Source organism: Olea europaea, unplaced genomic scaffold (genome assembly GCF_002742605.1).
Source record: "Olea europaea var. sylvestris unplaced genomic scaffold, O_europaea_v1 scaffold405, whole genome shotgun sequence".
NCBI lineage: Eukaryota > Viridiplantae > Streptophyta > Magnoliopsida > Lamiales > Oleaceae > Olea > Olea europaea.
The window spans coordinates 189,426-261,514 of record NW_019260152.1 but is presented as its reverse complement, the minus strand read 5'-3'; the positions used below and the strand labels follow the sequence as shown (position 1 = coordinate 261,514).

General features: G+C 33.6%; 1 protein-coding gene and 2 long non-coding RNA genes across 3 annotated transcripts; 1 reads left to right on the top strand and 2 right to left on the bottom strand.

The window, feature by feature from the left end:
• Nucleotides 1-12,231: 12,231 nt before the first annotated feature.
• Nucleotides 12,232-13,337, top strand: LOC111387482. Its single transcript, XR_002701406.1, has 2 exons — nt 12,232-12,976; nt 13,067-13,337. It is a non-coding gene; the product is annotated as an uncharacterized LOC111387482 (long non-coding RNA).
• Nucleotides 13,185-18,232, bottom strand: LOC111387481 (beta-galactosidase-like). The gene is made up of 18 exons (XM_023012035.1): nt 17,829-18,232; nt 17,553-17,648; nt 17,349-17,461; nt 16,662-16,728; nt 16,479-16,571; nt 16,250-16,393; nt 16,031-16,119; nt 15,837-15,942; nt 15,655-15,742; nt 15,439-15,557; nt 15,176-15,340; nt 14,785-14,960; nt 14,575-14,684; nt 14,385-14,494; nt 14,186-14,296; nt 13,986-14,096; nt 13,698-13,903; nt 13,185-13,621 (listed from the first exon to the last, which is right to left on the bottom strand). The coding sequence occupies exons 1-18, from the start codon at nt 17,988-17,990 to the stop codon at nt 13,465-13,467; spliced, it is 2,223 nt and encodes a 740-aa protein (XP_022867803.1). The 5' UTR covers nt 17,991-18,232; the 3' UTR covers nt 13,185-13,464.
• Nucleotides 18,233-28,058: 9,826 nt separating this feature from the next.
• Nucleotides 28,059-40,017, bottom strand: LOC111387480. Its single transcript, XR_002701405.1, has 2 exons — nt 39,900-40,017; nt 28,059-28,301 (listed from the first exon to the last, which is right to left on the bottom strand). It is a non-coding gene; the product is annotated as an uncharacterized LOC111387480 (long non-coding RNA).
• Nucleotides 40,018-72,089: the final 32,072 nt, after the last annotated feature.

Sequence of the window (72,089 nt, the reverse complement as noted above, 5' to 3'; positions counted from 1 at the left end):
ATCACCCAGAAAAGTGTTATAGAGTTCATCCGTGACCACATTATTTATAGATTTGGAATTCCACAAACAATAATGGTAGACCACGGAACATCTTTGAATGAGGATCAAGTAAACAAATTTTTGAGCGAGTTTGGGGTTAAATTAGTAAACTCCACACTATACTACGCGCAATCCAACGGACAAGCGGAATCTTCTAATAAGATTCTAAAAAGTATCATCAGAAAGATGATAGATGAAAATGCCAGAAATTGGCACGAATGTCTGAATAAAGCCTTACGGGCTTATAGGACATCACTTCGGTCAAGTACCAAGGCACTCCTTTCCAACTTGTTTATGGACAGGAGACCGTTTTCTTATGTAAATCAACGTGCAATCGATCAGAGTGTGCTTACAGCATAAGTTGAATGATGATGAGTATGCCGAATCACTAGTTCAAAATTTATTGGGGTTAGACGAATTAAAATTGGACGTCTTAGATAGATTACAAGTGCAAAAACAAAGAATGGCTAAGTTTTATAATAAAAAAGTCATAGCCAAGTCGTTCAGTCTGGGTGAACTAGTTTGGAAGACGATACTCCCTTTGGATAGCAAAAATCCAAAGTACGGGAAGTGGTCGCCCAATTGGGAAGGACCATACAAAATAAACAGTGTGTTGCCCAATGGAGCGTATCACCTGGAAGATTTAGACGGCACCAAGCACGTGAGATTCATTAACGGCAAATATTTGAAAAAATACGTTCCTTCTTTATGGGAACGTGAACAGATAAAAATATAACCAAACATTTTGAACGATTAAAAGATAACAAGATCAGAGTGAAATACGTTCAAATGAAGTCCTTTATTATCAAACGTCCATTACAAGAATACAAAAAATACAAATAATGGATGTTCTACAAAATACAACTAAAGGAAGATAATCTCCCGGTTGATCGCTGAGAAAGCTTCACACCGCCTTCCTAAATGCATCGCTGCAATGGTGGAATCGCTGAGTAAGAGGGTGTACTGGCCTCACCACCTTCCTAAATGCATCGCTGCAATGGCGAGCAAAGAGGCTGAGAAGCACTCTCAGCAGGCAAGCTGAGAAGCACTCTCAGCAAGCAGAGTGGCCCACAAGCAGCCCAAAATTGCCTTCCATCATCAACTCCTTGTGAAGAACAAAGAGACGATGGAAAGAATTTTGAGGGTAAAAGTTTTGTTGCTGGCCAGAAAATATTTCCTATACCTCCCATACCAAAGGTGACATCAAGGCAAATAGTAAAATGGGCGGACTAGATGGTCTATTTTGGATCGGATTGATCGTTAGAATGCCAAGTAATGACAGCAAATTAGTTTCGAAGAAGAAAATGAAGAGATGAAGATAGAAGATGAAAAATGCGAAGCATTTATAGGGGGTGAAGATAAAGAGACAGAATATGAACAGCCACATTTCTGCCTAATAAACGGAATTAAATAGCCCAAAGTCTTGGGAAAGGTGATGGAAATATTAAAAGAAAAAGGCAAGATTTTTCAGCACAAAGCAGTTAAATGCTTGAAGAATTGACGACTAAAAAACAAATATCAAATAAATGCACAAGAAGTTAATGTTCATTAATGATGAGCAAAGTTACAAAGGGAAAAAATCTAATTACAAAAGAAAAAAGACATCATATGTCTTAATTACAGTCTACTCCATATTGAACGAATTCGTTCCTTAAATTTTTCCCAATCCTCGTTCTGCCGAGAGGAATGATGTTCAATTCAGTCGTGACATCATCATCAACTTCCAACTTCTTGTACTGCTCGACCAAGGACTTAGTTCGCTCAATTCCCTGGGAGGCGTTGCGCTTTTTAGCAGCCATTCTCGCCCTACAGTCGTCCATTTTGGCTTGAAGTTCCCTCATCTGAGCAGCCAAGTTAACCATCAAAGAGTCTTCAACCATAACTTCGGAAGAGATTTCTTTCAACTCGTCCTCAGCCTTGTTAATCTCCATGTGCAAAGACTCTTTCTCAGCTACGGCTCGAAGATATTGAGTACGCTTGGCCTTTAGTTCAGCATTCTTGGCCAGCATAGAAAGGACCTCGGAGTGGATAACCTTCAACGTCGCTTTAAAATCGGCAGAAAGATTGAGCGACGGAAGCGTCAGTGCTTGCTCCAACTTCACACTCAAGTGCTCAAGTTCATCCTTGTGTTTGGCAGCACTAGCCCTTCCAATATCCATATCCATGAAGGATACGTACTCAAATACCGACTCCTTGAGGAACTTCAAATCTTCCTCTAAAGAAACAGCAGGACGATCAGATGGAGCAGGGCGAGACGTCTGGACTTGCCCCCAGGAAGCGAACAAATCTTGGATAGAACGCACAAGCCTGTCAGCATCCTGCGAAGAAGGTTGCCAATGTTAAAGGTCCTCACTACAACGAACAAGATAGAAATAGAAGTAAAGCAAAGACTACCTCATCAACAATCGTAGAAGATGGCATGCCCTCAGCCAAGCTTGCCACCAACGACTCCTCCATTCGCGAGGACTTCCCCTTGTCTGAGCGAGAAGATGTTGCCACAACGGGCGGACTCATAGGAGTATATGCAGAACTCAAGAGCAACAAATTAGAAACCAACAGCACAAGCAAAAGTAAGACATCAAAAGACTGAATTACCTTCTGCTTCAATGTCTGGGGGGTTGACGCCCTGGTTAGAAGGTGGTTCATCCATGAGTTGTGATGAGGACTCTGGGACTGAAGATGTCTCTTTAAGAGTAGCCGCTTCATCAACCGGTTTGGATGAAGTAGCTTCAGCAGAGGATGATGGAGCAGGAGCTGTTGATGCCAAGGCCTTTGAAGGAGAGGCTGAACTTTTCTGAGGAGTCCAAAAGATCATCAGCACACAGAAAAATATCAAGTAAGGAAAAGTATGCGTGTAAGTAAATCAATTTAATTACCTTCCTCCTGACAATAAGAGGGGCATTATCATCATAATCAACATCATCCTCCAGAATGGGAGATGCTGAGGCTGGCAGTTTGCGGCTTGGGGCACTCTTGGCCGTAGTAGGCTTGGCAGGGAGAGAAGAAGATGGACGAGCAGACTGTTTAGTGCGACGAGAAGGAGAAGGACTCCGAATGGACAAGGGAGTGACTAAAACAGAAGGAGGGGAAGAAATGCTCGGTTGGTCTAATAAATGAAAGGCACGATTGGCGTCAGTCGCAAATAATCTGCGCTTCACTGACGGCCAGAGCTGCTCAAAAAGAGGGTGAGTGGCATGACAAAAATTAAAAGGGGCTAATGAAAAGTGGCTTGATAAATGGAGGTTGCGAGCATTTATAGCCTCTGCTTCCGCCTTATTAATGGTATGAAAACGGTCAATTAAGTTTTTCGAATAGCAAAGAGGAACAGGCCAAGTTTGGTCGAAACCAAGCTGACGAGCAAAAAATTGGGGAGCATAAATTTCTACCCCCGCTTTGGCATTGGTCCCAGTTAAGATATTATGAAAAAGTTCCCTCCCGGTTAAAAACTGGATCCAAATGAGCAGGGAGGTGCTCGCGCTATCTATAATGGAAGGATGATGTACATAGTTCGGAGTCAAAAAAGAAGGAAAAGGAAAAAAGGAAGAGATTGAATCCAAAGAATAAAAGAACGAAAAAATGTCCCTTCTGGACATACTTACAGGAGTTAAAGGCTCCATAGCTAGCCCGTAACAGCTAGCAGAAGGACGAGAAAGGGATGGAGCACCAAGCAATGGAAAATAGAATCTCAACCACAGTTGAGTGAACCAAAGAGGTCCACTGCCAGTGGGAGATGCACCATTCTTCAATTGAGCTTAAAGAGAGGCCATGCCTCTATAAAGGGCAGCCAAAAACAAAGAACATAAATTCAAAGGCCTGCCACGCGCCAATTCATGCGCTATAGGTAAATAACTCAGAGAGGGCTTTATGCTTGGCACGCACAAAATATATTTATCAAGCCAAACTAGAAGGAAGGCCACTCGCTCAGTATGGAAAGGCTCAGCACTCGAATGATTGTGGAGGGTCTGTAGGCTTGAATAAGAATCAGTGTAGTTTTTACCAAACTTTGGGGCGCCACCAGAAACTAAGATACCTGGAAAAATGGTATCGCCCAAAGGTGGTAGATTCACCAGGGCCCCAACATCCCTTAGAGTAATAGACATGAGGCCAAGAGGGAAAATAAAGGTATTATACTTGGAAGACCAAAAGCTCAAAGCAATCGAAAAAAAGTGCAGAATCAAAAGTAGAAGGGCGAATAGAGATTTTTAACAAATCAGAAATCCTAGCGCTATCAAAAAGTGCCTTAGTAGGACCACGACCCACAAGGCGAGCATGACACCTACGAAAAGCTACATCAGATTTAGGCCAAGTGCGAATACCTCTTTCGCTAAGTGGCCCCAGCAGCAGAAAGTTTAGAAAATGAGGGCCATGAGTGCAAGGAAACAGCTGACCCACCGCCGCCTGCTCAACTGCCTCTGCATTGTTGAAGAAAGGACCCAAGTAGAACTCATTACGTCCAACGTCGACAGGTGTGAGAAAACTCGGAGTTATATATGGACGACTCAGGAGTTTCTGAAAGTCGTCGAAACTAAAGGAGTCGCCAGCTTGAGATTGTGAAGTAGCCATTTGAGATGGAACGAAGTTTTGCAGGGTTACGTAGCAGGGAAGCAAAAGATGAACAGTAAATCTTGAGAGAGACACGAAAAAATTTGAGGCGTGATTTAGTGGTGCAGTGAAATGGCGTGTTTGAGGGTTATAAGGGTTTGCAAAACGACGCACCTTTTCAAGTTATAGAAGGAAACAATGATTGAAATTCTTGAGAATTTCGAATGTTGCTGGAAACACAAAGTGATTATGGCAAAATTTAATAATTATTATTAATTCTGCCATATTGGGGGGTAATTGTTAACACATAAAAATGCAGCCCAAATCGAACAGTTCAAGAAGTGAAGCCCAATTGGAGGATCCTCAAATCAGATAGCCTAAATAACGAAGTCCGATCAAACAAATCAAGATGAAGGCCCAAATAAGGAGGCCCAAGAATGCGGTAACGCCATCGCCCAAGTTTGCAAGTCGCCCAGAATCTGAGCGAATGGAATGTCATACAGTCGCCCAGAGCTGTCACTATATTCTCGTCCAAACCTTCAAGTCGCCCAATGTCTTAACAAACATAAAGCGTCGTGGTTATCAAGAAGTGCAGTTATCAAAGCAGTTATTAAAGCAGCCCTATCACGTTCCACGATTCAAGGAATTCAATCGAAAGCGGTTGAACGATGAAGGGTAATGGCAGCAGTTAAAAAGGCAGTTTTCATGACAAGATGGCCATTACGAGGAAAGTGGGTAGTTATAGGACGATCAAACAGTTTTCAGAGCGGTTGATCACAAAAAGATCGTCCATGCAGTATAAAAAGGAGAAAGGACATAGAAGCAAAGGACCAAATCCAAAACTCTCGAACAGAGAACATGTAATTTTCATTTACTTAGTTTTTAGACTTAAACACTTTTCTTTCAGTAATTCGTGTGCTTGCGCCCCTTGGAGGCACGTTGTTTTTCATTTCCAATTGTAAAATTCATCGCCAATAAAAGAACACCTCTTTTTGGGACTTTGTCTCAAGAGGTTTTGTCCCTTACACAATCGTCTGATCCTTTTTAATTGTTAGCGACTAACCCGCGCGAAACAGATATAAATAAATAAAATAAAAGGGGAGGGGACCTATCCTGTCTCGCTTTAATCTGGTATGTGGATGAGATAAGATGACAAATACCCAATGGACGGGTGGCTATATATTAAAGTGCATAATAAAAAATTGCAGTTTGGTTCGGGGGACAATGGCTTGGTTTATGTTATAAGCAATTTGGTCTGAAACTTCGTCCAAAACTGCGGACCATTACCGATAGTTAATACACAAAATAAATGCAATGCTTACCCTGTCATGTCACAAATAATCTGAGGAATCTGTGGTTACATTAATTTGCTTGCACAATTTTTTTTTTACGAGGTGTCCCAGTTTACACCAGACTATATCCTCGTCCCTGAACTTCCGGCCCCTCAGCAGCTCAGGGAGGTAAATCGCGGGATGTGCCCAAGTTGACTAGGGTTCGAACAGCCTTTATACTCTTGGCCCCAAGGGAGCCTCCTCCATGGTTATTACATCACCAAGCTGTTCTAACCCTTCCTCTGGTTATTATAACACTCAGCTACTCCAACCAGGAATCGAACTCCCCACGCTGGGGTTGCGAGCCCCGCACTGTCCTTCCTTTGCCAACTTGGATATGCCCCGGGGGGCAATTTGCTCGCACAATTCATTAGCTGCAATGTGTCACTTGTAGAAACGGAAGGAATCTCTTCGTTAAATGACTGCCATGAAAATTCATTAAGGATCCGTTTGATTGCAAAAATGGAATTAAATTAAATTGAAAATGAGTTCCAGGGAATTAAATTGTCTAGAAATTATTTTTCTAAAAATTGTAAATTATTGTGTTTGATTGGTATAATTTTTCAAGTGGAAAATGTTGAAATAAAAGTATTTTTTGTATTCGTTTGACTTTGTTTTACATGAAAATTATCAAAGGAATAGATTTAACTGGTATTGGGAATGAAATTTGATTCTATTGCCAACCCCAAAAAAAAAAAATTCAAGAAAATTATCTATCTTTTGGTGTTCGTTTATCTTTGTTTTACATAGAAATTGTCAATTAAAGAAAAATATTTTTTTACAATTATTCTTAGAATTAGTTTTCATTGCCACAAAAAATAAAAAAATAATAATAAAAAAAATTTGAAAAAAAAATTCCACTACAGTAAATTGGAATTGGAAGTCTCCAATTCAAGAAAAAGTGAGAAAATTGCTTAGATGGCAAGAATCATGGAAAATAAATTTCCTAGAATTTTTTTACCTAACACTCATTTTTGGCAAAAGGTGAAAATGAATTTCCATTTTCCATGGAGGTTATCAGACACTACCTAACAGCAGGTATCATTTTTACTCTGAGGCTTTTGTCATAATCTGCAGAAACATAGAATTATCGGTAAAATCTATCTCAGAAAGAAGCAAATAATTCGAAAACCATAAAAACATTTCACTGCAGTTAAGAAGTTGCAGTGTTGTAAACTACAATCTTGCAGATGAGCAGAATGCTAACAGACCATGGAGGCAAATTTTATGGAAGATTTTAGTAGCTTATTCTTCCTGAATATTTGTGATCATAGTTGGGACTAATGACGTGGCATTCAAATTAAAGTTAGAAACAAGAGTCAGAAACTGTATAAACAAGAAATTTATAGATTCATCTGAGGACTGGGTGCGAGAATGTCTTCGAGCAAGATTTCAGAATTCAGACCACCAAGAAACCTAGAATTTGTAACGTGGCGAGCTTGTCCAAGTCTATAGCCATTTTGCTTAGTGGTTAGAATTGTTTAGAAAGTGACTATTGTGGTAGCTTTTCTTTTGCCTAGTTCATTGGAGTCAGTTTTTTATAATTGCCTATATAAAGGTTGCGGGTCAATGAATAAAATTATCAATTTCAGTACCAACTCCTCTCATTCTTCTCTCCTGTTCTTCACTTTATTTGGTCTAGTAGCACATTATCATTTCTAGTGCAGCAAAACATTGTTTTTTTCTTATCTGTAGACAATTGTATCAGAGCTAAAAGAGAGAGAGGGAGAAGAGAGAGACTGAACGAAGGGTGCACAAATGGCTTCTTAAAATTTTGTACATCCAGTCATTCCGCGTTTTGACTGTCATAATAACCATTGGAGCATGCTTATGAAAAACTTCTTAAGATCTAAGGAGTATTGGCATGTTGTTGAATCTGATGTAGCAGCACCTACAGCACTTGGTAATGGCGTGGCACTCACAGATGCACAAAAAACAGAGTTGGAGGGGCTGAAGTTGAAAGATTTGAAAGCAAAAAATTATTTGTTCCAAGCCATTGATCGATCTATCCTTGAAACTATTCTCAGCAAAGAAACTTCTAAGGATATTTGGGATTCAATGAAGAAAAATATCAAAGCTCCTCCAGAGTAAAGCAAGCACAACTTCAAGCCTTGAGAAGGGAGTTTGTGACTTTACAAATGAAGGATGATGAATCTATGACCAGCTATTGTGCAAGGACTATGGAAATAGCCAACAAAATGCGATTCAATGGTGAGAAGATGGACAATGTTGCCATCGTTGAGAAGATACTACGTTCTTTAGCTCCGAAGTTTGATTACGTTATTTGCTCAATTGAAGAATCCAAAGACATAGTTGCCCTTTAACTCCAGAGCTCATTGCTGGTCCATGAACAAAAGACGAATCGAAATTCATCTACAGAGGAGCAAGCTTTAAAGGCTTTTACCCTTAACCATTCCTCATATTCTCGAGAAAGAGGTAAAGGAAGAAAGGGAGATCAAGGTAATAAGGATGGCAACTATAGCAGGCAGCAGCCAAATGATCAAAATAATGATAAATTTCATGGAAAAGGCAGATGACGGGAGGATCTATATTAGAACTAAGAACGATTTTGTAGAAACAATTTCCAATGTCTTTTATGTTTCTGATTTGAAAAGTAACCAGTAAAGTGCTAGTTAATTGCAAGAAAAGGTTATGTAATAACTATCCAACTTGGTGTTTGTGAGATATATATTCCTTTTAGAGGAGCTATTGTTGCTATTCAAATAAGTTCAAACAGGTTGTTTCCCTTGAAGATTGAAACTGCTCAACCTTGTTTGATGGCTGGAATAAAAAATCCTTCATGGCTTTGGTATTTTCGTTAGAATAATACTATTTACAATCACTCACTATTGTAATCATCTTATGTGGCACACATGTGATGGTGAGTGATTTGATATATGTGGCAAGAAGAAATTATCAAATTAATACATCAAATCACAAACCGCAATGTAGAATACCATGTAAGGTGACTACCGCAGTGATCGACTATGAATAACATTACTTTTTTCGTTATGGTAATTTGAACATTGGTGGATTAAGGACATTTCAATAGAAATATATGGTGACATGTCTTCCTCAAATTGTCACTCCTTGTAAAGTTTGTGAAGAATGTGTTGTTGGAAAATAATACCGTTCTCAATTTCCTCAAGGAAAGTCATGGAGAGCAAAAATGTTTTGGAGCTAGTTCATTCAGATATTTGTGAGCCAATAAATCCACCTTCATATGGGGGTAAAAGATATTTTCTTAACTTCATTGATAATTATTCTTGAAAAACATGGGTTTATTTTTTTTTTTCAGGAAAAGTCAAAAGCTTTTTAGTACAGTTAAAAGCTTCAATTCTCCAGAAAATGTCATTAAATCTCTTCGCACTGATCATGATGGAGAATATTGTTCAAAGGAATTTGATGTTTTTTGTGATAAGTATGGTATTCGAAGGGAACTCATAGTTGCCTGCACACCACAACAAAATGGTGTGTCAGAGAGGAAAAATAGAACCATCCTTAACATGGTGAGAAGCTTGTTGGCAAGAGGGAAAATTCCTAAATATTTCTAGCCCGAAATAGTAAATTGGAGCATTCATGTGTTGAGCAGAATTTCTGTTTTTTTTTTTTTTTTTTTTTTTTTTTTTTTTTTTTTTTTTTCGGAACATGACACTTGAGGAAGCTTAGAGTGGACACAAATCAGATGTATATCACTTCAGAATTTTTGGTTGCATCGTCTATGCACATGTCCTAGATGAGAAGAGGAAGAAGCTTGATGATAAGGGTGAAAGGTGTGTCTTTCTTGGTGTAAGCGAAGTAACGAACGTATACAAATTGTTCAACCCACTGACAAGGAAAATTATTACCACCAAAGATGTCATTTTTTATGAAGAAAGAATTTGGGATTGGAATATGCAGCAGCCTGGTTCAATTATTTTTAATGAAGAAAATGATGAAGAAATGTAGCATCCATACAACAACAAATTCCAAGAGCTTTAGTGCCCGAAAATCCATCAAACGAAGCTCCTACAACTGTTGAAATTTCTTTCACAAACAGCAACAGAAGCTACTAATACAGTAGCTGAATTACATCATCGTCGTTTCGAAAGAGGCCCTTATGGATGACTTATTATGAAGTAGTTGAAATTGACCAAACCGAAGATCCAATTACTCACATTGCTTTATTTACCGATTGTGATCTTGTTACATTCCAATAAGCAGTCAACTATTCAAAATGGTAAAAAGTCATGAATGAGGAAATCAAGTCTATAGAGAAAAACAACACTTTGGAATTGGTAGAACTTCCGAAAGGGCAGAAATCGATTGACGTTACATGGATGTATAAAACAAAGCTGAATAAAGATGGAGGAGTTGACAAGTACAAAGCCCGACTTGTTGTAAAATGGTACAAACAAGAATTTGGCGTTGATTACAAAGAGGTGTTTACTCCAGTCGTAAGGCTTGACATAATTCGATTGGTGTTATACATTGTTGCTCTCAATTCGTAGCCTATCTATCAATTGGATGTGAAGTCAGCATTTTTACATGGTGAGCTGCTGGAAGGTATATGTTGAACAACTCCTTGGCTATGTGAAACAAGGCAGTGAGAGTAAGGTATACAGACTAAAAAAAGTCATTATATAGACTAAAGCAATTACCAAGAGTTTGATATAGTCGTATAGATGCTTATTTCTCAAGATAAGGGTTTCTTAAATGTCCTCACGAATATAAGCATTTTACAAAGCTAGGAAATGATGGAAAAATGCTTGTTGTGTGCCTTTATGTTGTCGATCTGATATATACTGGTAATGATAGTGCTATGATTAATGCTTTTAAGAAAAATATGATGAGTGAATATGATATGTCAGATTTGGGATTAATGCATTTTTCTTTTCTTGGTATTAAAGTTGTGCAATAATCTATTGGTATCTTTATTTGATGGAAAAGTTATGCTCTTGGGATACTAGACAGGTTCAAAATGAAGGAGTGCACTCCAGTTAGCACACCAACTGAATGTGGGATAAATTTGACGCAAAATGACAGAGGGAAAAAAAAAATAAAAATAAAAAAGATAAATGCCACATTTTACAAGCAAATAGTTGAAAGTTTGATGTATCTAACTTCAACAAGGCCTAACATCATGCATGGTATTAGTTTAATTAGCCGATATATGGAGAATCCAACTGAGAATCATCTCTTAGCTGCAAAAATGATCTTTCGCTATTTGAAAGGTACATTTTGACTATGAAATTCTGTGTACAGCAGGAACAAAGGAAATTTTGTTTGGTTTTTTTTACAGTGATTATGCTGGAGATCTTGATGATAGAAAAATTACACTAGGTTTGTTTTTCTGATGAGTTCTGGAGCTGTGTCATGGTCATCAAAGAAACAATAAATTGTAACTTTATCAAAAACAGAAGCTGAATTTTTTGCAGTAGCCTCAAGCTCTTGTCAAGTTGTCTGGCTGAGGAGGCTACTGGAAACACTTCAAAACCAGTAGAAAGGTCCAACAATCATACACTGTGATATTGTTTTAGCTATCAAAATTTCAAAAAATTCAGTTCTGAACGGAAGCAGCAAAAATATGGATGTGATATATCATTTTTTTTTTTTTTTTGTGATTCCTGCAATGATGGTACAATTGATGTAATGTTCAACCAGAGTGAAGAGCAGGTGGCTAATATTATGACTAAACCGCTTATGCAAGCAGTGTTTGTAAAGCTAAGAAGAATGCTAGGAGTATGTTCTTCGCAGGATGTCATTTTTCATATTTTTGAATTTCTTCTTAAACTGATTTCTGTGGATATTAGTTTAAGAGAGGGTGTTAAGAATTATTTATTTAAATTGATTACTATTAGTTTGTATTTTGTCCGAGTCTATAGTCATTTTGCTTAGTGGTTAGAGTTGTTTAGAAAGTGACTGTTATGGTAACTTTTCTTTTGCTTAGTTTATTAGAATCAGTTTTTTGTAATTGCCCATATAAAGGCTGTGGGTCAATGAATAAAATCATCAATTTCAGTACCAACTCCTCATTTTTTCTCTCATGTTCTTCACTTTATTTGGTGCAGTAGCACATTATCATTTCTAGTGCAGCAAAACATTTTTTTCCTTATCTGTAGACAGAGTTTTATAAATATAACAAATTATACGGTAGCACCTATATATTCACTAACAATAGACGTACTTTGCCTCTATTGCAACAAGTATTGATTTAAAAATTGAATTTGATAATATACCGGGGCATATTTGTTACTTAAAATCCATTTCATCTAGTCTCACACAGTAACAAGACATTGACTTAGATGATTACATAAAAAACGATTTCAAATAACTCCTAGCAGGCTCAAATTATGACATTTTAGCATGACAAATTCAACTGGAATCACTCAAGTTGTGAAAGGCAAAGAACTTTCAAGATTATTGAGTAAATCCAAAATGACTCTAGATCAGTCCAACCATCAAAGTCCCACAATCGTAAAAGTAACTTGCCTAGAAGGATAATGAATGTTGTCAACATAACCCTTAGGATAGTTGTCTTGGTAAAGGGGTGTAGAAGGCCCACCGTTGTGATAATAGTTTATGGGGTGGGTGTAGGCATAGAAGATTTTACAAGGTTCATACATGATGTTAAGGGAAGTGCCATGACAAATAGTGACGGAGTCAGCACCTGTTGAGGGGGTGTGGCCGTGCGGCCTGACTCTAACGAAGTCGACGTCGCCAGTTGGGAGAGGAGCCACAACCATGGCGGAAATGAATCAGAAATCACAAGCTGGGGGTTGCAAATGATAGACTCAAGATTGGACCCTTTTTTTTTTTTTTTTTAATACAAGAGGCCTAATAACAGAAAAGAGAGAGACCCAAGTCCAACCAAATGCCCAATCTTATAAGTTATATGGGATCAAATGCAATCGGCTTCCATTTTGCAAAATGCAAACCCTATCCCTTTGAAGTCTCAAAAGTCACACCTACTACCCAGCGTCCCACTTCCCAATCACCCAGCCTTACCCTACTGTCGGCCGTCAACTGTCGATGAAGCTAGCCTCTCCGCCTCCAGTCTTTCGCTATTGGTCTTCAGTTATTGAGTTTGCTGGCTCTCTCTCTCACCCCCCTCCCCCCTTCCCCCTTTTTAGTTTAGTTCTTTGGTTTATCATTCATAATTTATGTTTTTGCAGGTGATGGTATAGTATCATCTGTTGCAAACTGAAGCTAATCCTTTGCGCCTTCTCTGTCTCAAGCCATCTGATTTCAAATACAGAAGATCTATGCGGCAGTGCGATGATAGATAGTAGATATAAAAATAATTTTTTTATTATATCTGTAATAACAGAACTAACATACATTTCTATAAGCAGTATTATTACATTCAACTCAATCCTAAATATATCTGTATCATTTCCTATAATGGAGAATGTAATAAATGTACAACTTTTCATTCCCCTCAAACCAAGACCAATCCAGGCCAGGCCTTTCGAAATTTCGATCCTGTATTCGAGTATTTATTTGCCAATGATTATGTATATCATCCTTCATTATTCGATGACTACGGGAATTTATAACTTCTTCGTACTCGTTATGCAGTTCTCTTACCCAATGAAAGTTTAGTCTGATCACCACCCCATTCTGCAGTTCTCTTGACCAATGAAATTTTCGTCGGATCACCGCCCCATTCTTCAAATACGACCAACAGATTTCCGCTAGGTTTCAACCACGAACGTGGAACGTGGTACCTGAAATTTACAGTTTCGGTTAAAGATCCAATTTTTCATAATATTGTTGTCAAGTGAGTGTGAAAATATGCCTTACCATCTCTGAGAAGGCTGTCCACAACCACTTTGGCATTTCGTCTCTTTGAATGTACCGGCGTAATTACAGGCCCCGCAGTTCCCTTTCGCTATATAACCAGGCCAGTGTCGGCCTATGCCTTCGCCGTTTATCCATATTTCACCTTTTCCCATGCTTATCATATCTAAAGCTAATGGATCATTTCCTGCTGGTGCATTGAAGGTAGCCTGTAATGACCCCAACAGATATGTTAATCGCCTACACGACTCGAAAGAAAGAAAGAAAAACTGTCGATATACGCTAGTTTACCTTGTACCAGGTAAGAGGCTGCTTTTGAGCCAATTTTGATCCCTGTATCCATTCAACCGAGGAGCTTCCGGTGACAGTATGAAGGCTCAATGCTTCACCTTTCAAACCGACCTATTCACGTTATTGTTTCTCAAATATCAATCCAAAAGCTTTATGTCTCATATTCGTTTCACAGAAAAGTTAAAACTCGAAGCACGAACCTTATAAGACCATTTCTGCTTCGTCAAGTCTCTTGTGCCCTCATCGAGTCCCTTCAAGCTGACAGGACCGAGCACTCCAGTATTCCATTTCTCATAATGCACGCCAACATTCTGTGGTAAATAGAATAGAACTAGAATAGTAAGAGCTTGATCGAAACTTGTAGTAATATTAAAGCAAGTGTACAGAGCAGAAACTAACCGCAAGACCGACAGAAACACTGAGTAAAGAGATTTTGTTGACACCAGCTCTTAAATGCACGTAATCGCTAAATGTCAATTTTGGATTATTCAAGCTCCCATAAGTGGTTCCTATCATAGAATCAGGAATACAGAACATTATACTCAATGGTATTTGGCGGCTTTAAGCAATAGGTCGAAGTTTTAGTTACCTGCTAACTTGCCATTGATGAAAACATGCAAGGCATGGCCAGCAGACATGACAGTGAGAAGAGGCCATTTTCCACTCTTTAGAAATCCTTCATTAGATGCTACAGTGACGCTGTATTCGGCAACAAGAAATGCAGTAAATGAAGATGTTGAAAAATGATTTTCCAACTTGCATCAAGGAAAACTCTGTGGATTTTTGGTTATACACTTACTCTGTCATGTACCATAAATAATCCGAGGAGTCTCTGGTAACGCTTATTTGCTCGTGTAAACCATCCATTACAAGTGCATCACTGTCATCAGCCGAAGGAGTTTCTTCATTGTACGACTGCCATGATAATCCACTACTTATAGGTGTCATCTTCGCCTTTGAGCTTGGTACGGTAACCTGCAGCCGAAGACATTGAAAATTACAATCTCATTCTTGAAAATCATTTGCTTCAATATGCTAATTTTCTAGGAAATAAACAAAGTTTTGAAAGAATTGATATATTTTTGCTTTGTGAATAATCAAGACATCATCAACCGTTAAAACATTATATTATTCTTGACCAATAAAGAAAATTATTATTTTTACAATCGTTAAGGAACCTTTTTGCTTACTTTTGCAGTGTTGTATACTTCAGTTTTGCAGTCTGGTAGAATACTGATGGACCAAGCAGGCAGATCATATGGATGGTTTTGGAACATCAGTTTGGTAGAATATGTAGGGTCATAGTTCGAAAGGAAAGCAGCACAAGCCCCGGATTTTGATCTGAATACGTGAACCTAGATGGACGCAAACAAGGCAGATTAGTATTGCAGTTCAGTTTCAATTACACAAGCTACATGTATACTTGGATTTGAGAAAGCCATATCTAGGTTACCTCTTGATTCTTCCCCGGCCAGGTTACGGTTGGATATGATGAAACTAAAGCTGGTTCACATTGCTTGATTGCTTTATGCAAATTTCTTAAGTGCCCCCATTTTGGCTCAGACGGTAGTCCTGGTGCACAGTAGACCAATTCATTGTGACGAGAATCCATAAGCTACAACTAAAAAATATGACCATTGAAATCCATTATGTGGGTTTTGGAGCATACCATATTCATCTAACGGAGCGTCATAATCGTAGCTTGTGGCAACGAAAAGACCAGCTGCTGTTCGGCCGAAATTGGTTCCTCCATGGTACTGGGGACCGCCAAATATTTCAGTAAAACACATTAGATATCTTGACTAAAAAATACATGTATAATCCTTTACAAAAGAATGAATAACAACTAACCATATAATAATTGAAGAATGAACCATTATTCTGGACAAACCGAGCCACTGAAAACGCCAAGTCTTCTGCAGGTCTGTAAGGAACTGTACCACCATATTGTGTATACCTAAGGGAAATAGAGGGGAGAAACAGGGGATATCAAACTTTCTAAAACCTGATCAGTCCAAAATGGGATTGTGATATCGGTAACTTACCAGCCGGTCCAGTTTTCAGTGAACATTTTGGGTTTATTGGGATTTTTAGGACGAAAGCCTTCGCAGTAGAAACCATTGCAACTATCTATCTGCAACATGATGAAACGATATAGATTTTATGCACATCAGTCCATTTTTTTTTTTTTCACTACATACCAAACATGTTCTTGGTGAAGACATCAAAAATAAGTAATGACTGGAAAACTAAGAATTGCTTACAATATTAGCCGGGACATCTTCTTGTTTGCACATGATCCATGGAACACCAGTGTGAAGTCCCTCAGCCATATTTGCAGCCCATGCTGTATAAGCCTTACCAGGAGCACCAATTTCCCATTCAACAGGTCCATATTCATTTTCTATCTGCATTATTGGATTAAAACAACAATTTTCAATGCATAAATGAAGGATGATGACAAATTAAAAAGAGATCATAATATTATCCAACCTGTGACATAATTATTGGACCTCCCTGAGGCTCAAACAATTTTTCTGACTTCATGATATTCACAATTTTTTGAACAAATCCTTGCATAGCCACCTTAAACATAGTCGACAGGAAAACAGATGAATTAACTATGAAGTAACGAAAAACTATTCTTCTCATAGTACGCCACAAGGATTTACGCACCTTGAAGGGCTGATTGTTGGTTCTGAACTCTATTCCTGGTACATATTTTAGCCAAACGGGAAATCCCCTGCATAAAACAGAGCAAATGATCATATGCCTCTTATCTACATTAAAGATGAATTAAAACTATACATATTAATTAAAACTATGAAATAACCACAAGGCAAGTGATAAACGAGTTGCCTCGTAAATGATTTGGACTTGCACAAACATATTCTACGACGAAGTTAAGTATTTGTCTCAATAAATATAGGGTTGACTACATAAATCCATTTTCGCCACTCTATTTCCCAATGATTTGGACTTGCGAAAACAGAGCAAATGATCTCATGCCTCTTATGTAAATTAAATATATAGTCATTCCATCTAAAGTGCAATTAGCCACTTGGACCTATAAACCAATCACAAGGCGAGTACGAAACGAGTTGCCTCGTAAATGATTTTGACTTGAGCAAACCTAGACGATTACAATATTTAAATCTTTCTTTCTATAAATATAGGGTCGACTACATAACTCCACTCTAGTCAGTCGAGAAAATCTAAACTTGACTAAGACAATATTTATTTATTTATTATTCTTTTTTACAATGAATATAGGATCGACTACGTAACTCCACTTTATCTACTCTATTCGGTCGAGAAAATCTAAAGACAGAATTTGCAAGTCTATTTGTGTGAGATTATTACCCAAAGTTCCATTCTGCACAGACATAGGGGCCAATGCGGAGATGAACATAGAGGCCGGCTTGTTGCACCAGCTTAATGAACTTGACAAGATCAAACCTTCCCTCAAAATTATACTGTAAAAATTGAATTAAATCCAAAATTAAATACTCATTTTTGCACAAAACTTAATTAAGAAAAGTTAATCTGAGATTTTTCTTGCCATACCTTCCCAGGAGAAGGTTCATGCCCATTCCAAAATACATAAGTCTGTATAACATCCAATCCTCCATCTTTAGCCTTCTTTATAAGATCAGGCCACATCTATATACATAAAAACAAGAAAACAAACAATATTATTATGGTAAAAACAGGAGAAAAGGAGAAATTCATTAGTAGGGCCCATGTCCATCTACTCTATTTCTCTTTTTTACCCACTTTGCGTCAGAGTTATTATGATTTGAATGGACATATATGCAAGAACTGAGACATTAGCTATGTTACCTGAGGAGTGCTTCTTGGGTAGTGAATGGAGCCAGAAATCAAAATCTTTCTTCGCCCATTAATAATAAAAGCTTTATCATCATACGAGACAGTGGCTCTAACCGACGAACAAGCAAATGTAAGAAAAACTAGAATCAATAGAATTTTCCACATGAAACCCATGGTTTTCTTTTTGTTCACAATCTGGTTTCTGGGTTTGGGTCAGTTTTGTCGTTTTGTTGTTGAAATCACTTTACACTCGATTTTTGCATAGAAAAGAACATCAGAAACAAAAGGAAAATAGAGAATGTCAGGTTGTCTTTTCCACTTCTTCTTCTTCTTCTTCCCTTTTGCCTCTTTCGAGGATCAAAGTATATTTATAGGGATTTCGTGGCCCGGAAAACGGAGTATTTGGTGGTGTGCATGAAAAATTGGAGAAGCTGCAACTGCTTTATAAAGACGGAGGCAAGGGATTTGGGTTGGGGTTGGGCCTTGAGGTCTAAATTTTAGTGGGGTCGCGGGGCTCACCTTTTCTTACACGGAACTTAATTATAATCTAATTTGTCAAAAATAAGTACCTTTTGGCTAAATATTTGTTAGAGAATTGGATAAAAAGTTAATGACTTTGGAAAAGAAAATACTCCACTTAATAACAAAGTCACTTGGTTACTTTGATGAATAACAAGTTTGTTTTTATGTCTTCTTTATTCTTATTCAGTTTTAACTTATTGAACATCTTATTCACGATACATGTTCCTTTAAAGAATCTTCGAAATTTATGTACAAATTTCACTTATCTATTTCGTGTAATCATCTGCAACATATTCATCCCGAAATTTTAATATTTCTGTTTAATTTTCTTGTGTAGAAAGCTTACGTGTTTATACTCCTTGATCTTGTTCGATCACATATGGAGTATATGTTGGAAATATAAAATGTTCGTCCAATGAAATCATGTGTTTTATTAGTTTTTCTTGTGTATTAATCCCATATGTGCTTCTTCTATAATCATGTGTTAGAATTAATCTATGTTGACAGAAACATTGACGTATACTCACAATATGTGCGGGACCTGCGTGCATTAAAAACTAAAAAAAAAAAGGTGGGCCCCTCCTATTGTGAGTTTTCAATCAGGTTGCATGTCAATCATTTTCGGTCAGTGTAACTTGATTGTCATATTTAATATCATTTAACTTAAAATAATACATATATGGTAATGAGCGAACATGTTCTTTTCAAGAAAATCATCTTTTGTATTATTCATTGACAAGTCTATCATATTAGTTGTGTTAACATTTAGCTCTTGTTTGGTTCCACTAAAAAAGTGGGTTGAAATCCAATTCAAAGTCGACACTTAATTTTAACAACAAATTTCATGGGATTGACAACTTTTCAACCATAGATTCGATCATTTTTTTTAATCAAAATCTATTTAAATTTTGATTTTTGTCTAAACTAAATAGGAGAATAGGACTTATTTTATCGTGACATATTAAGCGTAGTTTAGATATTACCTTAGTGTGTAAGCATTACTTTTGTACCCAAAACAATGCAATAGTAATCATTTATAAAGTTTGAACGTCTTTTTCAGACAAGTAAATGCACTAATGTATGTAAGTTCAATTTCATTGAAATTTGGGAACCATCTCAACAAATGTCATCAATTGCCTTTGAGATCTGTATACTCAGTTTTTCAATGCTGAATTGCGTGCCAACTATGGTGAAATTAATATTTAGGAATCTATAGTCTATTAGTTTTTAAATACCTATTAAATTAGTATAGTCATGCCAGTAAGTAATAAGATTAATACTTTAATTTTATGATTAAAATTTAATACTTTCAAAAAATTAATAATTTAATTAATTTAGCTGTGGCTAAGAAGACAATATCGAGAGAATTAACCCAAAAAAATAAATCTACATATTTAATTTGCTTTAAATATCCACATATTTAGCATGTGATTACGAAGATAATATCGAAGAGAATTAATGGAAAAGTATCTGTATATTTAATGTACCTTGTTATCAACAAATATAAATTAATATTATTTAAATAGTATTTAATGTGCGGGTGTATAGTAAGAAAATATAAGAAGAATTTATATTTTCAGATATAGTAATTACATTTTCTTAATCAGTGTGAAAAATAGAAATAAGCATATCTTGATGGGACGGAGACAGTAACAGATTAAAAATAAATAGAGATAAGTGGATAGCAATTATGAATCTATTAAAATGTGTAATTGAAATTGAAGTTAAATCAAATTTATAAATTTTGCTAGACAAATGCTACAAAAAAATTGCATTCTTGGAGAACAGTCAAAATGCAAGATATTCTTTAAGGAAAATTTATCAAATCCAATAAGGAAAGAGGACTAACCAAAATTGCCTTCAATGACACATTTTGTATTGTTTTTGGTTTAAATGAGAAGTCAAGGTAGTTAGATACCGTTAGAGGGACCTTTATTAAAGCAATGCGTACAAGAGATGTCATGTGTATGAAGCTAAAGGACACACCCAAAGTCACCTTATACATTACCAACCACTTTACCAAAATACCCAATTAGGTTTTTCCACCAAATTGGCTTACTACTCCCTTATATATACAAAAAGTTCTTGAAAACCCCAAGAGAAGAATGGAAAAAAGTAACAAAAAATTGAGTACTTAACGAAAGAAAGGTTCGTGCAGGAGTGGATGAAATCCAATTGATAAACTAGAATGAATAGTACGGTTCAATTATATACAAGTAAAAAAATTAAATTTGAAATTGACGAATCAAGGATAAGCATTACTCTTCTAATTATATATTATGAGATATCACGTCTTTAATTTGTAACTGAAAGATTAATGGTAGAGCTGAATGTTTGATTTTTAGATGCAAAATGCTAATAATAATTTGTTATGAGCAAAGCGAATTATGCTATTTCTACAAACTAGGTTGACAGATTTGGTTTACAAACGATGTATTGACAACATTTAAGCCAATCATTTCAAAAACAGTTTTCAAATCAATGGCCAACACTTAGTTTGTTTAGAAAATTTGTTACAACTAGATTAATTCAAGCAAAGTATACAAAATCGAGACGATAATTAAACTTTTATTATTGATCGTGACAATAAACTATATATGTTCTAGATTTTATTGCATTCTAAGAAGCAATTAATTTTACATGTCAAAATCAAAATTGTTGAAGCAAAAGCTTTAATAAAAAGGACATAGTAACGTATTTAAGAAAACGTTTCCAAGGTCTCAATTGATGCCTTTCGAGTTTTAATTATGGCGAAAATATGACATTTTGTTCTGATATCACTCTCCTTTTGTTTTGATTTCAAAGAAAACTGAAAATTCAAAGAGTAAAAAATGACATTTTAACAAATTAATAAATACCTTCAATGTATCATTAACTTTTAAGATATCTTTTAATAATACTCAATTAAGTTATATTCCCAAATTGGGTTAGGATTTAATTATTTATTTATTTATTTAAAATGATTCTTATAATTTTCCATTGCATAAAGAGATTTTTCTTGCTTATACAAGACATAAGAAAGTTCTTAACGAAATAAAAATACAACAAAAATAAAATTTAATGAAAAGCATACACCTCTCGATAGAAATTGAATATTATATCAATTCTAAACTGGATTGATTGGTACAATTATATTAGTGCATCTATAAAAGACTCTTTATTTTTAAAGAGCATATTATATCATTTGAATAGCATTTATAAATTCAGAGAGTTAAAATTTTGAAGTGCCCTAAAAAGTTCTTTATATTTAATACTTATTTTTACTACTTTCAGAAAATATTTATTATTTTTCTCTATTTTTTATTTTAACTAGCTCTTCTTTAGATTATTTTACTTCCTCCGTCCCACTTATATATGTTTATTTTGTTTTTCACATGGATTATAAAATCTTTTTAAAATGTGATTGAAAGAGCAAATTTTGCTAAAAACATTCCTAATTTACCATTATTTATACTTGTACAATTTCAAGATTAAATGAGAGAAATTGAATATAACTAGAAATATTAAGTAAGGGTAATTAGTAAACGAACAAAACAAAACATTTTTAAGAAAGAAACGAGATTATATAATTAGGACAAGTAAATAAGAAAAGGAAGCTACTCTATAAATAAATGAGATGGAAGGAATATTATTTTTCTATATTGAAAATTGAAATATTTTGAATGCATTTAATTATAAAGAGTGGATTTGGCTCTAACACACTCTATAAATTAAAATGTTAGTTTAAAGAGTCTTTTGAAATATGATTTTAAAAGTTGACTTTTTAAAATATATAGCATCTCATATTTAAAGATGGAGATGCTCTTACATATAAGCAAAAAACTAAAATTAGTATTAATAGCATATTCAACTTAAGGCCTGTTTGAGCCATATTCTTTCAAAAATAACATTTTTGAACAGTGATTGAATATCATTTCAACCACACATTCTCCAATAAAATAATATTACTCGCAAATCCAAAATATCTCCTCATTTTTTAACCACATATTTTCCATCAATCTATTAGCTCAAAATAAATTTTTCAAAATAATAAGACTCAAACACACACTAAGTATTAGACGGTTGTCCCCTATTTATCATCAATCTATTAGCTCAAAATAAATTTTTCAAAATAATAAGACTCAAACACACACTAAGTATTAGACGGTTGTCCCCTATTTATCAAAGGCCCCAATTTTTTGACATTTACATATTTTGAACTTTAATTTGTATGAACATTTTCATCAATAATTACTAACATTAAAAACATAAATTAAGAGTCCATTTGTCAAGACTTTTGAAAAGGCAAAAAAAGCTTTTGAGGCCCAAAAGCTGCTTTTGGATCTGTCTACTAATTCTGTTAAAGTGTTTTTTATAGTTAGAAATGCTTTTAGAGAAAGTTGGTTTAATGTGACTTCCTCTAAAAACGCTTTTCGAAATGGGAAATGCTTTTAAATAAAAAGTTAAGTTAATTTTTCCAAAAGCGCTTATACAAGAAATAAAAGTAAAAATCATACCAAACGGACCCTATATATCATGAACGTCTTTTAGTTAGTTTTATTAAGAACTTAAAAAGCTTAACAATTTTAATTTACTAAAGAAATTTGATAAATAAAATGAAAAAATATAAACTCTAATCGAAAATTCTATTTGAATCACCAAAAGATATATTGATTTTATTTAGAATCGCCAAAAATAATATCTTGGGTGACCACCTGCTTCTTCTTGTTTATAGCTAAATTATTGGTGATTCCCGATAATATTGCTGCTGATAACTAACATTAATGGTATCGCAATCATTAATGGTAGCAATAATTAATTCTATCTAAATAACTAACAAATATTAATTTCAATCAGAATCACCAACCATCATTGTATCAGAGATGAATATTTCATCGTTGATTGTTTAATTCATCGATTTTTTTCTTTTTATTATTGTTCTTGAAAAGCACATCGACGATTTCGCTTACAACTACAAAATTGCTTGAGATGCCTCTGTTTTTATCAGATTTTGACAAAAGCATCGAAGGCAACTGAAAGTGTCAAAGACTCGGAATAATTTCACAGCCTACAAATTAAACTTTTAAAATTCACAGTCCTAACAATTATTCAATTACCAAAAAGATTTTTTAAAAAAAAAAAAAAAAAAAAAAAAAAAAAAAAAAAAAGAGAATAGGCCCGTGTTTGTCATCCATTTTCTCTCATTCTTTCCCATTATTTTTTCTACAGTACTCATTTTCAACAACATATTCTTTATTAAAATAATATTACACGTAAATAAAAAAATTTCCTTCTTTTTTAACCACACATTTCAACATCAATCGCTAATTCATAATACATTCTTCCCAAATAATGGGTAACAAACACGATCTTTAGTCTAATGCTGTATTTTGTGGCCCAAAAGATGACCTCTAATTTTTTTCTTCTTCTTCAATCTGTGATATACTAATTTCAATAAACATAATTAATAGACAAGAATTTCATCAATATATGAAGTAATAAAAATATAAAACTAAATATTATTGAAGAAAAAATTCTTAAAAAATTAAATAAATGTAATAATATTGCATAAAATATAAAAAGAAATCATAAGTCACTGAAGAAATATTTAAAAATTTAAAATAATTCTAAGAATGAATAAATTTTTTTATTTTATTTTTATTTTTGTTGGCAATCGATGATCAAAATAACGTCGATGATGAACAACAACATCATGGACTATATTGTTTTCACTAATTGCCGATGAACGTCCATCGATAATAACAGTCATTTTATCAGCTATTTTGTCTCAATCATCGGCAACTATTGAATTTCGTTGGTAGAATCAATAATTTTGTCCGTGGTCACTTTCTCGTTTGATTTTTGTTTTTTTTATGATTATTCTTAAGACCTCGTTATTTATTTATTTATTTTAATTTTTCTGTCTAAGGTCTTCAAATTATTTGAGCCATCTTTAATCCATTAACGACGCGTTTGGTAAATACCATGTATTAATTTGTTAGTTAAAACATTAGTGGTTGATCTCATTATTTGTATTTTAAATTTTATATGCTAGTAATAAATTTACTACGCACTATGCATACTAAATTTGATAAGATTTTACGTCATGAAAAATAGAAAAAGAAAAATGTACGTCATTCAAAATTGTGTCACACAAAAGAATATGAAAAATCAATATGATCTAATGAAAATTTGGAAATTGAAAATAACGAAGTCAAATCTTAGTCACTTGCTAAAAATAGTATCACACAAAAGCATGTTGAAAATAATTATAAGAAATATTTACGTCTCCATATAGTCCTTGTCTGAGTCTCATTCATGTCAAAAAATAAATTTTTGAATGGGAAATGTTCAGTTAAAAAATAAAGAAAAATTTTGTATTTGCATGTAATATTATTTTATTGAAAAATATATGGTTAAAGTGGGTCAAATCACTGTTAAAAAATGTATTTTAATAAAAAAAATAGTTCTCAAACATGAGCATAACCATCTTTTACAGAGTCATACCAACAAAGTAAAATAATGCATATGAGATTTAACGAGCCCTATGGGATGCTATTATCATACTAATCGTACAAATAGTCGTTACGTGTCACATCATCATGATTGAACCAATCACTTACGATTTTAACATTATTAATGTTTTTGTTCGTAACATCAAATAACTACACTTATTTATGAAAGTTATTATTAATTTAGCTATGCTTTAAATTTTCGCTTTGCAAATGTAACAATCAACTACTTAGAATCGTTGGATTATTTGATTGAAGTGTCGAACGGTTAATTTGGAAACTATATTCCATACCCCATTTTGATTTTCTCTTTCTTTCTCTTGCTCTATGACTTTTCATAAGAAAAACTAATTATTTAATAAATTATTACCTTGTATTTTTTTTTCTAAAATTTCCTTTTAAAATTGATTTAGTAAATGCATCAATTTACTTACAAATGTTCTCTCACACGGCCGAGTCAAATTTGTTGGAGACCAATAACTCTTTGAGAAAAATGACATCATAATGTTATTTAAAAAAAAAGTTTCCAACATAAATCTCATGTCTGATTGAACTTAGTCATTAGAATATAGCTAGTCAGACAAGCCTAAAAACAGTGATTCAATGACAGACTGATTTGGCAGAAAGTAGTTGGCTGTTTTTCTTTCATTTTTTAAAGTGTCCATCATGTCTCGACACGTANAAAAAAAAAAAAATCTTCTATGAAATGAAAGAGTTTCATGGGAATTGTCAACAACCATTGTTACCAAATACCATTGGCAAGTACGAAGGAAAGAGTCCCTAGGCCTTCAATTTCTAATAATTTAAATATGTTTAGTTCATATTTGTTGATAATATGGTATATTAAATTGAGATATATTAAAAAATTAAGAAATCATCTATAATCTCAATAAAGAAAGTCGTCTATAATTTGTGACAAATGAAAACGCAAAGCAAGCACATATTTATGGAACAGACAGAGTATTATCTTTATTGTGTTGCACGTTTAGTGAAAATTTGAAAATTCAAGAGTCAAAAATGATATTTTATCGAATTGGCAAGTATGTCCAATTCAAGCAACGTCGACTATTTTCCACTTCATAATCTCATTATAAATTTATGATATATTTTGCCTTCAACTTATAATAATTACGTTATTGTAAGTCATGGCTATGATTACATGACTAAACATATATATTTGATGATGTAACATATGTGTTATGCAGTCATAATCATAACTTATAAATTAAATTATGGAGTAGAAGAATAGTCGTTTTTCTATCAAAAAAGTTGAAAAAAAGATTATAAAGATATACCTTAATGAATTTAACTTAAGAAAGGTATCTACCAATTAAGCCCTTGTTTGGTAGCAATATTTCACTCCAAAGAATTGATTTTTTGACCGTTATTTAACTATTTCAGTCGTTATTTTTGACTTCTTCACTCGTAAGTAGGATCTACTTTTTTCTCTAACTATAAAAAAATCAATTCTCATAATTACTATCGAATATGTCATAAATTTTACTGGAATAGTAAAACAAATAAGTAAAGGAATAACTAAAGATAAGCATGGATACTTTGCCTCCTCAATATTTTAAAAGACAGTTCGAACATCATTGATCTTGCTCAATACACCTTTATAATTTAATAAAACATAATTATTCTATCATTTTTGGATTTGGCCAATAATTTATTACCATAGTTTTTTCATATATTTTAGTGTCACGTCAAAGCTTTTAGGGACTGAAATGTACTAATCAATTTTTGTTTTTTAAATAATGTCTAGTTATACAATTTTTTTGTCAATTTTCCAAAAATACATTTTTTCCTCTTCATTTGTACGAGTTTCAAACTATTCCACCCCCGTTCCCCCTCTAAATTTTATTGTTTGGAATAATATTTTTTTTAAATGTGTGGTTGAAAAAGAATAAATTTTTTTCGATTTACGTGTAATATTATTTTATGAAAGATTGTATGATTAAAAATAAAAGAGAAAAAAATGAAAGAGGATAAAGGCCAAACGGGGCAAATTGCATTAGTCCAAAGGGTGGTCATATATTCACAACACTTTTTAATGTTTTTTTAAATACACCACATTTTAATTACATTAAAGGTCATTAACCTTTATTAATTATTACATTTATATCCCAATCTTTTTCTTCATCATATTTTTATTTTTAACATTTCATTGACAAGAAAATCTTGTATTTAATTATGATTTTTCATTAAAAAATTATTAACGTGCTTTAAAATGAGAATCAAATATTTAATTGTATTCTTTGCATTATTATTTGTTTTGCTTATAGAAATATACGAATATACGACGGACAAATGAGTAATTTTACTCTTATCTTAAAGGAAATTTTGGAGAGAAACCACAATTAGGAGCTGTTTATGATAATTTAAGAATAAGAGTATGATGAAAAAGGTTTGAAACATAAATGTGATAAATGTGTAAAGATTATGAACCTTTCATTCAATTAAAATGTAGTCTAATCATTAAAGACTGTGGTATGAATATATTTAGCTTAATCCGAAATTGATTCCTGTAATGATGTGTCGATGCATGTTACCAAGAAAAAGGAGACAATCTTCTATTATTTTTGGAAATCATTCGTCAAAAGTGAATTAAACAAGCAAAAAAAGCCGGGCCCACTTTTGTTTTCTCCAACAATATATACATATATTGAAATATGTTATTGCTTTCATGCAACGTAATTAATTAATTCTAAGCTGATTTGATCCCAAAATAATTGATTATGATAAGGAAAATTTGGAAGTTGCGTGTGGATTTCCTTAAACAAAATCAGATTGTCATTTCGAGGATTAGAATGCCACATAATGTTCATGAACTTTCAGTTAAAACATATCCAAACTTGTTAGTTTGGGGGGACTATTATTGTTAAAAGGGTCCGTAGGCCCACTTTCTGGTATGTGACAGCCATTCGTGTTGTTCATACGTTGCTATTCTTTATATAAAAAAAAAAAAAAAAAAAAAAAAAAAAAAAAAAAAAAATAGGAAGAAGTTTGAGGGTCCCGCCCCGCCCCTAGAGATTTGTGAAGGAGGTAAATCGCGGAATGTGCCTCAGTAGGCCAGAGAACAAGAGCTGTCTGTACACTGCGCCTACAAGGAGTCCAATTCCATGTCTCAAGAATCGAACCCTCACACTGCGGCTGCCAGCAAGGCATGAGATAACCTCATTCCTGTCCTTTGCACCACTAGGCTATACCCCGGGGGCCGTTGCTATTCTATTTCACATTTGTAGTTGTACTCAATTTTGATCAATACAAATTTATTTACCTAATCAAAATAAAATAATATAAAATCTACCCACGCACCCTCAACTCCAACATAACCTCCCCCAACACCACACACAAATAAATAGATAAAGATTGCTTAGTGCAGTTTATCTAGTTGGCGTAATTTGTAGACATTGTGTCAATCCGAGGGTTTATCCAATGCGCACATGAAGGGCAACGACTGCGAATTCCCCTGTCATTAAAAAAATGATAAAGATTGACGACGATGATGACAACAATGCTAGGAAGAATATTGATAATAACAAAAATGACAATAGAGATGATAATGAAATGAGATGGTCCTTCCCTCCTCCTGCCTCGCCGTAGATTCTCGGGAGGCAAATCACGGTGGAAATTAAAATTTTCCCATTTTTCATGAACATTTACTTAAATTTTTTTAAATACCATCTAAAAAGGTAAATAAAAATTTAGAGTCAGGCCCAGGGCACGATCATGTTCCTAGCTCCTATCACGATTCTCATGTAGATAGAGTGAAGTAGGATCTAACCGTAGATATAAATTTTTTACTTAAATGTTTGATAAAATGGAAGTTATTGACCATCTTATTTAGTTAAAAATTATATGCGATTTATTTTTCTCGTGTGCTTAGAAATCTATCCATCTAACAAAGAGCGTGTTGATGTTCGTCTTACATAGTATATTACTTTAATGGTCTCAAATATTATAACTTGACCTTACTAAGCAAAGCATCAAAGTCTTGATACACTACTTTTCCATTAATTATTGAACAAAATTTGAATTAGTCCTAATCTTTTCAAGCTAGTGTTCACACCAATTTAAATTTGTTTTTATATCCATATAAATAATATTGATTTTATAAAGAATAAACATTAGGATTGGGACCACATGTCCTCTATTTTTCAATATTTGACTCTTCAAGTCCAAATATCCTAATCAATTGAAAACGATAACGTTTTATTTTTACATATTTTCAACTTTGAAGGCTTCTTAATTAAGGGAGCCACAAATTTTGAAAAAGAAATTAAAATAATATTGAATTAAGTAGTTTGGATAGACTTCTAAGAACTTATGGTTCACCCACCCAATTCATAATGCATATTGACCTTCTTGCACAAGGTACATGGACATTTTACTTATTTTTTTCTTGAATTAAAATAAATAAATAAATAAATAAACTAATGCATATATTTTTATAATTTTATTTGTTTGTTAATTAAGATTATCCTTAATGAATGATATAATCATTTGACTTAACTCAACTGCCATGGTATTAGTTCCACCTAATAATAGTTCTAAGCTACATTAAGAGCAAAACCCTTGAAAATTATTCTATTAATCTTCTATATGCTAAATTTATTTAAGATATGTGACATGCATCAACAACCCTATTAAAGATTTGTAATAATCGGTGCCATGCTTAAAAAAAAAAAAAAAATAGTACATTAGGTCATTCTAAAATCCCGTCATGTCTTATAATATTAGATACACTGGAACGAAAGATTTATAGTACATTAGACAATTAGCGTTAAATTCTTTTCAATTTTGCTATAAAAACAGGAATGAGGATAGTGATTAAATCCATGTGCCACGTGTCAATATCTGGTTGGCCATTAAAAAAAAAGTACGTAGTTACGCAGCACCTACTTTTAAACCCTATTTCTATATCCGTCAGAGCAGCTTTATTCAATTCTTTTACACCTTATAACATCATGTATACATTGGAGCGTCCTTTAACAATGATGCATTGCGACAAATCTTTTGCTAGATTACAATATTAAAAGCAATAAAATATTAAATATAATTCATATACTTGACCTCAAATTTACTAGACCACCCATTAAATCTCTATTCGTCCAACCACTACCAACTCGAATTCTTATTTTTCCGAAGTTCATACCCACCTAAAAATCGTGGCTCTTTTAATTTTGGAGTGCAAATAAATTCAGTTCCTTAACTAACTCACTCTCGTGTCAATCATAAAAGGGTCTACTTCAATTTGTTGCAAGAGAAGTTGGCCAAAGTTTTTATAGTTTTAACAAACCCCAATACACATTCACGTGTAGTTTGCTTTGTGAGTTAAGATAAAGCCATTTATTTCAAGAATACGGCAATGTGGTGAATGGATAACAAAGGATTATGACTAACTAACTCTCCATGATTTAATAAGGGTATTAGTTGTGACGGCTATGTATTGAAAGCTATAATGAATTATTTAAGTATTTCACGGTGTTTTTTGGTCACTATTTATCATAATAATCAAGTTTAAATAAGGTTTTTTTTTTAAATAACCATAAAAGGAAAAAGTTTGTTTAATTCCTTGCTTGAATGCTATATATTATCGACTCATTTAATTATTAAAATTTGTAATAATATAATTAAGAAATTAAAATTTGATATAGTCTAAACTCTGGCAAATTTAGGTTGGACAAAACTCCCGAACCAAATTGATCTGAGAGATTCTTCTTAAGTCAAATATCTGAACAGATATTTGAATTGAGAATCGAAAAGTTTGGTTCGATTCTTGATTCTAAATTGAGAACCGAAAAATTAAATCAAACATGAATCTCCATAATTTTTTAATTTATTTATTTTAAATGAATCAAGTTATTTTATTTATTTCTAAATAAATTTCTAACTAATTAATTTACCTCAAACCCCAAAAATATAATTTTCCAATTTCTAATTTTCAATCCAAACCTAACTTAATCAAGATTGGCCTAAGTTTTACCTAAGTCTTTTAGCGTTCTTACAGTTTTGGAGAAATCGAATTAAAGCTCGACCGCACCTCTTTTAATTATTGTGAACTCGTTACCTTCCTCTTCTTGTTATTTTAATAATCAAATCTATGTAGAAATCATGAAAGAGATAAATAAAAGATACATAAGATTGAATTACATTATTTTGTAAGAGCTAAGATTAAACATGTTATTAGTTGAATTAATGTAACTTTATAAATATTAAAAAGTTAATTATAGTACAAAATCCGGGAATCGTTTCGGGAACCGAATGGAATCGAATCCGAACAGTTCCATAATTAAATTTGGATCTGACGATTCCATTTTCTAAATATTCGAAAATTTCGGATCTGATTCGATTTTAAAGAGAACCGAATTAGACTATGTTCAGTTCTAGGCAAATTTAGGCTACGGTATTTTGATGGATAAGGCTTTCTTCATTTTTGTTTTGTTTTGTGAGTTTGTGTATGGATAAGAACAAGATTAAAACAATTTAAAATGATGAAAAGCAATATACCCTTTAAGGTTTGAGCTACAAGAAATAATCTATTCATGACAAGACTCGATTCGATTTTATTTGTAAACAAATCGAAAATTTCAAACCACCAAAATAACATGAGAACGAGTGACGAGTCACTTCACACCAATTGCAATTGGTAATATTATCCACAAATTATTAAGGATAAGGAAAGGCTATAACCACTGCAGCAGAGGTGCTTAGATTTCAAGGAACTGTGTCATGTCATTGTTAAAAAGAAAATGACATTCTATAAATTTGATTCGTGCAGAGTCCTAAAATTCATATCTATCCTATCGTCTTCATGAATCTGACATAAAATGTGCAAGTTGTTGTAGCGTATTTGAATTGCATAAAAACTTGTCAAATCATTACCGAAAATTCTCTATCACAAACTAACGATCATGATTCGAGAAACTTTCTATTTGCACCAAGGGACATTCGTTTTGAAATATTTATAATTTGATCTTTATCTTCCACAATTGATCCGTAGTTGAACCGATGTACGTTTCAAAAATTTGCAATCAAGTCCTCAAACTTTTAAAATATTGAACATAGCTCTTGAAACTTGCGAATCACTTTCGATTGCATTCGTCATATTGATCAAAAGCAATCTGTCTGAGCTTTAATTGCTATAAATCAATTCCAATTAAGCTCAAAATTATTATTCTCACGAAATTAACACATATCTAAATAGCTACTAATACCAGCTTAACCACCTCGAAACTAATCCTTTAAATATGTTAAGTCGTTATTTTTCATGATATGATTATGGATTTGACAATCTAAGTCCATTCAACCTAATCTATCAAAGTAATCAACAGAAATACATAATGATTATTGTGGTTATTGTACTCAAAATAATACACTTACAATGACAAGCATCAATTAGCAAAAAAAATTATCACCTAATCATAATATATGCTTCATAAACAATTCCGAACACTCATCAATTATGAACAAGACTATTCTAATCACACAATCACATTAAATAATAAAAATTTATTTATTATTATTATTATTATTTTATTTTATTTTTGTCTTTTGTTTTTCAATTTTTCAAATTTTTTACGGCATAACAGACATCACATAAACCAATATTAGCAAGAATACAAATTTAGGCCCTAAACTTAAAATGCATATTGTCATCAATATAAATAGTCACAATATTCGTCATGTTTAATATCATGAAAAATGGATACAAATTTTTGACTGCTACTTAGTATCGACAATAGATTTGAAAAAGTATCTACCCTGATCAATGAACCTACAAAATCCTTCAAATTGTATATGATTAAATCCAGGTAAACAATTTGATAGTGCTCTTGGATCAAAATCCCAAATAATGAATCAGAGCACATAGAGCTCGTTGCCCCCCTTGTTTTGCCCTTCCTCTAAAGGATTGTTGTGTAACAAGCGCATAGTGTCCAGGGGCTCTTGCTATAGCCGAACGTGAGGAAAAGATCATTTATACCAATACTGAAAAGATCATTTTCTCATGTAATGGAGATATAGACTTAAGAAACGTTATCAATACTGATCATGCCTTTCTTTCATTTCGTTTGTATTTTAATTCAGTAGTATTTTAATTATAGCTAAAAGAGAAAGGAAAATTAATCACAAATATGATCATAGAGGAGTTGAAGCTAATCCTATATTGATCGTAAGTGTGAAAAAAATGGGTACCAAATAGGGCATAATATAAAAGTTCCAATGCCAAAGTTAGCAGTACTTCAAACACACCCATTTCTCTAAATCTGTTCAGTGAATAATTATTCAAGTTTGACATAATCATGTTGGATATTAATTTCAAATAGATTGATAAAATCCTAGATTCTCATGTCAAAAGGCCTCATGTCAAATTATCAAGAAATCACTAGAAGAGAAAACAAACCTGGATTCATGGTGATAAATCAATTGGGGTTTGAGGTCACAGTACTTCAATAGGTTCTCTACTACAAATGAACAATGAGGAGATATACAATCGTGAATGATTAGCTTTGGAGGCCATAACCCTTAAGGTTCCTTATATACTAGATTTTAATAAGAGTCCTACTAATCCTAATTAGTCTAGGAATGGGTAGTACACATTGTAATGCACATACCCAATAGATACTTCCAGGACCCTATAACTAGATCACTTTAATTGACCCTTCTTAGTTAGATAGCCCATATAATAATTATTAATTAAACATATAAGCACATCATAGGAAATAATATTTCAACAATCTCCCATTTGAGTCACATATGTTTTTTTCTAAATAATATATTTAGAATAAATAAAATCTAAACCACCTACTTTATTTTACAAAAAAAACCAAATGTGTATATAAATTTCACAAATATGTGTCTAATAAAAAAAAAATCCAACGAACACACATATCAGCAGTATGCTTATGAAAGACTTTAGGTGGTAAACCCTTAGTGAGAAGATCTATAACCATGGTGTTTGTTCCTATATGTTTAATAGAGATTATATTACTCTGAATTCTTTTCTTAACAACTAGAAACTTAATGTCTATTTGCTTCGACTTTGAAGAGTTTCCATTGTTATTTGAATATGGTACTGCCAATTTATTATCACAAAAAGTGGTCTTTCAATACCATCCAAAATTTACAGCCCAATGACGATTAGGCAGCCATATTGCTTGATCTATGGCCTCATAAAAAGCTATAAATTCAGCTGCTATGGTAGAATAAGCTATGAGTGACCACTTAGCACTCTTTCAGGAAGCAGCACCTCTAGCCAGTAGGTAGACATAGTCTAAAGTGGATCTCTTATTATCTTGGCAACCCGCAAGATCAAAATCAAAAAATCCAATGATCTCTAAATGATTTGATTTTCGATATGTAAGCATGTAATCTTTTGTCTCTATAAATACCTAATAACTTCTTTGACTACTTTTCAAAGATCTATTCCAAGATTACTTAAATAGATGCATAACATTCCTACTATAACTGCACGTACATACTTGAACATACATAAGACTCCCTATAGCCGATGCATAAGGAATCGTTTGCTTCTCTTTCCTTTCTATCTCATTCTTGGGGCATTGATTGAGACTAAATTTGTTATCCTTAGCAATGGAAGTACTCTTTGTGCATAATCTTTCATGCTAAATCTAGCAAGAACCTTTTTGATACAACTCTTTTATGATAACCAAAAAATACCTTGAGAGCGATATCGATGTATTTTAAATCGTAACACAAAATAGGTGTTCTCAATATCTTTCATTTCAAAATTCTAAGTTAGAAATCGCTTTATTTCATGCAATAAGCCTATATCGCTGCTAGCCAATAATATGTTATCGATGTAAAGCACTACAAAGATAAATTTACTCTCACTAGACTTATTATACACAATCATCAACTCTCAAAATCATACGAGACTTGATAAAATTTGTGATACCATTGATGGGAAGCTTGTTGGAGACCGAAGATGAATTTTCCCAGTTTACAACCTACGGACTTTAGATTGCCTGACACAAGGTTTTTCAGTTGAATCATATATATGGTTTTTTCAATGTTACCATTGAGAAAAAGATTCTTTGCATTCATTTGATGTAGCTTTAAAGCAAAATGAACTACAAGTGCAATTATTATCCTCAAAGAGACTTTTGTTGAAATCGAAGAGAAAGTCTCTTTGTAATCAATTCATTCTTTTTGAGTAAAATCCTTATCGACTAGACACGTCTTATATCTTTTAATATTGCCTTTTGAATCTCTATTGTTTTTAATTATACATTTGCAACCAATGGACTTAGCAACTTCAGGCAATTTGACAAGATTTCAAACTTTATTGTCCTTCATAGGTTTTATCTCATCATTTGTGGCATCAATTCATTTTTTAAGATTTAGAGTTTTGTTTGACTTGTTGGAATTTGATTGGATCATCTTCGATAGACCTTATGTCAAACTTATGTTATTGAAGAAAGACGATATAATCACTTGAAATCGTACTTCTTATTTCTCTAGTAGATCGCCTTATTGGCACTTCCTTTTGAGATTGTTGAGTGTGCTCTTTAAGAACAACTTCATCTTTGTCTTGGATTGCATCTTGAACAATATCAGAAAGCTGATCATTATCAATAACAATACTTGGAAGATAAATAAGTTCTTCTTCAAAGACAACATTCTTAATAGCCCTCTCTACCATTTCAAACCCAACATTCTCAAGGAATCTCGAATTTTCAACCTCAAAAATTTTGTTTAAAGGATCATAAAATTTAAACCCTACGATTGTTCAACATACCCAACAAATTAGCTGCTTAGTGTTCTCAAGTCCTGTTTCTTTTCATTTGACCTATAAAGCCTTGTCTCAGTTAGACAACCCTAATGTGTAAATGCTTTATGCTAGGCTTTTTGCCTAACCACAATTCATAAGGGGTTTTAGCTATCGCTTTACTCGGTACCCTATTTAGAATGTATGCTGCAATCTTTAGTGTTTATCCCCAGAATGATTCTGGTAAAGAAGAATGATTTATCATACTTCTTACCATGTTCGTTAAGAGTTTTATTATCTCTCTCAACAACACCATTTATGCTAGGTTTGCCTGGCATTGTGTATTACGGGACTATATCTCATTCCTTTAAGAATTTCACAAAAGGTCCTCGGAACATTGTTCACCTGACACATCATATTTACTATAGTATTCACCACCACATCAGATTTGATAGCCTTAATTTTCTTGTCTAGTTGATTTTCAATAAGGCTGGACATTGTCCGGTTCGATTCGATTTTAAAGAAAATCAAATTGAACTGAACCAAAATTTTCAGATATTCATTAAGTGGAACTATAGGGTCCAAATTTAATTATGGAACCATTTGAGTTCGGTTTCATTCGATTTAGTTCCATTCGATTTCTTGGTTTCATACAATAATTATTTTTTTAATATTTACAACAACGTTATATAATTCAACTAATGAAATGTTTAATATTAGCTCTTATAAAATAATAAAGTTCAATCCTATGTATCTTTTGCGCTTCTCTTTATGGAGTTCTTTATAGATTTGATTGTTAAAGTCACAAGTAGGAAAAGATAGTAGCTCACAATAAGAGAGACGTAGCTGAGCTTCCAATTCAATTTCTCCAGAATTGTAGAACCGACACTATTGTAGAATAATAAATTTGGGTAAAACTTAAACCAATTTGATTAAGTTAGGCTTGAACTGGAAACTAGAAATAAGAAAATCATATTTTTGATTTGAGCTAAATTAATTAGTGAGCAAATTTATTTCGAAAAAATAATTTGGATTATTTAAGATAAATAAATTTAAAAAATAGGGATATTCGATTCTTATTCGGTTTTATGGTTCGGTCTATAACCAAGAACTGAACCAAATCCTTCAATTCTTGATTCAGATATCCAATTAGGAATTTAATTTAGAAAAACTGTTCGGTTCGGCTCAATTTGGGTTAGGTCCAATTTTGTAGGGAGTTTTGTCCAGCCCTAATTTTCAACTTCCACTTTGAAAGCTTTGAAAACTTCTAAAGATTGTGACTTCTTATAAATTGAATATAGGTATTCATAACAAGAATAATGTCTATGCATGTAATAAAATACTGTTGATCATTCCAAGAAACTGTAGGAAATTATCTGTAGATATTTGCATGTATCAATTCTAAAATACCTGAACTCCTATCGGTACCTAAATTACTTTTTTCCCCTTTATACATTCAATGCAAACTTTGAAGTTTATTAAATCAATGAAATCAAGAATTTCGTCAGACAGAAGTCTCTCTACTCTCTGTTTGGAGATATGTCATAAACATTTATGTCAAAGTATGAGAAAATTCTCATAAGTTAATTTGCATTTTGTACCACGAGTTATTTACAAGATTTCATTATATGAGACAATTGTATCCAATACATATAGATTATCAATCAAAGAACCAGTTACAATTAGGAGTGTCAATGAGCCAAGTTGAGTCAAATCACGAGTCAAAAATAGAGGCTCTGGCTGCGCTCGAGTTTTTTTAAGTAGAGCTTTTTTTTTGGCTCGAGCCGAGTAGAGCAAAAGCTTAGTTAAAAAATCGAGGACTTGAGCTTTCGGCTCAGGCTTTATCGAGCCGAACAAACTATATTTTTTTCTCTTCATGGCAACTACTAGTTGCCTTTGTAAAAGGCAACAAGCTATTGCCTTTACAATTATTATTTTTTTCTAAATTTTGAGCCTACCTACGAGCCACACAAGTGGGCTCGGGCTTGGCCTGCCACCCCAAGATAGGGCTCGGCCTAACCCTTGAGCCAGGATGCCTTGAGCTTTTTACGAGTCGGGCCACGAGCGGCTTGAGTCCGCGAGCCATTTTGCCATCCTTAGTTACAACAATGTTTGAATATTGAAATAGACTAATTTTATAATTTTCCAATGGACAAGAAAACCCAATTTTGACCAAAGTCGAAATAGAAATCAAACTTTGTCTAAACAATGGTACTATATATATATATTCCAAATCCAAAAAATAACTAATCTTAATAGACAATCTAAAAGTTCATATTACCTCCATTTCAACTATTTTGCCATCATCTACATAGATGAATTTTTTAGCGTTATTTGACTTTCGACTCCACTGGCAACCCTGCATAGTCACATTTACATAAGTAGAAGCTCCATAATCTACCCACCTAGTATGATTAGGCATAGAAGCTAAATTAACTACAGAACAAACTAAAGTGAGAAACGTACCCATCATTTTATACCATGAATCATATTTGGAATGTTCCTTCTTCATATGTCCAGCTTTTTTGCAAAAGTAACAAGTAAATTTTTTATCATGTTCATCTATTGTTTCCAACTGTAGCTTCCTTACCTTTATCTCTTTTATTTTATTTATTTATTGTTTCTTATCCTTAGAGGTAGTGACTAAGTGAGTACTTTTTGTCTTGTCTTGCTTAATTTTTTTCTTCTTCTTACACACATTGAGATATGAGCTCATTAAGAGTTCATTTATCCTTTTAAGTATTGTAGTTTAATGTAAATTGACTGTATAATGTAGTAAGAGAAATGAGTACTAGATGCACGAACAAGCCATCAAACATCTCTAACGTTAGTACCTTTAGTTTTGAAGCAATATTGGATATTTTGATAATGTACTTCCTCATATTCTATTTTCCTTTATACTTCATTGACACAAAGTTAGCCAAAATTGTGCTTGTCCCTATTTTTTTACTCTTTGCAAAATGTTTTTCAATTTACTCAAAGAGCTTCTTAGCACTTTTCTCATCAGACGTAGCGTCCCTAAAATGCTATGTTTCATCATCATAAGACTTATGTAATTAAAACTCTCCAACCTCTCATATTCAATTTTACCATCAAAGAAACTTTCAATAGTGAGAGGTGCAAGTTGTTCTTTCCTTTGTGTAAAGTCAAGATCCATACAGTCGAGAATAATAGAAATGTTCTCTTTCCAAGTCTTGAAGTTTGTGTCGTTAAGTACAGGAATATAATTAATGTTGACAGTAATGCTAGTAGCAGAAGCAATAACTAAATAGAGAGCAAAGAAAAATAATAAGCTTATAATTCAAAATTATGTCAAGGCATTCACATATATACATGACATAAATAACCAATCAACAGCGGTGGGTCCTATTTCTAGATACCTAGCACAATATTAATATTTAATCTTTGGACATAAATATCAACTTGTAAGTGGTACTCTCTATGCAGAAATTAAATGTTGACGATAAATCCTATCAAACAATGACCTTTCTTTGGGTTGATTCATTGTTCACATTGCAACTAGACAATCATCACACATTTATCCCTGCAGGTATGTTTATTATTTGGCCAACAAATAACCTTCCTTTGGATCAGTCATTGATCGCATAAATAATAAACATACACATCTTATAGTCCAAGAAAAAAATTTACGCAATAGAGGTTACTTTGATAATATATTACTTCAATTAATTTATTTCAAGATATAAAACAATGGTGCAAACATTTTTTTTTTTTTCATTTTTCCCAAAGATAGCGCCTAGGCTCCAATGGGTGGCGCCTAGGCGCTTAAATATACCCGAAAGTTAGAGCATGGTGTCATACGCATTGATTTTTCTGGGATTCCCTTTTTTTTTTTTTTTCAAAAAATTTGTTTTAAGGAAAAAATCAAAAATAAATTCCGAAAATTGGTGTTTTTCTTTCTGAATCAATAATCAAAACATCCATATAACAAAAAAGGCAATTCTACAATGAATCAAAACTTAAAAGAGAAAACTAGAACCCAAAAATTATACCATGAATTGAAAACTTCAAAGAACCATAACAATCATACAATTGTGATCAAGAAAATTATAAATATTTCATATTTAACCCCAAATATCAATATAGGTAGCCAAATAACAATTCAAAATTATGTATGACGAACTAATTTATCAAGAAATTTTAAATCATAATTATCATGATCATTCCTAATAATTTAACATGAAATTTAGCTGTGATACCACTGGTTGGATTTCAATTTCGAAATTGATTGGTAAAATCATAGTTTTAATCTATCATACACAACAAATGATCTCATATCAAAACTTCAAGAATTCAGTAGAAGAGAAAACATACCTGAATCCATGGCGATAAATTAGTTGGGGGTTTCAAGTCTTCCATAGACTAATTAGGATACTTCAATGGGTTCTCTCTCATGGACGAGGAATTTAGAGATGTACAATCATCAATTATTAGTCTTGTGGACCATAACCCCTAAAGTTACTTATATACTAGGTTTTAATTAGAATCCCATTAGCCATTATTAGTCTAACAAATGGTAACTACACGTTGCAAGGTCCATATCCAATAGATGCTTCTAGAATCCAATAACTAGATCATTTAAATTGACCCTACTTAATTAGATAGCCCATATAACAATTGTTAATTAAACAAATAAATCCATAGGAAATAATATCTCACAAATTAATATAGGGGGTGTTTGGGAGACATTTTTATGTAAAAATGCATTTTTGAATAGTAAATTGATGGGAAATTTATGGTTGAAAAATAAGGAAATTTTTTTGATTTACGTGTAATATTATTTTAATAAAGAATGTGTGATTGAAAAGAGAAGAGAGAAAAATGCATTTTGAAAAAAATGGCTACCAAACGGGGCGCTAATAAGAACTCAATATAGCCACCGGTTCAATTAGAAAAATAGGAAACCAGAATAACCTAATAACAAGTTGCTTCAACCGCTTTATCTATTAAATTCTTTTAGGCCCTTGTTTGGCATAGCTTAAATAGTTAATTAAAATTTAAGTCAAAACTCACACATATAATAGAACTCACAACTTTTTTCAACTTCTCAACTACAACTTTTATCAACATTTACTAAAAATCTAACATTTAAGTACACCAAACATGAACTTAACCTTTTACTTCTTTTAAATCAGTACAAGAATTTTCAAAATATATGCTTTTTGTCCATATATTGATCAGTAAGGATAAGAAAATGTTAGCCTTACTTCTATAACCCCCCCGCCCGCAGCAATGGTGCTTAGATTTGAAGGAACATGCTTTATGCTAGTATTAACTGTGATATAATTTAGGGATAATTGAAGCTACGGTCCTAAATCTATCACTTTTTTACAGACTTTACTCAAATTATTTTCATTTGTACTACACACAATCTCAAACCTTTAAAAGTAGTTGTAGCACAGGGACACATTGATGGTTTCCGTCCAATTGATCATTATTGTCCAGGAAAATTAATTTTGACCTTATTTGAACAAATTTTAAAATGGTCAAATGGCAAATTTATATTTTCATGCATAAAAATTTAAAATAATGAAATAAAAACCAAAAAACAGAAAGGGAAGAACATGCCTTATCTTTCCCACCCATCTCATCCTCTCCCCATTCCACTCCATTCCATCCCAAAAACCAGACCAAACCCATGCCACCCACCGTCGCTGGCCACCCACCCATCGAAAATTGACTTTGTATATATTTTTATGTATCTATATGGATTCATATAAGTGTTGATTTTAGTTACAATTTGAAGCTTTAGGTTGGTATTTTGTAGAAATTGTTTTGAGTTGTGTGCTTCGATTGTTGTTCAAAATTGAGTTTTGTAATAAATTGTAGGGTTATTAGTACAAAAACGTCCCTCTGTTTGAAGTTTATCGTGCAAAATGTCTCCACCTCCAATTATTATTATTATTATTATTATTATTATTTATTTATTTATATTTTTTTTCATCTTTATTAGTACTTTTCATTAGGAAATCATTATTTTCATCTATTTTCATCCAATTTTTCGATAAAAAGTGTGAAACGACAAATATATCCTCCTATTTAAATAAAGCAAAAATAAAAATAAAGAACTAATAGTAACCATACTGCCAAAATTTAAGGAAAAAAAAAAGCACAAACGAGTATCAAACAAACTATTAAAAAATTAGGGAAAAAAAAAAGATCTCTTTCTTTCTCCCTCATCTCCTTCCATCTTCTTTTCTTCTTCCTCCTCTTCCACCACCACCACCAACAACTTTTTTTCCCAACCATATCATATTTTAATTGATTTTATTCAGCCATAGCTTATCCCTTTCTTCACTTTTCAGTCAGAAACTTATAGTCCAATAGATCAGAAAAAGGCTTTGTTCACTACTATAATCAGAAACCTGCTAAAAATTTTCACTATCTTATTAGGGTTTCTCAGTGCCCATTTTGTTATTTTCGTGGCCTAAGGTGAATATCATAAATTGAACCCCAAAATTTTAGTATGCATGTAAAATCGTATTATGGAACCAATAGTTAACTTGTTAATTCAAAACTTAACAATGAAATAACAAATAAAATGTATTATACAAAAGAATTATATTATAGTCGAATAACAAAGCCAATAATGTTTCAAACGACCAGTCAATACTATTCCTCTTACGTTTTTAGAGGCAAAAATATTATTAAAATTAAAATAATCTTCCTGTTCAATTATTCTTTCTCAATTAATAATGTAGTCAATCAATTCAATATTTCTTGTTATATAGTTGATCAAAGATCAGATAAAATATGATTAATAAAATTTTGTAAGTAATATAAGCATTTGAATTGTTTTCAAATATTGTAGTATTTCAATTATTCTCGTTGCTTCACGTAGTATATAGTACCTCAAGACATGCAACTCAGAATCATAAATCATCTCCATTAATATTTGAATGTCAATTGTATTTTAAATATTTCTCAAGATTCATACAAAGCTTCAACAAATTTAAAAAATTGCACGCTTTAACTTTTTCAAATTTAATAAAAATTGAAATATTTCTTCATATTGTATAAATTGTTCAAATAGAATTTTAGAGAAGATGGAGCTTATTCAATCATAAAAAAAGTATTCAACTCTAAAGATTCTTCAACTGATTGATTTACCCCCATCACTACTACTTTCGTCAAATTGCTTCTTTAATCAAATTTTACGTTTTTATTGGAATACTTCTTTAATACCCATCTTACTTGCTCTTTTTGTCAATTTATACATGACAATAAAAAATTCAATTTCTCTATAATTTTAGAGAAATAAAAAAAATTCCTTGTAAGAGATAACACCATCAATATTCATGTTTTTATTTGAAGAAATCTACTCATAATATTGACTATATGTAACAACTTGAAGCAAATTATCATGCTAAGCAAGAACTCAAAATTTTGAAGTTCATATATCGGTAAGAACTTGACTTGACCTTTTGTTTAAGGATCTTCGTTAATTTTTATCAAGTCAAGTAATACATCTCTTATTTTAAACAAATAAATCGAATAATACCTATGTGATGAACAAATAGAGCAGAATTAAGAAATTGTTGTAAAATGAAAGTTTATTAGGGTTTAGAGTGAATGACAATTATACCCTTGTAGCCCTAGAAATAATTACTGTTGTATTCCTGATTCTACTCTATAAATACATGGCTTTGGTCTTTAATAAAATACACACAAGTTTATTGACTTCCCTCCGTTCTCTTCTCTTTTCTTCACTTTATAACACGTTTTCAGCATAAAAAGCATAATTCTTCAAAATTTTGTGAAGGTAATAATTTTTCTTTTTTTCTATCACATGTATCAAAATTAATTAGGCAACATGCAAATTTTTTTTCTACACATAGCACGTTAATTTGCATGTTTAAACTTTCTATTGTAATCTATGACGGTAAAATTTATTTTACGAAATCTCGGCCACTTCGTATAAAACCAAAAATGGTTAAATTTTTTTTTTTTTTTTTTTTTTTATAGTTTCTGATTTATCTATCTGGATTTCACGTTCAATTATGTTATAGTTTACATAGAATTTCATGGTTTTAGTCAAAGTTATAATGGCTGTTAATGATTACCTTTTTTTTGGCAACACATGTGAATGTAAAGAATTAAATTCTCTGCCGCCGCCAGCCACTGTGTTCAACTATCAATTCACAGCACTTAAAAATCTATTCTTGGCATAATAGATTTTGGTTTAACAATTCACTGAATCCAAAAAATTCAAACATATGCAATCATTACATGTTTTCTTTAATTCACATCACTTGTAATTCTTTAATTCTATTTGCATGTCATGTAATTATGTATGCTATATTTGGATGTCCTGTAATTCTTTAATTCTATTACGTGTTTCCTCTAATTCAATTTGCATGTCCTGTAATTATGTATGCTATATTACTCATAATCTGCAGTCAAATGCTTTTAATTATATGTTTGGTAAAATTAATTAATCTTTTGTGGTTTATGCATATAATATTTATTGTAATGTTGCTCTTAAAGTAATACAATATTATAATTAATATTCTAAACGAATATTAATCAAAGATCTATCTATTATAACTAGTTTGTTGATACTTCGGAAGTAGTACACTATTATAATTAATATTCATAGAGAATATTATTTGCTCCTGAAGAGCAAAAATTATATTTTTCAATATTTTAGAAGAGTATTGACGTATTGATCTTGAAGATATACTAATAATAAAATACAACGTGCTCTTGAAATAGTATATGTTTCGAAGAACATATTATTTTAGTATTTGTCCTTGGAAGAAAACAAGTAACTTATGTTGATTACTTGATTAATTATTATATGATGTTTAATCATATTCTTCAAATCTAATTATTTTTTCTCTTGTTTTATTGTGTAGTTAATCAAATGATAAACATCACAAAACTTGAGTTTGCTGCACTTGACATCTCTGGCAAAAATTATTTATCATAGGTACTTGATGCTTATATCTATTTTGTCTCAAAAGGATTGGGAGAGACAATAAAAGAAGGAAATAAAGAATCCTTGCAGGATCGTGCAAAAAGCACTCATTTTCCTTCGTCATCATCTTCACGATGGATTGAAAATTGAATATCTTATTGAGAAAGATCCACAGGTTCTTTGGAAAAAATTTACCGCGGGATTTAATCATTAGAGGACTATAGTCCTTCCCAAAACTCTCTATGAGTTGATGGACCTTCGTTTGCAAGACTTCAAAATTGTTAGTGAGTACAATTTTGAATTGTTTAAAATATATTCAAAATTAACATTGTGTGGAGAAAAAAAACACTGATGAAGATATGTTGGAGAAAATTTTTTCCATCTTTCACGCCTTGAATGTGCTCCTACAGTAGCAATACCGCGAGCGTGGTTTCAAAAAGTACTCAGAACTTATATCTTGCATGCTTGTTGCTGAACAGAATAATGAACTGCTAATGAAAAATCATGGGTTACGTCCAACTGCTTTTGTACCATTGCCTAAAGCAAATGGTACTGCATTGCCTGAAACAAATGCAATATCAAGACAATGACATGGACTTGGACGTGGATGCGGACGTGCAGACGAAGTAAACCAAACAAAGCAATAATTTCAAAAGGCACAAAGTAAACAAAAGTAGCACACCTAAGAAGGTACATGAAGAAAGTTGTTTTAGATGTGGAATGAAAGGGCATTGGACACGTACCTGTTGTACGGCAAAAAACCTTGTGGATCTCTATAAAAAATCAATCAATGAAAAGAAAAAAGTAGAAACAAATTTTGCTGACTATGATGGTCTAATTGATGTGACTTATTTGAATGTCTCTGATTTCTTTGTTGATCCAAATGAGAATATTGACCATTTGATTGAGAGTGGTGCGGTGAAAGATATAGATTTTTTTTTTTTATTTCTAGTATTTCCTTTTATTTTAGAAATTTAGTTTGAAATATGGCTTTACTTTTCGCAAAAATATTGAATTTTATTATGCATCGTTAATTTCACAGTATTCATTATGTTATCATTTTAAATTTACATTTATGTTTTTTTTTAAATATATCTTTTTGTTATATTGGTAGATTCATGATGGATTGTCAAGACACCTGCTTGATTGATAATGCAATTGAACATACTATTCTTGAAGACAAAAAATATTTTTTGGACTTCTTTAAAGAAAATAATGTCAATACAATATCAGGTGTATCGAATATCGTTGAAATCTCTGAAAGAGCTCATATTATTTTGCCAAATAATACAAAATTATATATTGAGAATACACTTTATTATAGCAAATTCAAAAGAAATTTGTTTAGTTTTAAAGATATCCACTGCAATAGATATCATATTGAGACAACGCAAAAAAATAATGCCGAATATCTTTGCATAACTTATTTTATATCTGGTCAGAAGCAAATAAAAGAAAAATTTTATGCACTCTATAATGATGCGTCAAATAATAAACAACTCACATGGACATTCTTTAAAGAATTAGAAATTTTTTTTACCTAATGATTAGACCATTTTTGTTATTTTAAGGTATTAATTGATTTTTCTACTAGATGGTCACATGTTTGCCTACTTTCTACTAGGAATATAGTCTTTGCTAGACTACTTGCTCAAATTATAAAATTAAGAGCGCAATTTCTCTATTACTCAATTAAAACTATTTACTTTGACATTGCTGGTGAATTTAGATCACAAGCATTTGATAATTATTGTATGCCAATTGAGATTGTGATTGAATATTTAGCTGCGCATGTCCATATATAAAATGGTTTGGCAAAATCGTTTATTAAACACCTACAACTTATTGCTAGATCATTACTTATGAAAATAAAACTCCCAACTTCTCTTTGGGGTCATGCCATATTACATACTGCATCATTGGTTCGTATTAGATTAATTGCCTATTATCAATATTCACCTTTGCATCTAGCATTTGGTCACGAACCTGATATTTCTCACCTGTGAATTTTTGGTTGCGCAATCCAGGTCCCCATTTCACCCCCACAATATACTAAAATAGGTCCCCAATAAAGACTTAGAATTTATTTAGGTTTTGATTCACCATCAATTATTAGGTATCTTAAACCTTTAACGGGTGATTTATTTACTGTACGTTTTGAGGATTGTCATTCTGATAAAATGACTTTCCTAAGTTTGGGAAGGGAAAAACTACATCCCGAAAAATAAGGTAAAATTTTTTGGAATGAAACAAATCTATCTCATTTTGATCCTTGAAGCAATCAATGTGAACAAGAGATTGAAAAAATCATTCATTTTCAAAGAGTTGCAAATCAATTACCTAATGTATTTGTTGACACAAGAAAAGTGACAAAGTCATATGTTCCAGCTGAAAATATTTCAACAAAAATTGATGTCCCTGTAGGACAATCTGCAATAGCAAATGAATCTCAAATACTCCAAAAGCGTGGTCGACCAGTTGGTTTAAAAGACTGACTCTGTACCTCGAAAAAGAAAAGTACATGAGAAAAATCAACCAAAAATTTCGGAAGAAGTCACATTAGAAAAGAATGATCAATCAGATATTAAAAATACGGTTACTGAAGAACCACAAGTGTCCGAAAATAATGAGATTTCAATAAATTATATATTATCTCATAAATTATGGGAACGAAATAATGTTGTTATAGACAATATTTTCGTCTTTAATGTGGCTCTTGATATTATACAAAATGAGAATCCTGAATCGCAGTCGGTTAAAGACTGTGAAAATAGAAATGATTGACCAAAATAGAAAAAAGTCTTACAGGCGGAATTGAATTCTTTATAGAAACGAAAAGTGTTTGGACCTGTAGTTCGAATGCCTGAAAATAATGAAATCACAAAGTACAAAGCCTGACTAGTAGCTCAAGATTTCTCACAAAGACCAAGAATTGATTACGAGAAAACATATTCTCCTAAAATGGACACCATCACTTTTAGATTCTTAGTTAGATTGACCGTGTCACAAAAGCTTGATATGCGCCTTATGGATGTAGTAACTGCATATTTGTATGGTTCACTTGATAGTGATATAAATATGAAAGCCCTGAAAGACTTAAGGTATCAGAAACAAACGATACGTTCCCGAGAAATATGCTTTCAATTAAATTACAAAGATCATTATGTGGATTAAAACAATCCGTACGCATGTGGTATAACCGCCTTAGTGAATATTTGTTGAATGAGGGTTATAAAAATGACGATATCTGTCCATATGTTTTCATAAAGAAAACAAATAGTGGATTTGTAGTTGTGGCAGTTTATGTTAATGATTTAAATTTAATTGGAACTCCTGAAGAGCTCAATAAAACTGCTAATTATTTGAAAAATGAATTTGAGATGAAGGATTTGGAAAAAATCAAATTTTATTCTGGATTGAAAATTGAACATTTCGTAAATGGATTATTTGTTCACCAATCTACATATACAGAAAAAGTTTTAAAACATTTTTATATGGATAATGCACATCCATTGACATCACCTATGGTTGTTCGATTACTTGATGTGAAAAATGATCCATTTCGTCCACTTGAAGATGGAGAAAATGTTTATGGTCCAGAAATATCGTATCTTAGTGCAATTGAAGTATTAACTTATCTTTCAAATTGCACTCGACCCGATATAGTTTTTTCTATAAATCTCCTTGCAAGATATAGCTCTACACCAATTCAAAGATATTGGAATGGTGTTAAACATATTTTTCTTTACTTAAAGGGTACCATTGATTTAGGATTATTTTATTCTCAAAAGTCGGAATCTGCTTTAGTGAGATATGCAGATGCAAGTTATCTATTTGACCCACATAAAGTTAAATCACAAACATACTATGTATTTACACGTGGATAAATAGCTATATCATGGATATCTGTGAAGCAATTATTGACAGCTACATCCTCAAATCATTCTGAAATTATTGCAATCCATGAAGCAGGTCGAGAATATGTGTGGCTTTGAAACATGACCCATCATATCCAAGTATCATGCGTATTAATTTCAACAAAAGATATTCCAACAATTTTTTATGAAGATAATGCGGCTTGTATTGCACAACTCAGAGGAGGCTATTTCAAAGATGACAGGACGAAACATATTTCTCCAAAATTCTTTCATACACATGAGTTTCAAAAGAATGGCGATATCGATATCCAGCAAGTTCGCTCAAGTGACAATGTAGCCGATTTATTCACAAAAATACTGCTAACATTTACGTTCAAGAAATTAGTTCATGAGATTGGAATCCGTCGACTCAAAGATTTTTAGTGATCAATATCAGGGGGAGTAGTTGTACTCTTTTTCCGTCGCTTAGGTTTTATTCCATTGGATTTTTCTAGCAAGATTTTAATGAGGCAACATTTATTTTTAGTACTCCAAAATAATTGTATTCTTTTTCCTTCGTTTTGATTTTTTTCCCATTGAATTTTTATCAAACAATGTTTTAATGAGGTAGATATTTTGTAATGTGTCATTCAAGGGGAGTGTTGTAAAAGGAAAGTTTATTAGGGTTTAGAGTGAATGACAATTATACCCCTGCAACCCTAGAAATAATTACTACTGTATCCATGATTCTGCCTTATAAATACAGGACTTTGGTTTTTAATAAAATACGCACAAGTTTATTGACTTCTCTCTATTCTCTTCTCTTTTCTTCAGCTTATAACAAAATTCAGATGAAACTTTAGCAGACTCGAGAGCATAATTTCAATTAAAAGTGAGGATTTCCCCTAGTTCTATTCTTTGAATTTCAACATTGAAGAGCTTTTATTACTTAGATCTCAATTTGACAAGTTTCTTATACTTGTAAGAATGGATAAATCTTTCTTTAACCTCAATCACTATAACATGAATTTGAAAATTACTACGCCACTTGTCCTTTTCCGTTACACTTGAAATGGAAATAATTTAGAAATAAAATTCCCACAATGAAAAAAATTATTGGGCCTTATTTCTAAATGGAATGGATTGGATCTAATTTATCAAAATTTTAATAAAAATAAAATAAAATCATAGTGAACCTTATTTACCAAATAAAAAAAATGAAATAGCCCCTCCAATAATGGACATGAGGTGCTGGCCTCACTAGCCTCTATGAAATATCAACCATGGGGGTTTTCCGCTTTTAATCAATATTAAACATGTTCTCTTCTAATCTTCAGTTTCATCGTGTTTCGAAAATTCAAACTGAAAAAATAGAAATACTCATAGAAAATTGGCTAAATGAAACAAACAATCTCTACAGCCCTGAAAATGTTCTCCAGTTGGCGGTCGGTGGCTAATTAGAACATCTAAACAGCCCTGGGTGGTTGTACGTGCAGGGCTTGAGGTTTGACTCAACAATAATGTCTCGGTGTACATTTACATTTTAGTTTGTGCCAATTAAGGAGGTTTACGTGAAATAAAACATATTTATCTGTACAAAGGAGACAAAATGTATGGTGATTGTATTGCCCAATGCTTTCAAAATAAGATCAGAAATTTAGCCATGAGTTTGGTTGGATTGGATGGGGAAAAATGGAGGTGGTGTAAGAGGAGAAGGAAGACGAAGAAGGAGGAGGAGAAAGAAAGAGATTTCTTTTTATTTTTAATTTTTTAATAATTTGTTTGGATATCGTTTGCACTTTTTAAAAAGATAAAGGTGAAGGGTTACATTTAGCTTTTACTTTTCTTTTTATTTTATTCAAATCGGAGGATATATTTATCATTTTACAATTTTAAGTTTTTTTTTTTAAGTTTAATTCAAAGTTACAATTTTACCCCTATTAAAATTGGTCAAAGTCAAGTTATTGGGTCAACTAGCGGTCAAACTAACAGAAACAATCAATTTGGACTCTAGGTGCGAGTTTTTCAAAGATTTGATATTTACGGTGGCACAAACTAAAGGTTTGACAAAGTTTGCTAATAAACGAAAGGTTTGATATCGCTGTTGCAATTTTTCCTAATGAAATTGGTGAGGAGTGAAAAAGTTAAAACGGAGTAATTTGAATTTGTTGCGAGTAGTTGAAGTTGCAAATGACAAAACTAGCACTTTTGGAGGCAAGTAACTACTGTACCACCCTTTTGTGAACTTTAATTTAGCATTACTTAGCGGTTCCATTTAAGTCAAGTCTGAAATGACTTCATGTCAAGTAAATGAATGTATTAGAAATATACTTAAAAAAAAAAAATTAAATGTACATATGTCGAAAAAAGTGGAACGAAAATTGAAATTGAATTCGAGGTAGAGGTGATGGTGAATTCGAGGAGATGGTGATTATTAGTGAAGGAGGTGGTGGTGATGATGGTGAGGTAATAGCGACATTTGAGTGGTGGTAGAGGTGGAAGTGAAGGTGAATTTGAGGTGGTGGTGGTGGTGCAATAACAGTGAAGTTTGAGTGATGATGCCATTGATGGTGGAGTAGTGAGTGGGACAAAATGCATTTGTGACTAATTATTTAGGTAAATCGTCATCAATATAATTAGTAATTTGCGATCAAAGAAATATGTGATTTGTAACAAAATTTCTTATTGTGACATACAATTGTGTCTTTCTGATTATGATTTTGTGCAATTTGTGATCAGTACGTGTCTGTGACCATAAATTGTGTCTTATTGTGATCTTGACCTATTTAATTAATTAATTAGTCACAAAATTGATATCAATTGGTCACAAATGTGATCGCTTGATTTTCAAAAGTTTTTCACTAGTTATTTTTAGTTTTGAAAGTGTAGACCGAAACCTTTGTAATTATCTATTTTTTCCATTATTGTTTGGGTGATCCATATATGGTTTACTTTGGGCGCTGGAAATGTGTAATATTCTCGCGGGAAAGAGGCTCAGGCTCTTCCATCATTTCAAATCTTGGTTGACAAAATGACCTAGTTACTTTGTTTGGGCTTCGATAAAGGCCCAACCGAGTTTCTTAGATCCATCAAACATCTGGATACGGGCCAAACTAATCTGGATTGTTGAATGTAGTAAGAGCGTGTTCGGGCCTCAGTTATTTTGTGGATTGAAATAAAGGTAACAAGCAAATCATTCAATGCTTATTTCTTATTTGGTGCGATTCACTCCTCGTTTACTTTCAAATTTTAACCACACATTTGTGGGATCTACAAGTCATGGTGCTTATGTGTCAAACAAGTTCTTAGCTAGCTTTTTTAGAAAATGATGTAGCACGAGCGTCGAGAATGCAAAATTAACAAACTTGTTAATTCTGAAAAACATTGAGAATGAGTCAATATATAGGAAGAAAATTTAATAAATTCATGAAATGAAAGGAAGCGAAAATAAGATATCACCGTTGTGACTGACCAGCATTGTCGAGAATGATTAAAGGTGATTAAAAGTTATAGATCCTATAAAATACATGGATGATTAATGTATAGTAGTTGTGAGTCCTACAAAATATATGAACTAAAAGTATGTTAGACCAACTCAAAATTATAACTTAAACTTTGCTAAATACGTAATAAATGATTTGGAACAATGCTATTTGTACATATGATTTACAGAATGATAACATGTAAAAGAGAGAGACAGAAAAAAAGAAAAAGAAGTCACTTAATATAACTTACATTATCAATATGTAAATCATGATGTTTAGATAGCATTATTCAAAAACTAATACCCATCACTTAATTAAAAATTGCACTAAATTGTTAATAACATATAACTTTGACCCTAGTTAATAAAAGTGCAATACTTAAAATTGTGATAATTAAATAAGAAGACCTTTATCCTTTTTACACACCTTGTATATATATATATATATATATATATATATATATACCTGAACGAAGTTATGTAACTATATGAAAATGTAGAATTTTTCTCTACTCGAAAGAGGGAGAAGAAAAATACCATTTGAAAGTTTCCTTGTAATTTGTGTAGCTTAGCATGGGACACTGTTAGAATAATTCTAAGAGAGTGTATGAGCCCATTTGTTTGAAACAAATGTATTTTAGAATAGTAGATTGATAAAAAATGTGTGGTTGAAAAATAAGAAAATGTTTTTCATTTATGTATGATATTATTTTAATGAAAAATGTGTGATTGAAAAGAAGAGAGAAAAAAATATATTTTGAAAAAAAATGAGTATCAAACAAAGCTGCTTCCTATTTGATTGCAAATTTTATGGGTTAGATATATGGTTCATAATGATACAATGATTAAGCACAATATGTTAAGTAATCAATTAGGCTGTTTTACACCTTACGGGTATATATTAGATAATGTAATAATTTTAAGTATGCGGGTCATGAAATTTACAAAGTCGAGGGAATATGAAATATTCATAACAGATCCATCTAATGGACGGAAAAAATTCTACTGTTAACCAAAGCACTAATCTCTTCTAAGCCCTTCCCCGTGGGGTGGCCGTTCAATCACCTATGATACTAGGAAAAAGGGTGCTCCAATACGTAAAACTCTAATTAGGGTTTAAGTCATCAATGGGACGGCTCAATAAATTTCTATATAAATGTTAGTTCCCCTTTTCTCTCCATATTATTTTATTGTCTTGCCCCCATTAATGGCAAATATTTTGAAAGAAGCAATGAGGGGAAGATTTAGCCGCTAATATTCATATCCATTATATCTTCCGCAGGTATGAATCTTAAATTGTCAATATAAAATTGTGATTTTTGTTTCTTAACATGATTATCGTTAAATTCATCAATTGATATCAGGACCAACATGATGAGATAATAATCCTTCATAAAATAGTTTTATTTTTTCAATTCCTACCTTTGAATTATAAAATAATGGACACCAAATTCTTGTCGTTGATTTCTCAATATGCTTCAGTCCACGAAGAAAAGAAAAAAAAATTGCATCTTGCCTTTTCTATTTCATCTTCTGTATTTGTCCTGCTGAAAAGATTACATATTTTCTTCACTCATTTGTAAACGGCGTAACAGCTACGAAATCAAAATATCGTGGATCAGAAATCATTCACATACGATGCATCACCTCTTGCCGTCGTGTAAGATTCTCAGTTATTCACCAATGACCTATTTTTACATTTGACATTCATGATCTGTGCTTTTGTATTTGGGTTTCTCTTCAATTTCTGTATTGCTAATCAAATGCAAATTGTATGTGTGAGTCCTTGAAACTGGTGAAATTCGTTTATTTAACCATCTTATTATATACTCTTTAGTTTTTGCGATTCATTCCTTGTTAGTCATAAAATATTTATCTCAACTCATTGTGCTGTAATACCAGGAATGCCGTTAGAAATCACTTCCATTGATTTGGATTAATAAATTCATAATTTTAGTTTAAATTGTTGAAACAAATGTATGTATTTGACCCAATTAAAATTATATTTGAAATAAACGACTTTATATTTTTGTTAAAATGTTTATATATTTAAATGTTGTTATTATTTGTCCATTTCAATTTCACCTTTCATGTATTGAAATTTTGTTGTCAATTTTGTCTCTCAATCACATATGAATTTTGTTTTTCATCGGTTGATGATTATGATTTGTTGCATAATTATTATTTTGTAATTGAATTTTTCATAGGCTTTAAGACGATCATTGTCTTTCTATTAGGAGAAGTATTTTGAATAAAAATGGGCAATCGCTGTCAAAGTAGCACACTCATTATTATTTATTTGGTTTTCTTTACAAAAAATAAATTAAAAGTCGTTAGCGTTGCAGTTTTGAACTATTGCTATAGTATCTTGTCCAAATGTTTTATTATATGTGATGTTTTGGAGAATGGCATACGACAGTTAACAAATTTACTATGGTCTAAAAAAATTTCCTTCTATCCAAAAGCGTTGATATTTTGAAATTAATGTGATTTTGTTAACTAGTTTCATGGTGTGTTTTTAGAGTACCTTATAGCATGTTGTATTATTAGTCCAAATGTGACTTTATAATGAGGCATATAAGATCTTACCGTAATAAGATTCATTTGGTTTTGATTTTAATTACGGATTATCTAATTAATAGCCCATATTAATTAGATGGATATGTTATCATCCATTGACTACATGTATTATGTTTGAATGATATTAAATATGATATTTTATGTTTTTCACAGTTTATAATGACTCATCTTTTTCGAGTCAATTGTCTGCCATTGAAACCTTGACTAAAAATAATTATGTGAGATGAAAAACGAGATGTAGAAATAGCACATAGTCTTTTGGGCTTGAGTTTTGCAATGGAGAAGCAGCGTTGGAAGCCCACAAACAAGAGTACTCTTGAATATGTGGCTGAGTATAAAAAGTGGAAAAGACCAACAAACTTTATTTGAAAATTTTTAAGCGCTCTACATCCGATTTGATTATGGGTGCTATCCTAGATGATGAAAATACTAAAGGTTTTATGGATTCTATAGGAGAGAGATTTGTTGAGTATGATAAAGCTGAAATTGGAGATATGATAGTACAAGTGGAGTTAGGGAGTATGTTATGAAAATGATAAATAAATCATCTAAGCTAAAAGCTCTTAAGATTCCCATTGCCGAGCCCTTTCTAGTTTATCATGTTCTAAATAGCCTTCCTAACTAGTTCAATCAGCTTAAAGTTGTTCATGATGCTCAGGGAGATAAATGAAATTTAAATGACCTATTTGCAGTATGTGACCAAGAGTAGTATAAGATGCGACGTGAGACTGTTGAAACTGTGCATTAGTTTTTCAGCCACCACAGAACAATGGATCCTTTCATACCATAAGTCTAAAGTTCCTAAAGACAGTAAGTCACACCGAAATCAGCAGAATAAGAATTTTAAATGTCAAACTTCTGGTGGTCTCAAATGAATTATAAAGAAAAATGATCAATGCAAGTTCTACAAAATGAAGGGTCCTTGGCAGAAATATTGTTTTAAGTTTAAGACTTAGTTAGAGAAGAAGAAGAGTTCTGCAAGTGTCTCCTTGGTCTAGTTTGTTTGAGTCTTCCTTTGTAGATATGCCTTTGAATTCTTGGCGGTTAGATTTGGGAGCTAGTATTCATATTGCGAATTATTTGCAGAGGTTCACAAGCAAACGGAGGTCAAATAAGATTGAAGTGAGCTGTTGCGTTAGAAATTGAGTTAAAGTGAAGGTTGAATTCATAGGAGTAGTGAAATCATCTTTAGAGTCTGGTTTCTCTTTTGTTTTTGAAAATACAAATTTTGTACCAACAATGAGACAGAATTTGATTTCTGTATTGAAACTTGATGCTACTAATTTTTCCTTTAATTTTGGTAGTGGAATGGTTGACAAACATTATGATCTCATTTGATTGAAAATGACCTTTTATGTGATGGTTTATATAAATTGCCTTAGGCTCTTTTTAGTGAAATATTTGTGTTACCAATGTATCAAAGAAAATGGTTCTAATACGTGAATCATCCTCTATGTTGTGGGATAAGCGGTTGGGTCAAATTTTAAGGGAAAGAATGGAAAAATTGGTAAATTTGAGATACTTCTCTCTCTAGACTTTCTTGATTTTGACACCTGTGTAGATTGTATAAGAGGAAAGCTAACTAAGTCTACAAGAAAATGTTCCACTAGAAGCGATGGTATTTTAGACTTGATACATACTGATATTAGTATATCTTTACCTTCCACTATATGTGGGAACAAATATTTCATAACTTTTGTTGACGACCGACCTCTGGTTTCACATCTATTGCTCACAGTGCCCACCTCATACATGTGTAAGCTCGATCATAAAAAGTTCAGCTCGTTACATTGTCACCGTAACCTTAAAAGACATAATGATTGCAGATTTCTTATATACTATCACATCATCCCTTCAATCACGTACACTTGTTGAAGATGACGTTAGTACTTCATATACCCACCAATCAATTGCCTTGGCTCCCCTATCCTTTGCAGTCCATCATTACCTGAAGGAAATAGTGACGTGATGACTACCGGCCTCATTAACCAATTAAGGGAGAAATCGATGGCATGTGGTCTGAGCTCGGCACAAGTGGCTGATTTAATTGAAATGACCTAATTTCTGCCAAGCCCCTTATAAATAGTGGGAAATGATTCCCTTCAATGGGGGAAGAAAAAAGATAGAAAGTGTACAAATTGATCTCTCTAAATGAATATGAGTTGTCATTTTTCTTAAAGTTGGCTTAAAAATGTCTTCATAATTTTTTACGTCAATAGTTTGGCGCTATAAGGAGGGCCCCTATTGTGAAAAATAGCCCCATTTTTCCCACAAAGCAATGGTCTAACCAAGAGCCATGAGTCATAGCTCTATTTTCGAAAATCAGTCTCATATACGCCCCCATGAGACTGATACCTTGCAAAGTTTCCTAATATGGCAAGATCAAAACAGGATTAGCGACCCATAAATGATCGTTATAAAAGATGCCCTGGAAAACTTGACAAATGTGGTTGGTTGATGGAAACGAAATCAAGCTCACTTGTCCCCACTAAACACCGAGGTGGAATCCCCAGCAAGGACAAGGGTCAGACGGCCTTCCACTAGGAGGACCCTCCACTTTTCCAGAGAAGAATCCTCCAAAAGTTGAACTGAAGAAGTCAGAAGTCAGGTCCCCACAATAGAGCCATCTGTCTGAAGAACTGGCAGTGTGTTTACTAGGTTTGGTACTCAGCACTCGCTAGCCCATACACAAGGGCAGGCTAAACTTGACCTAAAACGTCCCTTGGAGCAGGTAGAACTGAAATAATCACTTTGAAAAGGTACATCGCCAACCTAGAGGCCTAAAACAAAGGTGAAACTGAAGACTATTCCACCTAGCAATATTTCCCTTTTATTGAAGATGTTCTTGTCGAACCGTTGCCCGAAAATTTGAAGACTCCACAGATGACTGCATATGAAGGAGAAAGAAATCTTCTTAGCCATCTAGACAAGTACACTTCGTGGATAGAACTATAAGGGGTAAGTAATGCCGTCATCTGCCCTGCTTTCTCCCTGACCTTGGGAGATAAAGCTCAAAGATGGTTCAAAAGACTATATCAGAGGCCGGTAAAAAATCAAAACGACCTAGCCACGACGTTCCAAGCCTATGAACCAATTCATGGGCTCCAAGGCTAGGGTCACGCCCAAAGAGCGATTGGTGAGCATTAAACAAGGAAAAAGTAAATCTCTCAAAAGCTATCTAAGCAAGTTCGACAAATAGTCTATGGAAGTAGAAAAAATATCTGATGATGCCACACTTATGGCCGTACTTTCTGGACTAAGGCCTAGAACAAAATTTTGGGAGTTGGTACATGAGGACGAACCAAGAACTTACCATGAGTTCTTGAATCGAGCAAAAAAATACTTAAGTGCAGAGGAGGCAACCTCTGATCAAGATGAAGAAAGGACATGAGAGAAAGGGACCGCCCTAAAACGTATCCATCTAGGTTCTAGGAGTATTACCCATTCCTGATTGTAATCCACCCAACGAGCCAAGATCCGGATGATGGTCGGAAGAAATCAATACATTGAAAGGTCTAAAAGGCAAGACGTAGACAAGCTCGAGATGCACGAATCATGCTAAACCATTGGGCGTAGACTCCACAGATTAGCACAGACCCTGAATGGTTCTGGTTCATGGAAAAAGCTTCCCAAGGGGTCCTCCAGGACCAGAGTGATGCCCTATGCCAATGGCCGAGGTGAAAGTGCATAAGGAACTGTTAGACAACGAGAACTTGATCAATATACTGTACTCTCATACCTTGAGACAGTTAGAGATATCGAAGCATTACCTCTAACCATATCCCAGAAAACAGCAAGGGTTCTCCGGAGATCCTATTAAAGCCCAAGGTCAGATTGTCTTCATTATAGAGTTGGACGAGACCCCTCGCCAAAGGAGAATTATGGCTGATTTCGTGGTAGTTGACCTACCCTCCAATTATAATGCCATATTGGGATGGCCTATATTACACGAGCTCAAGGCCGCCACGTCAATTTATCACTACTGCTGAAGTTTCCCACTCCTTATGGAACTGGAATCGTATGAGGGGATAAAGTTGAAGCTAGGGCATGAAATGTTGACTTAACCTAAGCCCCGAGTCAACATGCTAAATAACAGGCAAGACGCACGAGCTAGGGAAGCTAGGCTAAAGAAGCCCATTGTTTTCAATCTCTCTAAGATCGACATCACAAAGAAGTACCTCAAGAAACCTACAAATGATCAGTTGTCCTTCAATAAAAGAGAGGTTGACCCACACCTTTATCCCGGGGTCCTAATAGTCTTGATGCTTGTGGCAGAAGTAATCATCCCAGAAGTCTTGGTTGACACCGGAAGTTCCATCAACATCCTCTTCACCAACACCTCATGGTATAGGTGAAATTAAGGAAAACAGGAAACTTGTCGAAAGATGTTAATTGAAAGCCTATCCTAGTCATCAACCCACTCCCCTAAGAGTGTACATGGCTTGCACATCGAAATTCTAACTCGGCTTGCTGGATCTATGCACAAAGATCGAAGGAGGAGAACCTGTGGAGGAATTGGAGAAAATACAAGTTCGTAATGGCGACCTGATAAAGGAAGTCAGTATAGAACGTGAGCTGGAGCCCCAATCTGAGGTGAAATGATAGAATTCCTCGAGCAGAACCTCGACGTTTTTGCTTGGAGCCATGAAGATATGAAAGGGATTGATCCTAGAGTTACTTGCCACAGGCTGCACGTCAATCCCTCAGTTTGACCAAGGCAATAAAAATGTCACCCTCTGAACTCAGAAAGATGCAACATACTTAACACGGAGGTGCAGACACTACTACACAACGGGTTCATACAAGAGGCAAAATATTCCCAGTAGATTGTAAATCTGGTTCTTGTAAAGAAAAACAATACAGATTGGAGTGTGTACATAGATTTAACAGACCTCAACAAAGCATGCCTGAAAGACAGCTTTCCTCTTCTGAGGATCGATCAAATAGTAGATGCTATTGCTGGATGGACCAGACCAGGAACACACATTAATTGTCAGTGAAAGAGGTCTTTACTGCTACAAGGTATTGCCGTTTGGTCTAAAAAATGCTAGAGCAACCTATCAGCGCCTAGTCAACTCTATGTTCTCCCTGCAGATTGGGAAAACCATGGAGGTTTATGTTAACATTATGTTAGTCAAGAGCACACGCACCCGGGACCATTGGCAGTATCTATCAGAAATCTTTGATATCCTAAGGAAGTATGAGATAAAGCTAAATCCAAAGAAATGTGCCTTTGGTGTTGGCTCGGGAAAATTGCTGGGTTATATGGTGAACAACCAGGAATCGAGGAAAATTCGAAAAAGATATGAGCCATCATCCATATGAAAGCCCCAACTAGACCAAGGGAAGTGCAAAGCCTAATAGAGAGAATCACTGCCCTTAGTCAATTCGTATCAAAGTCTACAGATCGGTACAAACCTTTCTTCGATACATTACGGGGAGAAAAGAAGTGCCAGAAAGCCTTCGATGAGCTAAAGAAATAACTAGCTCAACTTGTCGTGCTCTCAAAATCGAAGACAGACAATGTCTTGAAGCTATATTTTGCCGTTAAGAACACGTTATCAGTGCCGTCCTAATTTGGGAGGAGGACGAAACATAGTACCCTATCTACTATACAAGCAAGGCACTCCATGATGCTGAGATTCGTTACTTACCATTGAAAAAGCTAACCTATGCGTTAGTTGTGACAGCTTGAAAACTGAGGCTATACTTCTTGGAGTACTCCGTAGAGGTCTTTACCAATTTCCCATTAAGGCGGACCTTGCAAACGTCAGACACATTCGGAAAAATGGTCAGCTGGGTGGTAGAGCTCGGACAATTCGACATAAGATACATACCCTGGACCTTTCTTAAAGATCAAGCTCTCACTGACTTCGTTGCGAAATTCAGCAATGAAACTTGAGAGGAACTACCATGAGAGGCCCCTTGGGAAGTTTTTTTAGATGATTTGTCAACCAGAGATAGATTGGGGATAGGAGTTATCTTAATTAACCCAGACCGAAGCCTATATTGTGAAACCCTACCTTTTGACTTCAAGACTTCGAATAATGAAGCTAAATATGAAACCCTTATTATCTGAGTAAGGATGGCAATAGGGTTGAGAATCCCCAACTTGATCCTACACAGTGATTCCCAACTAGTGGTCAACTAGATAATGGGACGTATCAGGTCAAGGAAGAAAGGGTGGACGTTTACCTCCAAATTGTTAGGAGGGAGCTCAAAAATTTCAAAATTGTTCAAATCAAATAGATCGCCCAATCCCAGAATAGCCATACTGATGTGTTGGCTCGTTTGGCCACTAGTAAAGGGATTGAAGGATTTGATAGCATCTCGGTGGGAAGAATATTACAACCCTCCATCAAACTAGCCAAAGTGACCCTTATGATGATAAATCACAAACTGACCTAGCTAGATGAAATCATTTTATACCTTAAGACCGGAGAATGCCCTGAAGATCCAATCGAAGCAAGAAGGCTCCGAACTAGGTCTGTAAGGTATACCCTGATTGATGATGTCTTCTACAAAAGGGGGTACTCTATCTCTCTGTTGAGGTGCTTGAATGAAGAAGAAGCATAGTACGCCTTGCAAGACGTACATGAGGGACTGTGTGGATTATTTCACCAAGTGGGCCAAGGCAGACCACTTGTCAAAATCACCAAACTAAAAATAACTGATTTCATATGGAAACCTATCATATGTCAATTTAGCATCCCTCACTCGATCGTCACTGACAATGGGAAACAGTTTGACAATGCCTATATTGCAAATTTTTGTGAGGAGTTCAGTAAATACTTCTCCACACCGAACCACCCTCAAGTTAACAGCCAAGTTGAGGCCATCAATAAGATTATCAAGCACACATTGAAGGAAAACTTGATGTGCTTAAAGGAGGATGGCCTAAAGAACTCCCCAGTATGCTATGGTCATATCGCACTACCACAAGGGCCAGCACTGGTGAAACCCCGTTCTCACTGGCCTTCGAGGTGAACGATGTAATTCCCTAGAGATTGGCATTCCATCATTTTGGACAACTTCCTACCGTGAGGAGGAGAATCAAATGGCCCTTCGGGGAGAACTAGATCTAGTGGAAGAAAAAAGAAATGACGTCAAGCTCAGAAACGCAATCTACAAACAACGAAATGCTAGGTACTACAATAAAATAGTGCGAAAAAGAGAGTTCGAAGTAGGATCCTTAGTCTTACGGAAAATATTCCTCACCACGAGGGAGGTCGGATCTAGATCATTAGTCCTAGCTGGGAAGGGCCTTACATGGTAGCAAAAACACTACCAAAGGGAGCGTATGAACTAGAAGACTTAGGTGGGAGGCCTCTGCCTCATTATTGGAATGCCGAACACCTAAGGCAATATTTCCAGTGAGCATGAAAAGCCTTTTGTAACATGTGAGCTCACCTATGGTATCGACTGTATTAATAAAATAGGCTAGTTACTTTAAATATTCTGTACGCAACCAAACTGATGACAGATGTCCTATCACGAAATTCTTTAAAGTCCTGCTCTATACGCAGGCTAAGCTAAGGTTGTAAATGCTGCGACACTTAGATGAAATTTCTTCTAAAGAATTATTCAAAACCTTGCTCCATAATAGGTCGAACTAAGGTCGTAAATGCTGCGACACTTAGAAGAAATTCCTTCTAGGGAATTATTCAAAGTCTTGCTCCATACACAGGCTGAGCTACGGTCGCAAGTGTCACGACACTTAGACAATTACTCTTAAGAAATTCCTAACAGCCCTGCAATACTCATACTGCGAAGCTTAGGCAGAATTCGCCTCTAAGGATTCCATTAAATTCTGCTTCAGAAAGTAAGATGGCAGAACTGTCAAAAGTTATTATAAAGCCACGACCACAATAACGAAAAATGAGTTCACAACAGTTAAAAGTGGATATAGATTTAGCAGAATTGTCAAAACAATTCAAAATGAGATAGGTCGATCAAACAATCAATTAAAGCATTCAATAGAAGGTTGTCTCAACAAAGGTAAAGAAATTGCATAAATGTGCCAGTTGTAGAATTACCCAATGCAGTTAGTAAAACATCATAGCACGACAAAAATACCAAGTTGAATACAAAAAGTGATCATACTAAGAGGAACTAGAGGGATGAGGGTCCTGGGTAGGGAACATGGGGTCTTAGGGAGCAGGGGCATTATCTTCCAAGTCTTTTTGAGCTGGGAAGATCCAAACTCTTGCTTCCATAGATAGCTTCTGTAACTCTGTATTCTACTCCTCTAGTGCCTCCTTCAAAATGGTAGAATCGAACTCAGGCCTCTCTTTACGGATATGCTTGATGAGCTCCTCCAGGGCTATAACGTAGGCGTCCTTGGCTAAGGCGTCAAACTCATGATAATCCCTCCAAATTTCCACAGCCTTTATGGCGTTAGCCTCAATAGCCTCGGCCCTCTTAAATGCAGCTTCGGCTCTCTCATTCGCCTCCTCAACCCTCTTGATGGCTTGCTCCGATTGCAGTGGCTCCTTCTTGGCCTTCTTCTCCTCTATCTCGGCTCTTTGGTTGGCCTTTTCTTCCTAGACATTCATAGCCTCAATCTCTTCAAGGAGTTTCAGTTTAAAGGCCATCTTGGCATCTAGCTCCACGTCCATCTTGTTGAACTTGTCCTCGTACTCTTTCTTGTCAGCCTTGAACTGAGCTTGCTTCTTCTCCATACTCTAGTAAAGGCCCATAGCTTCCAAGACCTTATCCAATTCGACCTTTAGTTGGTGCAATATCAAAAAGAACGGAATCATAACTAAGTATGCTATGTACAAATTCCTAAAAATCACTGTTGTCTGAACTAATTACCTTATCCGCCATTGTCGACATGTAAAGGATGAAACAATGGCTGTGGAGCTGTGCAGTTACAATGGCCTCTTCAAGTGGCATCTCGACTAGATAGCCCTGCTTCCTCTGACCTTAGCTCCTAGTAAGAAGGATAGCTAAGTCTCTCAGAGGTGGGGCAAATGTAGTTGTGGTCTCCCTAGATGGAGAAGGAGGTCAGAGGAATTCCAAGAAAATCTCAGGACGATGTCCTACCCGACCCTCTAGGCTTGGCCTTTGCAAGTCAGGATACCTTTCTGGTATCTAGTCGAGCTGGAAGTGGCGACGATCGGTGTAGTCGATGAAGGCAAAGTTGATGTGGGGAGTGGGGGAGCTGCGAGTGGGGAATTTAGTATCTCCAAGGGCACGACTTCATAGATCATCAGTGGTACTGGTGTCCCAGATCGGTTCTTTTTTAGAGGTGGAACTTTCTTCTGCATCTCTTCCAAATGAGTCTCTGTCCGAGCTAGTGCCTCCCTTTTCTTTTCCTTTGCTGTGGAAACTACTTTGGGTGCTTTTTACCCCATCATTTTCTGGATCTCGAGTTGAAAAATACAAAGGCAACACTAAGCATCCCTGTAAAAACTATCCTGCTCTTCCATAAATACAACTTAACTTGTACCTGTACTAGCTAGGGTAGAAATGGATGCTCCGATCTCAGGTGGATCTGAGGATTGTACTAGAATCAAACCTGCCTGAAAGAGGTTTGACTCTGAGATCACATACCAGGATCTCTGTCTTTGGGGTAAAGCCCTTATCATCTCAACTTGTCTCTCAGTATCCTTGGTCAACATTGCCTTTTTGTAGTCTACAAAAAAAGAACACATTGATTAGTACCACCTCACCATCCATCACTTCGACCAGACATCTGAGGATTGTTAATTACACAATGAATGGTAGAGGGTGGGAACTATGTCTTCCCTGCCATTCTCCCAACACATAGAAAAACTCATCCTTCCACTTGTCCTTGGCCTCACATTGGTATTCCACTAGCCATAATTCTTTCCATTATCCTTAAAAGTAAAAAGAGAGTTGAATTGTTCTACACTCAGTTAGAGATTTCCTAACTTGTTCCAAAGAATTATGGTGGCTACAAAAGTTCTCTACCCATTGGAGCATAGCTGAGTGGGAGCCATACCCCAGAATGAAAGAAACTTATGGATGACCTTAGGGATTGAGAGCCTAAGCCCGACACGAAGAATGGCCGAGTTCAGAGTAACCCATCCTACGAGGAGAGCATCAGCACCATCATAATGCTCAGGTATTATTATTATTACAAAACTAGGAATGGCATATTTAGCTGGCCAGCTCATTAACATGTCTCCCATTACCATTAACCTATAAAAGCTAGCCCCCCACTCCTCCGGGTTATTCCCTTTATTATCCTCATGAGACCCGGCCTCTTCTCTGTCCGATTCCATATTCGTAAGACGATCTAAATCTACGAGGTTAGCAATAGAGATAAGGATAAGAGTTAAGATTTCCTGATAACTAAACTCTTATTATTGGTTTCCCCATGAGTGTACCCTATACTTGAAGAAGCTCATGAAAAAGTCGAATAGAAATTACGAAGAGAAAAGAACTAGTAAAAGAAGTAGAGGAATACCTGAGAATTGGGATCTGACAACCTTACTTAAAAGAACCAAAAACGCTCTCAAAAAGAAAAATTCTCTCGTTGCCTTGTAGAGAATAAATTGTACAAAATAAAATGGCAAAATGAAGGGTCAAAAGGAATTTAAAAAGAAGAAAAACCAAATGACTTAATCTTGGTCGTTCACTTAATAAAATGGAGGGAAAACCAGTAGCCCAGATCTTGTGGACCCTAAACGACGTAGTTTCCTCATAAAGCTTCCCAAAGAAGCTATTACTAATGCTATACAGCTCATCCCAATGGGAAAGTAACACATGGCACTGCAATAATTACATTCTCAGAGAAAAGGATCTAGTGAATTCAAAGGTCAATCCCTCTTCAAAGCAGCACTGACCTGGGAGTGTTTGTTGACGACCGACCTCCTGTCTCACATTTATTGCTCACAGGGCCCACCTCATACATGTGTGAGCTTGATCGTAAAAGCTTATCTCGACATATTACCTTCATAACCTTAAAAGACATAATGATTACAGATTCCTTACATGTGTCACATCACCCCTTCAATCACATATACTTGTAGAAGATGATGTTAGCATCGCCTATACCCACCAATCAACCGCCTTGGCTCCCCTATCCTTTATAGTTCATCATTACTTGAAGGAAACAGTGATGTGATGGCTACCGGCCTCATTAACCAATTAAGGGAGGGATCAGTGACATGTGGTTTGAGCTTGGCACAAGTGACTGATTTGATTGAAATGACATAATTTCAGCCAAGCCCCTTATAAATAGTGGGAAATGATTCGCTTCGACAAAGGGTAAGAAAAAAGATTAAAAATGTACAAATTGATCTCTCCGAATGAATATAAGTGGTCATTTTTCTTAAAGTTGCCTTAAAAATTAATCTTTACAATTTTTGACGTCAACAACTTTTATTGATGATTTCCCACGATATGAATATGTTTACCTGATTAATGATAAATCTCATGCACTTGAGAAATTCAAGATTTTCAAAATGAAAATAGAGAAACGCCTTAGAAAAGTATCAAAATTGTAAGATATGACCGTGGTAGTGAGTACTACAGTAGGTATGACGAGTCTGGTCAAAACATGGGTGATTTTGCAAAGTTTTTACAAAAGTGTGGAATATTGCCTCAATACACATTGCTAGGGACACTTGAGAAGAATGACATTTTTGAAAGACGTAATCTGACATTGAAAGATATGGTCAGTAGTGTGATGAGTAGGACAAAATTGTCAAAATATCTATTGGTTGAAACCTTGAAATCTGCTATGTATATTTTGAATAGAGTTCCAAGTAAAGTTGTCGGAAAGACACCTTTTGAATTATGGACAGGATGTAAGAAAAGTTTGACTCATTTCAAATTTTGGGGATGTTTAGCTGAGGTTAGAATTTATAATCCATTTGAAAAGGAATTAGACCTGAAATGCACTCTCGATTACTTTATTAGGTACCCAAACAGATCAAAAGGATATAGTTCTACTGTCCAAATTGTGGCACTAGAATTGTTAAGTCCATTACTGCTAAAATTTCTGGGAAATGATTTTGGTGATAGTGGGAGTTCTATATTAAAAGAACTTTTTATTGTACCAAATCAAATTGTTGTTTCACGTCCTGTTATACACGAAAGAGTTGATTCTCAACCAATTGAAGTTTTTGATGAAGAACTAAGGAACGAAGAGAAATTTTCAATTCCTCCTCCAACAATGATTTGAGCAGTTTTTGAGCCACAAGTTAGAAGACTGCAAAGGGAAAAGAGGTTTACATTTTCCAGTCATTACATTACATGTTTATTGGAGAGTGATTTTAATATTGGATATATTTGATTTTGTCACCCATAATTAAGCAATAACAAGTCATGAGTAAGATAAATAGATAAATACTATAGAAGATAAAATGAATTCTTTAGGACAAAATAAAATTTGGGAACTTATTGAACTTCTCCCAAAAGCTAAAGCCATAGATAACAAGTAGATTTTCAAAGACTAATTGGATTCTAAAAAAAATGTTGAATGAAAGAAGGTAAGATTAGTTGCAAAAGGGTTCAATCAGTGAGAGGCGTTGATTATAATAAAACTTCTCACCTGTTTCGTCCAAAAATTCTTTTCGAATTATCATGACACTTGTGACATAGCTTTATCAAATGGATGTTAAGACGGTCTTTTTAACTGGAGATCTTTTTGAAAGGGTTTATATGAGATAACCTGAAGGTTTTGTTGTAAAGGGAAAAGAAAATTTAGTATGTAAGTTGAACAAATCCTTATATAGCCTCGAGCAAGCATCACACAGTGGTATTTAAAGTTTGACGATGTTGTAACTTCTCTTGATTTTGTTGAAAATACAATTGATCAATGCATTTATCTCAAAATCAGTGGGAGAAATTTTATTTTTTTGTCCTGTATGTTGATGACATTTTGCTTGCTAGCAGTGACTTGGGGTTGTTTCATAAGATAAAGAAAATGTTATCTACTGATTTTGAGAAGAAAGATCTTGGAGAAGTTTCTTATGTGCTTGACATTGAAATACATCATGGCTTGTTAGGACTTTCTCAAAAGGTTTATATATGCTGTGTTCTCCAAAGATTTAATATGCAAAATTGTGCATCTAGTGATATACCTGTCATAAAAAGGGATAAGTTTAACAAAGCTTAATGTCCAAAAAATGAGCTAGAAAGGGAATCTATGAAAATGATACCATCTGCTGGTGCTATGGAGAGTTTGATGTATGCTCAAGTTTGCACTAGACCAAATATAGCCTACACAGTCAGTTTCCTTAGTGGGTTTCAGTCGAATCCAGGACAAGAGCATTAGAAAGCGGCTAAGAAAGTTATGAGATACTTGAAGAAAATTGAAGGTTATATGCTTATGTTCCAACATTCAAATCACTTTGACGTGGTAGGCTACTTAGATTTTGATTTTTGCTGGATGTCAAGATGATTTGAAATCAATTTCAGGTTATATTTCCATGTTAGCTGGTGGTGGTATCAATTGGAAAAATGTTAAACAGACTTTAGTGGCATCTTTTACTTTGTAAGCTAAATTTGTAGCATGTTATGGGGCTACAATCCAAATCGTTTGGCTAAGAAATTTTATTTTTGGGTTGAAAGTTGTTGATTCAATATTGAGACCAATCATTATTTATTGTAACAATAATGCAGCATTGTTTTTTTTCAAAGAACAATAAAAGTTTTGGTGGGTTAAAATACATCAACATCAAATATTTGATAGTTAGAGATAGAGTCAATGAAAGGTAGACAAAAATAGAGCATATCAATACAGAGGCGATGATTTCAGATCCTTTGACTAAGGGACTCACTACAAAAGTTTTTTAGAAACATGTTGCTAATATGAGTATTGTGGAAACCTTTGATGTTTTTGGTTACTGGGAGTTATTTATGTAAAAGAATTATATTTTGGCTTGATCCATTTACAAAGTATGTAGGCAAATCATATGCTCTTTGGGTACATTGCCTCCCCTTAATAAAATAGATTTTTCCCTATCCATAAATTATTTGAGCACGTCTTTTTATTATAATATTATTATGATCTCGAGATACAATAGATAAAGTTATAAGATGAGTTTTTTTTTTTTTTTTTTTTTTTTTTTTTTTTAGAGACACGTGGCTTCATTTTTGGTTTCAAACATTATGAGAATCGATATGAATTAGCACATTTTTTTATCACATTTGTTGCTAAGTTCATACCACATGCTACCATATTAGTTAGATGACAGAGATCCATGTCGATAAGGGTATTGACATTTATAGCGGTGGAGTGGTCTTACATCGTTTAAATGATGTAATGATTTTTATGTTCAATGTTGACATACTTGTTGGACCAGATCATGTTGTATAAAGTGTCATCATTGGAGCTATACTTGTGTGGCCACCTATGCAGTTTAGCCCAAAAATTAAAAGTATTTCTTATAGCAATCAAATGTTTGTTCAAGTGAGAGAATGTTATAATAATTCTAAATATGAGTTTCCCATTTGATTGCAAATTTTACGGGTTAGATGTATGGCTCATAATGATACTGTGATTAGGCCTAGTATGTTAAGTGATCAATTAAGCCGTTTTACACCTCATAAGTTATGTTTCAGATAATGTCGTAATTTTAAGTGCGTGAGTCAGAAATATGTAAAACCCTAATTAGGGTTTAAATCATTAATGGGACGGCTCAATAAATTTCTATATAAATGTTAGGTTCCCTCTCCTCTCCATATTGTTTTATTGGCTTGCCTTATCGACGATTAATATTTTGTGAGGAGTAAGGAGGAGAAGATCTAGCTACTAATATTTATCTGCACGATATCTTCCGCATGTATGAATCTTAAATTGTCAATGTAGAATTGTGATTCTTGTTTCTTAGCATGATTAGCTTTAAATTCAACAGAAAATTCATCAATGACTATGCAGGAGTGCAATGTTTTTTATTAGTTAGATGAAATTTTGTGAAAAATAAATTAAAAAGTTTGTGTAATAGGCTGTGGGGCATCTTCTTTACCAGTCATAAGCTTTGAATACTAAAATAATGGGGAACCAATTTTTTGAAATTATTTTTGCTAGTTGTTTCCAGTATATGCATCTTATAAAACACATTTGTATATTAAAATAGAAATTTACTTCAGTATGTAAGATAAGCTATCAAATTTAGTATTATTCTTTGGTGATAACCCCCTGGACATTCAGGGGTGGACATCCAGAGGGGTTGTCACATAGGCAGATGGGCTTTCCGCTTAAATTTAACGTACTATAATCTCGATTCTCTAATAAATCGACTATCTAAACTACGGTCCACATACCAAGTTAAAGAGGCTTGTACTCTCTATCTTTTGTACATTACTATATCAAATTACTTACCACGTAAACTCAAAGTTTAATACTTATATTAACAATTTATAAAATATTTAAGAAGAGTAAAGATATATTTATTTATATCTTTAATGATTTTTATTTTCAAAAATAATTTAGATAGACATATAGTACTCACTTGAATATTTAGCCCCTGTTTGACTCCCCTTTTAAAGATTTTTGGGGAAAAAAATGATTTTTTGAATAGTGATTTTTTTTGAAGAATGTGTGATTAAAAAGTAGAAAAGAAATTTTGAGTTCATGTGCGAAATAATTTATTATATGAATGTGATTAAAAATGATATGGGAAAAAAATTATAAAATATTATTACGTGCAAAATATGTGAATATATGGTTGAAAATGAGTATGAAAAAAATTCATAAAATATTATTACTGCATGAAAAACAAAAATTAGTTGTGTTTAATTTATTTTCCGGGTGCGGCCCCCAAACTTTAACAAATACAACACGAGTTGCCGATTAATTTTTTTGGCCATTAAATCCTCAAGCTTTTGTTCCATGAACTTAATAATTTATTTCAGAATTATTTTTTCTCACCCACACTATGAACAAATTTCTTCTAAAAAAAAATAAAAAAAATACGTGTTCTTATCTCATGATCAAACACGCAATGTATTATTATTATTATTATTATTATTATTATTATTATTATTATTATTATTATTATTATTATTATTATTATTATTTTAAGAATCAACTGAAAATTTAGAGTTGAGTTTCTTAACATTTTTCTTCTGAAACTGAGTTTCTTACCGTCTAACGTGTGTGATTAAAAGTCCTCAACTTATTTAAATTATAAATTCTTATCATGACATTAAAATCAAAAAATGCTTCTTATACATCACAATTTACAAATTCTTTTTATAGATTGATAAGGTGGCAAAAAGAAAGTGATTTTTTTTTTTAATTTACTTGGTAAGATTTTGACTTAATCAAATCTCGCTAAATCATTTCTTGATAAACAAATTTATAAGTTACGATGTACATGTAGTACAATCGCATTGAAATCATAGTGACATAAAGCAAGAATAATACAATTTTAAGTGGTCCGGTATTTTAACCCTCCAACATTAAATTACGTGAAAGTCATATGCGATTTTAACATCCATATTTATGATTTGTAAAAAACCCGTAACAACACCACATAAAAAGTTGAGGAGATCATTCATTACTTCTGCAAAATCAATTGATCTTAGAAAAACAAAACATAAATTAAAGGGAGTAACGGTCATGTACATCCATACTTTTTTCGTCACGTTTCATCCATATTATTGAGTGTATGTCTGGAAACAATTTTAAGCAACTTCTAATTACAAATTTGACCGTTAGCCATTTTTTTTTATTTCAAAGCCTATAGATTCTCCTGACATTGACAGACCACATAATGCTCTACTTTTTCAAAATTGCCCTTCCATTACATACAACCAACAATCCACCTACCAAAATCAATTTGAGGGCAAATATGAGAATATATTTGAGTAATAAATGCATCATACTCAAGGATTTCAGGATGATTTGACAGGAAAATCACTTGTGGATTTTTGACAATTGCTCCCAGACACACGCTGAATATCATTAGCTATAACAAAACAGAAACGACAAACTCCACATCAATAATCTTCACAAAACAATGGCGTAACAAAATGCTCGAGATCGAGGTCGAGAGAATGCATGGGGGACCTAATTGACGAAAGTGTCATCTAGCTAAAATGACTTGGCCCTTGAGATTTTGAAGCATCAGTATGAAAATAACCTTCATTTGGACACATCTTATATAAGTGACAGTGAACAAGATAATATTTAGCTTATGTCTCCATCTCTGCCTCCTGCCCTAACATGTACAGGTGTGACAATTAATATGTATACGTAGCCCATCTCTTCATCGTAAAATATTGTTAATTTATATTATCAAATATTCATCTTTTAGAGTACAAATACAGACAATGAGAGCATAATTTTGTCTGCTCTACGAGTTCCCTGCAAAGGGTATGTTCTTGATCAGAGGATATTTATACATTTATTTATTTAATTTTGAATTAAACTTTTTTTTTCCCTTTGATTTGTGAGTTGAATCTTTATGTGGAAAATTAGTATTGGGCTCTTTAATCTTTAAATAAGCGTGTTGCTGGCTTGAGGTGGTTCCGAGTCTTCTCACCTATTTAAATATGCTAATCTGAATTCTCACGTGATGAAAATCGTCAATATGAATGTTAAAATCTACGCGACTTTCATTTGAGCGACATGCAATTTTTATGTTTACATTGGCAGCTTCCGTCACGCGAAAATTTGTTTATACCTATTTAAATAGATTAGGAATCGGAAATCTCAATTTAAAAATAATAACCCA

Excerpts from the sequence above, each read along its gene's own strand:
- LOC111387481 (XM_023012035.1), bottom strand. The coding sequence starts at position 17,990 with ATGGGTTTCATGTGGAAAATTCTATTGATTCTAGTTTTTCTTACATTT. Across the intron at positions 14,495-14,574 it reads CATCAATGGCAAGTTAGCAG|GAACCACTTATGGGAGCTTG; the intron begins GTAACTAAAACT and ends ATTCTATGATAG. Across the intron at positions 13,622-13,697 it reads GGACAGCCTTCTCAGAGATG|GTACCACGTTCCACGTTCGT; the intron begins GTAAGGCATATT and ends TGTAAATTTCAG.